At 47.2% G+C, this 72,089-nt stretch overlaps 1 protein-coding gene across 1 annotated transcript; it reads right to left on the bottom strand.

The window, feature by feature from the left end:
• Positions 1-13,194: 13,194 nt before the first annotated feature.
• Positions 13,195-36,056, bottom strand: LOC141176094 (uncharacterized). The gene is made up of 7 exons (XM_073660083.1): positions 36,001-36,056; positions 17,987-18,136; positions 17,678-17,857; positions 17,471-17,594; positions 17,290-17,387; positions 17,015-17,105; positions 13,195-14,461 (listed from the first exon to the last, which is right to left on the bottom strand). Exons 2-7 carry the CDS (start codon positions 18,062-18,064, stop codon positions 13,338-13,340), a joined length of 1,695 nt encoding a protein of 564 aa, XP_073516184.1. The 5' UTR covers positions 18,065-18,136; positions 36,001-36,056; the 3' UTR covers positions 13,195-13,337.
• Between the last annotated feature and the right edge of the window lie 36,033 nt (positions 36,057-72,089).

Raw genomic sequence — 72,089 nt, 5'->3', positions numbered from 1 at the left:
TGCATCTAGCGCTGAAAAAATATTTGGCCTTCTAGCAGTGTGTGGGACTTTCTCTATTAGTCAATCTATACTGACCTCCATCAGGTTGCAAACTGAATATATTTTTTTTCTGCATCTACCTCTGAAAAAATATTTGGCCTTCTAGCAGTGTGTGGAACTTTCTCTATTAGTCCATCTATACTGACCTCCATCAGGTTGCAAATTAAAAATAATTTTTATCTGCATCTACCTCTGAAAAAATATTTGGGCTTCTAGCTGTGTGTGCGACTTGTTCTAATAGTCCATCTATACTGACCTCCATCAGGTTGCAAACTGAATATAATTTTTTTCTGCATCTAGCTCTGAAAAAATATTTGGCCTTTTAGCAGTGTGTGGGACTTTCTCTATTAGTCCATCTATACTGACCTCCATCAGGTTGCAAATTAAAAATAATTTTTATCTGCATCTAGCTCTGAAAAAATATTTGGCCTTCTAGCAGTGTGTGGAACTTTCTCTATTAGTCCATCTATACTGACCTCCATCAGGTTGCAAATTAAAAATAATTTTTATCTGCATCTACCTCTGAAAAAATATTTGGGCTTCTAGCTGTGTGTGGGACTTGTTCTAATAGTCCATCTATACTGACCTCCATCAGGTTGCAAACTGAATATAATTTTTTTCTGCATCTAGCTCTGAAAAAATATTTGGCCTTTTAGCAGTGTGTGGGACTTTCTCTATTAGTCCATCTATACTGACCTCCATCAGGTTGCAAATTAAAAATAATTTTTATCTGCATCTAGCTCTGAAAAAATATTTGGCCTTCTAGCAGTGTGTGGGACTTTCTCTATTAGTCCATCTATACTGACCTCCATCAGGTTGCAAATTAAAAATAATTTTTTGTCTGCATCTAGCTCTGAAAAAATATTTGGCCTTCTAGCAGTGTGTGGGACTTTCTCTATTAGTCCATCTAGGGCCGGCGTCAGCACCCGGCGTACCCGGGCAAGTGCCGGGGCCCTGGAAAATCAGAGGGGCCCAGCCGCCCACTCACTGTCGGGGCCCGTGCCCACACACCCACCCGCCCACTCACTGTCGGGGCCGGGCCCACACACCCACCCGCCCACTCACTGTCGGGGCCGGGCCCACACACCCACCCGCCCACTCACTGTCGGGGCCCTGGCCGCTTCCTCGGCACCTGTTCAGGGACGCAGGCGCTACTTGATTGCCGGCACTCCCCCCAGACATGGCCGCGCGCTGTCCGGCTGTGTCTGCTAGTAATGACACGGCAGGGTCGACGGCACTGCACCTTTAATTGTGCTTGTGTGTCGCCCCTGCCGCGTCATTACTAGCAGACACAGCCGGACAGCGCGCGGCCATGTCTGGGGGGAGTGGCGGCAATTAAACACCGTCGGAGCGGAGGTCCTGCACAGATGGGCGGGAGGGGCCCGGACCCGACCGCAAGTGCCCCGCAAGTGTCCCGCAAGTGGGCCCCTCTGATGTTCCAGGACCATGAAGTCTGTGACATGCCGGGGGCCCTGCACTGCCCCATACCTGAGGAGCTGCTGGACAGGACACTGGACCGGGGACAGGTGAGTGAGGCTTCCCCAATCCCCATATTAAAAATACTTGTAATGGGTCTGTGTGAGTGCATGTATGTGAATGTCAGTGTATATGACTGTGTATATATATTTGTCTGTTTTATCTATGTGTATGTCTGTATGTGTACATATGTCTGAGTACCGTGTGTGCGTACCGTGTGTCTGCGTACCGTGTGTGCGCGCGTGTTTCTGCGTACCGTGTGTGCGCGCGTGTGTCTGCGTACCGTGTGTGCGCACGCATATGTCTGCGTACCGTGTGTGTGCGCGTGTGTCTGCGTACCGTGTGTGCGTGCATATGTCTGCGTACCGTGTGTGCGCACGCATATGTCTGCGTATGTGAAGGATGAGGGGGCAGGCTGGGCCATGTGTACTATATATATATATATATATATATATATAATATATATATATAATATATATATATTTCTCCGCCGTATCTGTGCATCATGAATCGTGTATGTGTTAAAAGGGCCCACTGAGACTCTTTCGCCCAGGGCCCAGAAAAACCTGGAGCCGGCCCTGAGTCCATCTATACTGACCTCCATCAGGTTGCAAATTCAAAATAATTTTTTGTCTGCATCTAGCTCTGAAAAAATATTTGGCCTTCTAGCAGTGTGTGGGACTTTCTCTATTAGTCCATCTCTACTGACCTCCATCAGGTTGCAAATTAAAAATAATTTTTATCTGCATCTACCTCTGAAAAAATATTTGGCCTTCTAGCTGTGTGTGGGACTTGTTCTATTAGTCCATCTATACTGACCTCCATCAGGTTGCAAACTGAATATAATTTTTTTCTGCATCTAGCTCTGAAAAAATATTTGGCCTTCTAGCAGTGTGTGGGACTTTCTCTATTAGTCCATCTATACTGACCTCCATCAGGTTGCAAATTAAAAATAATTTATATCTGCATCTAGCTCTGAAAAAATATTTGGCCTTCTAGCAGTGTGTGGGACTTTCTCTATTAGTCCATCTATACTGACCTCCATCAGGTTGCAAATTGAATATAATTTTTTTCTGCATCTAACCCAGCCAATAGTTTTGGCCTAATACCACAGTTTGGCCACTCAGCTCTGCTCGGTTCCCATCCATTGTTTTTTTGTGCAAACAACTCCAGAGTTGTGAATTAGTTAACCACCAAAATGAGTGGAAAAAGGCCTGCTGCTGGTGGAAAGGGGAATAGGCGTGTTGGGAAGGGGAAAAAAGGTTGTGTCCGTGGGGTAGGTGTTAAAGCAACAGTAACATCTGCAGAAGAAAGACCATCTTCCAGCCAAACTAAAATGTCTACTTCTTTTAGCGGACAATGTGATAAGATCCCTTTCTTACGGCCACGCCAATCGCTACAAATTCCAGATGAGGCACAAAAACAGCAGGTGCTTCAACGGATATCAAGTGCTCCTTTAAGTGGGCTCTCCTCCACATCAACTTCAACATCACAAATACTCCAGTCCTCAAAGGTGTCACCCCAATCGCACTTGCTTCCTCACAGCTCCCAAATCTCCAGCTGCCCGTCTGAGTATGAGGTAGAACAGATGGTTGAGTCTGCAGAGCTGTTTACTCATACTATAGCCTGGGAATCAGAGGTCGACTCCAGCGCTTCTGTGAATCCAGACGAGGAAATGATCTGCACTGATGCCCAGAATCTTTATGAGTCGGATCCAGGACCAGACGCAGAAGGTTCTGACCATAATGTAGACCCTCATTCCCAAACTGTAACTCCTGTTGGTGGAGACAATGAGGAAGACGATGATGAGACTCAAATACCTGATTGGAGCGACAACTTTAGTTTTTTGTCAGGGCAGGAACAGGTTGGCTCTGAGGACGACGGGTGTGATAACGCACAGGGTGATGATGATGAGGTTGGAGATCCCACTTACTGTCAACCCACAGTCAGCCAAGAGATGAGGTCAGCAGAGGAGGTGGAGGAAGATGCTAGTGACGACGAGGTCAGGTTGCGCCTTCCTGGACAGAGACGTAGTACTGGAAGCACGTCAACAACTGCATCCTCAAACACAACTCTGCCTCTCACCACAAGTCGTGGTGGCTCTTCAGGTCGCATGGGTGCTAAGCCTTGCATAGCCTGGGCATTTTTTCAGATCGATAAAGATGACCCAACTCGTGTTATCTGTAACATTTGTCAGCAAAAGCTAAGTAGAGGCCAAAAAATACATAGTTTGAGTACTTCATGCATGAACCGGCACATGGACATGAAGCATAAGTTGCAGTGGGAAGCTCAGTGTGCTACAATGCGGCCTAGCCGGCCGGGCCAACCACCGTCTGCCATATCTTGTGCATCCGCGGCCTCTTCATCCTCTGTGACTGGGGGGACAGCAGTCACACCTGTTTTGGGGCGCAGACCTGCCACCTCTTTACCCGCAACAGCCAGCGTGATTGGCAGGTCATTATTTTCTTTGGAGGTGGTAACACCAGCTGGTGTTGAGCGCTGTCCGACATCGATAGCACCACCTTTGGATCAAGGCAACCTAACATGTCCGCCTGCATCTTCCTCACAGACCGGCAGTTTGCCGGGGACACCCTTATCAACCCCGTCTAAGCACAATAGCCAGCCCTCGGTCCCTCAGATGTGGACAAGTAAAAGACCATTTCCTCCTAGCCATGAGAAAGCTAAGAGGTTGAATTTCACCATCTGCAAGCTCTTGGCTACAGAAATGCTGCCTTTCCGCCTGGTGGACACAGAGGATTTTCGAGACCTTATGTCCGTCGCAGTGCCCCAGTACCAGATGCCCAGTCGGCACTACTTCTCAAAGAAAGGTGTGCCTGCGCTCCACCAGCATGTCGCACACAACATCACCGCTTCTTTGAGAAACTCTGTGTGTGACAGGGTGCATTTCACCACAGACACTTGGACGAGTAGGCATGGACAGGGGCGTTACATGTCGCTGACTGGGCACTGGGTAACTATGGTGACAGCAGGACAAGGGGCTGTTGTCCAAGTCTTGCCGTCCCCACGAGTTGTGCGTCAATCCTCTTTATGTCAAAGTTCCTCCACTGCTTCTGCCTCCTCAACCTCCTCTCGGTCTTCCACCTGCACCCAAAGCCTGTCTGGTCATGCCACAAGCTTTCTAACTGCGCAGAAGGGATCCTGCACACCTCCTTACTATGCTGGCAGTAGGGCTCAACGTCATCAGGCGGTTTTTACTTTGAAATGTCTGGGAAATGTGAGTCACACAGCTGAGGAGTTGTGGTCAGCTCTGGAGAACCAATTTCATGAATGGTTGTCTCCACTGGACCTGAAACCAGGGAAGGCCGTGTGCGACAATGCTGCAAACCTGGGTGCGGCCCTTCGCCGGGGCAATGCCTTGTATGGCTCACATGTTGAACCTGGTTGTCCAGCAATTTTTAGCCCACTATCCCAGACTAGATAGCCTTCTGCAGAGGGCACGGTCGCTGTGTGCTCACTTCCGCCGTTCGCATCCCGCAGCTCAGCGACTTACATCTCTACAGAAGTCGTTGGGCCTGCCACTTCACCGGCTAAAATGCGATGTGCCTACCCGGTGGAATTCAACTCTGCACATGTTGCAGCGACTGTGGCAGCACCGACAAGCCCTGGTGCAATACGTTCTGACGTATAGCCTGGGCCAACGAGATCCAGAGGTGGGGCAAATCACGCTGGAGGAGTGGTCTCAGATCAGGGACCTATGCACCCTTCTGCACAGTTTTGAAATGGCGACGAAGATGTTTAGTGCTGACGATGCCATTATCAGCATGACTATTCCAGTGATTTACATGCTGGAGCACATGTTAAACAGAATTCAGAGTCAGGTGGTGGCACAAGAGGAGGTGGAGGAAGTAGAGGAGGAGGAGTTGTATGCGGAAGGGCTAACATCTGCAAGGTCCAGACGGTCGGCAGCACCAAGGCGGCAGGCATGTGAGGGTGGGGGAGATGGTTTTACCAGGGCGCATGGTAGCAGCCAAACTAGTGAGGAAGGTGCAGGAGCCCAGGAAGAAGTGGAGGACGAACTGATGGAAGACTCATCAGATGAAGGAGACCTTGATCACATTTCTGTTGTGCGAGGTTGGGGGGAGAGGACAGAGGAAGGAAGCATGATTGTTACCTCGCCACCAACACAACAGGGACTTGGTGCTCCTGGATGCGCAACACACATGAGTGCCTTCTTGCTGCACTACCTGCAACATGACCCTCGAATTGTGAGAATTAGAAATAATCCTGACTACTGGGTTGCCACACTGTTAGATTCCCGGTACAAAAGTAAATTTGCAGAAATTATTCCTGCCATAGAAAGGGATGCACGCATGCAGGAGTATCAGCATAGACTGATGCCGAAATTTTACATGTGCTTTTCCACAAAACACCAGTGGTGCACGTAGTGAATCTCACAGTTCCAACTTGCCAACCGTGGGACCGTCAAGTGTTCAGCACTCAAACCGTAACAGAACCACAGTATCTGCTGGTAACATCAATTTTGCGGAATCATTTCACCACTTTTTTAGCCCATCCTTTGCAAGGCCACAGGAGACAAGAAGTCTGACACATAGTCAACGCCTAGAGACGATGGTACAGGAGTATCTCCAAGTAAACATTGAAGCCATGACTGTGTCACTGGACCCTTGCTCTTTTTGGGCTTCCAATCTGGATAAATGGCCGAAGCTAGCCACTTACGCCTTGGAAATCTTGTCATGCCCCGCAGCCAGCGTTCTGTCTGAACGTGTGTTCAGCGCTGCTGGTGGTGTGCTGACAGATAAGCGCACGCGGCTCTCCACTGATAATGTAGACAGACTCACGTTCATAAAGATGAACAAATCATGGATCCGAAACGACTTTTCTACCCCTGTGTCATCCTGGGGAGAGTAAAAGCTTGATGATTGGTTAAAATCACCCTACCAACCGTTTTAAGCTTTCAAATTACTAATCATGTTTATCTGTATCTTGGCTGGAAAATAATTTGGGCTTTGTAGCAGTGTGCAGCACTGATTCTATTAGGCCATCTATAATAAGCTCCACCAGATTTAAAATTACTAATCATGTTTATCTGTATCTTGACTGGAAAATAATTTGGGCTTTGTAGCAGTGTGCAGCACTGATCCTATTAGGCCATCTATACTAAGCTCCACCAGATTTAAAATTAATAATAATTTTTAGCTGCATCTAGCCCGGAAAATAATTTTGGGGCTCCGAGATGCGCAAGACACATAAGTGCCTTCTTGCTGCACTACCTGCAACATGACCCTCATATTGTCAGAATTCGAAGTAATCATGACTACTGGGTTGCCACACTCTTAGATCCCCCAAACTTTTCGATCAACCTTTTCATTTTAATAAAGACCAAAAAAATGGTCATTTTTGAAATTATAAGCATTAGCAGGTTATTAGAAACTGAAATCAAACAGTTTTCAACTCAAAACTTTATTCTAGGTGATGTTACATTTTCACATAGGACCCCTTGTTCGAAAGGAGCTTCTGAACTCTCTCGTCCATTGAATTTGTCAGGTTTTGGATGGTTTCTGCTTCAATTGTTTTGCATGAGGACAGAATACCCTCCCAGAGCTGTTGCTTAGATGTGAACTGCATCCCGCCATCATAGACACTCCTTTTGATGATGCTCCAGAGGTTCTGAATGGGGTAGAGGTCAGGGGAGCATGGGGGTCACACCATAAGTTTGTCCCCTTTTATGCCCATATCAGCCAGAGATGCAGATGTTTTATGTGCAGCATGAGATGGTGCATTATCATGCAAAAAAATGATCTTGCTGTGAAATACACGGTTCTTCTTCTTGAACCATGGCAGGAAGTGCTGTTTGAGAAAATCCACATACATTATGGAGTTCATCTTTAGCGCCTTCAGGGATCCTAAAGGGGCCGACAATCTCTCTCCCCATGATTCCAGCCCAAAACATTACTCCACCTCCTCCTTGTTGGCGCTGTAGCCGTGTTTGCGTGGGGTGTCCATCAACCAGCCATCCTCCACTCCATCCATCTGGACCATCGAGCGCTGCACGGCACTCATCCGTGAACAAAACAGTTTTGAAATCAGTCTTCATGTAATGTTTGGCCCACTGGAGCCGTTTCTGCTTGTGTGAAGTGGATAGAGGAGGTCGACAGGATGGCGTATGCACAGCTGCAAACCTCTGAAGGACCCTGCATCTTGTTGTTCGGGGGACGTTGGAGGCACCAGCAGCTTCAAAAACTTGTCTGCTGCTATGACAAGGCTTTTTTGCCGCTGCTATTTTAACCTGACGTAAATGCCTGTAGGAAAGAGTCCTCAATTTGCCCTTATCAGCACGCACACGTGTGTACTGTGAATCAGCTACATACTTCTTGATTGCCAAGACACTTCATCCTGATCATCGCACAATGTTGATTGTAGTCATGCCTTGACCTAAACACTCCACAATTTGTTGCTTCTCAGCAGCCGACACATCCTTTTTCTTTCCCATTTTGGCAGAAAATGTAGGCTGCTTAATAATGTGAGAGAGCCTTCTTAAGTAGTCTTGCCTTTCATTGGACACACCTGCCAAACTAATTAGCACAGGTGTCTGCAATTGCTTACAGTGATATAAAGAGCCCTGACACACATCACCATCAATGAGTTTAACTGACAAACAAATTCTTCCCTTATCACTCCTAAACACTTTTTGCATAATAATTTGGAACACAGTGTACATGTGCTTTTCCACAAAACACCAGTGGTTCACGTAGTGAATCTTACAGTTCTAACTTGCCAACCGTGGTCTGTATGGAGTTGTTCAATAAAGGGCCCAAAATTAAGATAACATAGATGGGAGAGGTCTCTATGAATAGGAATTCCTAAGTATTTGATACCCTGTGAGGGCCAGGCAAAGGGAAAGTTGGACTGGATGGAATCCTATATGGATTTGGGGAGGGAGACATCGAGGGCCTCAGACTTCGCTGCATTGATTTTAAAATTTGACCATGTAACAAAGTGATCTATTTCAGCCATAACAGCATGGATGGATATATGTGATTGAGTGATATATACTAGGACATCATCAGCAAATAGAGAGCACTTGTACTCGGTGCCTCCCACCTCAATCCACCTAATATTGGGGTTATGGCGAATTGATGAGAGCAGGTGCTCCGTCACTAGGATGTATAAGAGAGGGGACAGAGGACATCCCTGCCTTGTCCCATTGGTGATTGTGAAAGGTGATGAAAATGTTCTGATGCACCCCCTGGGCCTTGGGACACCCGGAGCCGGACCCTTTTTGGTGGGTGGATGCTGGTGGTTGTAGTCTTCGTGGCGGCGACCTGGTTCCGTGGCTCAGGGTGGTCAAACCAGTGGCGGAACTATTTATGTGGTTTTGATGTTTAAATGTCCGACTACGCCACCCGTGGATTGCGGTCAGAGTGAACCGCCGCTGCAGGGCAGACCGCTGAGGCTGGTGTTGTGGGTGCAGCAGAGCGTAGCATAACTCCCCACGGGAGGAGTATAGCCTCAGGGCAGTGTATGCGGAGGATGGGGGTGATGGTGCAGGGCAGCAGCAGTAACGACACGGAGTCAGTGATGCAGTCCAGGGCCTTTACTCACAGTTCTTATTATCCAGACCACGTCTTCAGGTAACGGCTGCCCACGTCGTACTGTGCTCACCAGGTGAGGGGCTCAGACAACTCCCAGATAACTTTGGAGCACTTCACAGGACCCCCTTTGTGTGTCCTTTGTCTGGCCCTTCTTACCAACCCTTCTGTCCGGCAGCCTCGGGCCTCCTCTTGGTAAACTTGGCGCCAGTTTCCCTGACCCTATGTGGTGCCTTCCTAGCGGGTGTAGCGAGGGGCTGCGCCACATAAAATGTCACAGCCTCCGGTTTCTAGCTGAGGGTCGTTTCCTGCCTCCACTAGTTTCGGGGACCGGTCTCCCCCTTTGACCTGACCCCTCCACGCAGGTGGATTCGGGCGTGCGGTGGCGACTCGCCCGTCCGCACCCCTGGGATCCCTTCATTCCTCATTCCTGGAGCCTTCTCCGCTCCTCTTCCTTCCTTCTCCCTCTTCCAGGCCTGGGCCTCTGTTACTAGGCCCGCCTCCGGAGCAGAGCTCATGCAGAGCCCCTGCTCCCTGCCGCTCAGACTTCTCTGCACTGAACTAAGATGGTGCCCACCTTTTATACTCCCTTCTCAATGCACCCAGGAACTGCTTCCTCCCTGCTCCTGCACTACAGGGTTCCCCTTCCTCAGTGTTCCCTCCCCCCACTCCAGCCAGGGACAGGGACTGTCGTGCCCATCTCAGAGGCATATTGGTCGCCCTGCCCCACGGCAATGTGGTGTAATGCATGCAGGTGTCGGGTCCTGATCCACACTCCATCCTTACCTGAGAGTGAGATATCACACCTCTGGGTGAGGTGCAATACCTCTGTAGCAACCGAGCCCTCAGGGTGCTACAGTTCCATTTATCTTCAGCCTAGGTGACGTATTGTGATACAGGGCCGTGATTTTGGCTATAAAAGGGTCCCCTAGACCCCTACCCCAAGCTTTTTAAGAGAATCATATATGGCGTGCCAGGAGACTCTATGGAATGCTTTCTCAGCATCCAACGAGAGTATCTAATTACAAATTTTTAACTGCATCTAGCCCAGGAAATACTTTGTGCCTAGTAGCAGTGTCTGCTAGTCAGCGGATTATCCCGGCTGTTAAGCAAGCTACACCACCTGTAGTTTGGACACTTAATTTTTTCAAAGGAAATGCTTCGGGACCACGGGATACTCAGTGAAGAGCATCAGGAGGCACCCCAAGGCATAGGGGCTGGGACTGGCAGTAGGATGCCTTGCGGTGGACAGCCGAGCTCGATCCTTATAAAAGCTTTTTAACTGCAGCAGCTTTAGTGGACGCTACTGGAGCTGGAATTACGCGGCTGCTGGCATGAGACTTGCCCTCCAATAGATCCTTGTAAATGGATTTAAAGTGTATTCATTCAAATTAGAGAGACAATTTAAATGAAAAAGCTTAGAGCTGCCTACACCACAGGGGGGCTCGCTCGACCCACCAGCGGACAGGCACCAGTATTGGGAGAGGGGGGCTGGCCGTCAGGGTTCACCGCGGCTCTGGCACAAACCCGGCGACACAGAGGTGGCACGGGCAGGAGCGGACTGAACGTGTCGGCTTCTCACTTTTTGGATTTTAGAAGGGCATGACATGCCTATATCTGTGTCTCCCCCTCCTTTTACTCCTCCACCTCTTTTCTTTTCGCATGACTATATGTACTTGTCACTTTTCCATGTGTTAGTTGTGTCTTCTGAGCAGTTTGTCAGCTTTTAGACACCTTTGAAGGTGTTTTCTATGGGTTTCTATGTGTTTTTGTTTGCCTGCCATTGGTTTTAACGGTGTTCGAAGGTGTTCGACGAACAGTTCGGCGAACACACGGGTGTTAGACGAACCGAACTCGAACACTACGGGGGTGGCTCAACACTACTTCACACCTCAAGGTGCTCAAAACCACATTCAAGAAGTTTATTAACCATTTAGGTGCTTCACAGGAATTTTTGGAATGTGGAAGAAAACAATGAACATTTAACTTTTTTTCACACAAATGTTACTTTAGATGCAAAATTTTTTATTTTCGCATGGGTAACAGGAAAAATGGACTACCAATTTGTAGTGCAATTTCTCCTGAGCACGCCAATACCCCATGTGAGGGAAAACCACTGTTTGGGTGCACGGCCAGAATCGGTAGGGAAGGAGCGCCATTTGACTTTTTGCTCCTCAGGGAACTTATCTAGATGTGTTGTTAGCACCTTGAACCCCCAGGTGCTTCACAGAAGTTTATAATATTGAGCCGTAAAAATAAAATTTTCACATTTTTCCCACAAAAATGTTTTTCAGTCACCAATTTGCATTATCATAATAGTAACAGGAGAAATTGCACCATGAAATTTGTTGTGCAATTTCTCCTGAGTGCGCCGATATCCTATATATGAGGGAAAACCACTGTTTGGGCGCACGGCAGGGTTCGGAAGGGAAGGAGCGCCATTTGACTTTTTGAATGTAAAATTTGCTTGAATAATTAACGGACGCCTTGTCGCATTTGGGGAGCTCCTGATGTGCCTAAACAGAGGAACCCCCCCCCCCCACAAGTGACACCATTCTGGAAACTAGACCCCTCAAGGAACTTATCTAGATGTGTGGTGAGCACTCTTTCCACATAAATGATCTTTTAGCCCCATATTTTTTATTTTTACAAGGGTAAGAGGAGAAAATGCACCCCAAAAACTGTTGTGCAATTTCTCCTGAGCATGCCGATACCCAAAATGTGGTGGAAAACTACCGCTTTGGTGCACGGCAGGGCTTGGAAGAGAAAGGAGCGCTATGTTGGCTGGGATAGGTTGCAGACACCGTATCACATTTGAAGAGTCGCTGACATGCCGAAACAGCAGGAACCCCCACAAGTGACCTCATTTTGTAAACTATACCTCTCAAGGAATTTATCTAGGGAAGTAGTGAGTATTTTTACATTTTTAAAGTCATACCATTGGCAGTGAAGAAAAAATAATTATATTTTTTACCACAAAAAAATTGTTTAAGCCTCATATTTTACATTTTCACACAGGGCAATGGGTAAAAATGGTGCCAAAATGTGTCACACAATTTCTTCTATACAGAGCCCCTAAGTGCAAGAAAAACAGAATCCACCCTCAAGTGACCCCATTTTGGAAACTATACCCCTTTGGGAATTTACCTACAGGTGTAGGGACAAATGGGTGTTTTCCAGAAACAAGCAGCATTGGATGTTGCTGAGTGAAAATTTCAAACTGCCGTTGAAGTGACCACTACGTTGTAGTGTCCAGTACATTGTGCCCACTATACATACCAGGATGGGGTTGAGGGGGGCCATACATATCAGAATAGAGATGAGGGGTACCATGCATACCAGGATAGGGATGCGGGGTACCATGCATACCAGGATGTGGGATGGGGTGCCATTCATACCAGAATGAGGGATGGGGTGCCATGCATACCAGGATGAGGGGTACCATACATATCAGGATAGGGATGAGGGGTACCAAACATACCAGGATGAGGGATGGGGTGCCATGCATACCAGGATTGGGGGATGTGGGGTGCAATGCATACCACGATAGCGATAAAGGAAACAATACATACCAGGATGAGGGATGCGGTGCCATACACACAAGGATTGGGGATGAGGGAGCCATGCATACTAAGATTGGGATGAGGGGTGCCATGTATTTCAGATTTGGGATAAAAGTTGCCATGAATACCAGGATTGGAGATGAGGGGGCCATGCATACCAGGATGAGGGATGGGGTGCCATGCATACCAGGATGAGGGATGGGGTGCCATGCATGGCAGGATTGGGGATGGATGAGTGGTGCCATGCATACCAGGATTGGTGATGAGGCAGCCATGCATACCAGGATGAGGGATGGAGTGCCATGCATACCAGGATTGGGATGTTTTGTCAAAAAAAAAAACTAATGAAAAAATCTCAATAAAAATTTATTGGATTAAAAAAAAAGAATAGGAAAAAGGCTTCTCCCCTGTGTGGGTTCTCTGGTGTTTATTAAGATGTGATATATGGTTAAAACATTTCCCACATTCTGAACATAAAAATGGCCTCTCCCCTGTGTGGGTTCTCTGGTGCGTAACCAAAACTGATTTTTGGTTAAAACATTTCCCACATTCTGAACAGGAAAAGGGCTTCTCCCCTGTGTAGGTTCTCTGGTGCTTAATCAAACTTGATTTCCTTGTAAAACATTTCCCACATTCTGAACAGGAAAAGGGCTTCTCCCTGTGTGGGTTCTCTTGTGACTTTCAAGAATCATTCTATGATTAAAACATTTCCACATTCTGAACAAGAAAAAGGCTTCTCCCCTGTGTGAGTTCTCTTGTGTCTATCAAGAATCATTTTACGATTAAAACATTTCCCACATTCTAAACAGACAAATGGCTTCTCCCCTGTGTGAGTTCTCTGGTGGTTATTAAGATGCGCTTTCCGGTTAAAACATTTCCCACATTCTGAACAAGAAAAAGGCTTCTCCCCTGTGTGAGTTCTCTTGTGGCTATCAAGAATCATTTTACGATTAAAACATTTCCCACATTCTGAGCATGAAAAGGGCTTCTCCCCTGTGTGAGTTCTCTTGTGTCTAAAAAGATCTGATTTCTGGATAAAACATTTCCCACATTCTGAACAGAAAAAAGGTTTCTCCCCTGTGTGAATTCTCTGGTGGCTATTAAGATGCGCTTTCTGGTTAAAACATTTCCCACACTCTGAACATGAAAAAGGCTTCTTCCCTGTGTGGGTTCTCTGGTGGCTATTAAGATGTGCTTTCTGGTTAAAACATTTCCCACATTCTGAACATGAAAAAGGCTTGTTCCCTGTGTGGGTTCTGTGGTGCTTAATCAAATCTGATTTCTGGCTAAAACATTTCCCACACTCTAAACAGACAAATGGCTTCTCCCCTGTGTGAGTTCTCTGGTGGTTATTAAGATGCGCTTTCCGGTTAAAACATTTCCCACATTCTGAACATGAAAAAGGCTTCTCCCCTGTGTGAGTTCTCTGGTGATTAACAAAAACGGATTTCTGATTAAAACATTTTCCACATTTGGTGCAAAAAAATCTATTGTCCGCTGAGTGTTGTTTTTGATGTTTAAGAATAATAGACTTCTCGAAAGTAAAACTATTTCCATTTTCTGAAAGTGAAAATGACTTCTTTGCTTTAGGAGCAGTTCGTTTTGTAATGCTTATTTTATTTTGATTTTCCTTAGTAGTTGGTAATGAATCAGAAGACAGGATGTGTTTCATAGAATTAGATGATAGATCTTTGCTTTGAAGGGATGATGGTATATCTGGAGTAATGATATTCACTTCAATTGTATCCTGTGGGATCTCAAGATCATTCGATTTAAAAATCTCCTGTCCCTCTGACCTCCTGGTACAGTCATCTGCCAAGAAAAAAAACAATTACTAATTTTGAATAAAATATCCTTGAAATTTATATTTTTGAACATTTCTACTTAAAATGTCTAAACAAACACATCCCTGGGCTACATGCTAATCCAGGGAAATGAAGAGATATATGCTCAAGTTTAAAAATCTATTTTATTAGACACAAATCTAAAAAATAGAGGAATATTTAAACTTGAGCATATATCTCTTCATTTTCCTGGACTAGCATGTAGCCCAGGGATCTGTTTGTTTAGATTGATTTAGAAGTGGTATGCAATCTTTATTTCTTTTTCTATGGGATTCTTGTGTTAATTGTACTTAAAATGTCTGTAGAAATGGCAAGTTATTGATAGAATGACAGTTCACAGTCTAATAGAAAACCTCATAGGATGAACCAGTAGAGCGTGGTGTCCAACTGTTTGTTCATTCAGCCTCCAAAATATGGAACATGGTTTCCATAAACCAATCCAGCAATATCTGCTTTTCCGAAGTCAAATCTCACCATCGCTTCTGAGCTTTGCAGTGTGACCAAACCACATTTAGCATCCATGTATTTGGCATTACTATAGTGAGAAGAACCCACTTAATTTACAGTGTATGTGTCCTGGAGCACAATCTGGGCACTATGTGTTGGGTAATCAAATGGCCAATATGCAATTTTTACGCTCCAGCATCCACTGCGTGCTAATTTTCGGAAAGTGCCTGTGTAGTCAAAATAATCACTACTCCTATAGATTATTTCACTGAGGGTTGTAATTTCCAAAATGAAGTCACTTTATGGGGATTTCTACTGCCCTAGTTTTCTGACATTTTGTAATATTAGGGCTTCTGCAAATGGTTTGTCCCATCTCCTCTGGGATCTGATCCTGTGAATCTGCTTCTGTCACCAGGAGCCGCCTTACTCATTCTGCAGGCGGCGCTGGTGATGGGAGTAATTAGAGTATGGGGCTCGGTGGCTCTCGGCAATGTAAACTATCGTAAGGGACAATATTTTCTGTCAGATGAGTTTCAAGAAGAAATATTAGACATTCAAAGACAATTTTTTAGAATAGTGCAGAGCTGAGGTGTCTTAAATTTAGATCTCGGGCATTTGGAAGAGGCAATGGAGATCTTTTTGAAAGGCTACCAGGGAGTTACAGAGTCACATAAGTGAGGAAGGACGATCCCAATACAATGAAACTATCATACAGAATGAACTTGTAAAAAAAAGAAAGAATATAAAAACATGTAACATCCCCAACAACAACGTGTTATGATCTGCAACAAGTACTAAGGAAAGAAGGGGAAAGCTTTCCCTACAATAAGACTAAGCTGAATCCCTACGATGTAGGGGGCTGCCTGTTCCTAGCGAACGGACCCGCCTTAGTCCTAGGCTAGTCTGAATGGAGACCTATAGAATAAAGGTAAGGGGTCCCTAAAAGAACTAAGGACTGGAACAAAAATGGGACACCTCCTGAACAGAGAAAGTTGTTGCAGAACACAAAAAGATAAACTGACAAAAAGGTACTAGAGGGCCCAAAAGGACCAAGCGAACTGACAGAGATAGGCACAGAAGCACCTGGCCAGCAAAACAGTCAAAAAACAATGAAGTCCACCACAGCCAAAAGGGCGGAGCTGGAATATAAAGGCAGATGGTCACGTGACTGCAAAACACAAGATGGAAAAACAAACAGGAGGGTTCTAACACAACGTATGTATGAAGGGAGAAATCCAACACTAAACTGGAGTTGCACTCATTTATGATAAACCATTGGAGCTACGATGAATTCTGACCAGAAGAGTAGAGAAAGTATTAGCGCCCCCATTTCAGGAGAGATTGTGCAGTAATCTGAATTCCTTAGGATTGAAAACATAATGGAATTTATGACGTGGAGAGAATCCATGAAACCAGGGCTCGAGCCAACATCTCCTGCAGACGTGAATAAATGTATATCACAGCCATCAGCCACGCACAGCTTAGAGATATATCATGGCACAGGTGTAATGTTTTCTGTATAGTTTATCACAATCCTGTTTGAAGTTAGTTGGTTTAAAAAGAAATTGAAAAGTCAGGATAAAGGGAAACTCTGTTGTTATTGTACAGTGTCTTGTAGGTACCATATGAGCACATTCAGCAGCACAGAAGGGAGAGAAGGTAGATTCATCCAATAAGATATCAGGGATCTAGGAAGCCAACAGCATCATTACCCTCCGCTTTCTCTTACAGACCCATCATAATATTTTTCTTCAAGTGATTTTCTAACTTGTCAGCACATTCTACGTATGCTGTCATTTGGCTTTGTAGTTTACAGATTTGGGCAGGTAACGAACAGTGTCTTCTAATCCCAGGGGGTAGGTAGATCCTCCAGGTTGTAAGTTCTATAGAAAAGGGCTTTCACGATTTCACAAAGTAATTTGAACATTTTCGGATAAAGGAGAATGTTGTGGTCGAGCGGTAAAATGGTGATCACACGATTGTGATACGGCCGGACTACACTACCGATAAAGCAGCCACAGCGGGTGACTGAGAAGAATCAGTAACTTCTTTGCATTTAGTGGTTACTACTCACCTGGGTAGTCATATGTAGGAATCTCTTCTTTACAACGCTCATCACCCGTCATATATGTCGCTGTAGCATTAATATGGGTCTGATCTTCACTCTGGAACAAATATTATAAAAGTCAGATGGAGAAGTCCCATCTATAATCAGCTCTAATCCCGTCATCTCCACCGTTCTCATTACACAAATATAAATACTGGTGGATAAAACAAGACTGAGCACAAAACCTTCACAGCCGTCTACACATCATAGGGGAGATCTCATGACACCTTCTCTCCATCTACCTGATGATCCTGAGGAACATTGGGATCTTCTTGTTTACAGTCCTGTGGAAGAAGAGGACAGGGACATCTCTCTGGTGTTGTCCTCTTACTGGATCGATCTGGAGGAAACACATACAGGGACTGAATTAATTATTTTCATACAGATAATTGTAGGCCGTGTGTATTTAGTCCTGTCATTTACCTGGTGTTGTGAGAGGCTGGGGAATCTCCATCATGACGTCCCTGTACAGATCTTTGTGTCCTTCTAAATACTCCCACTCCTCCATGGAGAAATAGACGGCGACATCCTGACACCTTATAGGAACCTGACACATACATTGATACTGTCATCTCCCCGATCCCTTCTTAGCGTTACTGTATAATGTCCCAGCATTCCCAGTAATGTCACCTCTCCAATCAGAAGCTCAATCATCTTGTAGGTGAGTTCTAGGATCTTCTGGTCATTGATATCCTCATGTATAATGGGGTGAGGTGGAGGCCCCGTGATTAGTCTCAGGGGTTTTCCCCATCCCTCAGACACAGGGTCCTGACAGCGCTCACTAGAGGTCTTCTTCACTACTGTGTAATCCTGGTTATGGAGAGACACATTAATAAATCTCACTACAGACATTTCCAGAGTCCTCACCTCTCCAGTTCTGTCCATCTGTTATTCCCATAGATAAGAATGATGTAATGTGACGTCATCAGAATCTCTCACCTCTCCAGTAAGCCGGAAGAGGATCTCTAGGGTGAGGTGTAATATCCTCTCCGCCATCTTGTCCCTGTCCATATCCATCTTTGATGGATAAATCAGGAAAATATTCTTATATAGAAGATCTCCACTGAGAGGATTCGGTGTTGTAGATACCTGAATGAGTAGAAGATAAAAATCCTGTTGGTATAATACAACTATTGGAGATAATGAGGGGAAACATATAAGGATATTTATTATTTTATAGTATTTAGTTTTTTCTTTACATCTAGTAATAAAACCTTTATATTTTAGGCCACAGACAACAAGCAATTTCTTCCTCGGAGTCTGCAGCTGAATACGTTTCTCATAGACTTATCTTCCATACCACTAATTCTCGTCTCATTTTTCGACACTGGAATTGGCATCAGCAATACTGCAGGAGATATTCATTTCACGTGACATGAGAAATAACTACATGATGAGGCAACATCTTCTACTACAGCTCTAAAAACATATTTAGCCACAAACCGTCATTGAACACATCACCACCGGCTGTCTGTATGAATGTTTCCCGTCTTCCCCAGACTGTAATCTTCTATCAAGTTACAGCTCATGTCTGATTCACACACAGAAGTTTGAGGCTTTTATAAAAGCTGTTTTGATTGCACAAACACTGCGGACAGCAATTATTTGATACCAAAGTCTGCGTGTACAGTGTATTATGAAGTTTATTTCTGGCCTTAGGCTTTCCAATATTACAAGAGAAAAAAAAAAAAGCAGATATTAAAATGTTTCAAAAGAAAATTGTCACCAACAATTCTTGTAAAAAGAAAAAACATGCAAAAAGCAGAAAACACATTTTATTATTTCTTAACACGTTAAACATTTTTTGGGGTTTTTGTTTTTATATGAACTCTTTTGGGCACCAGAACATACATGTACACAGTAAGGATGGCACAGATGCGGCTGCAACAAAATCCCTGGCAGCTTAACCACTTGCTCCTGCGAAAAGCAAACATGGCATCTAAGGTGTGACAGAGTTCAGCCCAATGTCCCTTCTTCCCCAAATGCTCAATAGTATGGGGCTGCCTAGTTCCTACAATACTTAAATGTTTAATAATGGTTTCTGGGCCTGCAATGTACGAAAGTCTATTAGGCCAGGCCAGAGGCAGAGTCCAATAAGTTACTTTTTAACGCCACCCTTAAATATTAGACTAAAGTTGCATGAAAGCATTGATTTTGGGGGTTTTGGTTGACTACAAATGCAGTCAGTCATACAGACCACAGGAAAGCTGGAATATTTGTGAGTATGGGGGAGTCAGGAGAGATAGCTGTCTGCCAAATGACCGTTCAGCCAAAACGTATCTCATCTGTATGGGGCCGTTACTATTACACTGACAAGTGATAATACATGGAACAACAGTAGTACAGTGCATCACCTGAGAAATAAAAGGCTTGTATGTTGTACGATCGCACTAATGAGAGTTGTTTAAAAAAGTTTATAAAAAAAGGTTTAAAAAAAAGTTTTAAAGTGAAAATATCACAGTTTTAGCAAAAATAAATATTCGTCACTATAGGGAAAACATGCATATAATGGGAAAATGAAGAGGGAGGTAAGCTCACTGTTTATTCAATGCACTTTGTCTGAAGATCACCACATGGAACCGCCCTGGTCAGGGACATTTCAAGTAGAGAAAGGAGGAGAGATGAATTCTCCAGTATTGTCTATATTGTTAAAACCTCACATTTATTGTAAATTCATAAAAACTGTTGTGATGGCATACCACCAAATGCCCACATATGAAACCAATGCTTATTCATGGTTGGCAACATGTGAGTCTCTGTGATACTTTTATATCCTTCCCTTTCAAACACTTGGGTGTCCATTGATTACTGAGTACTTCTCAGACAATTTGACTCTGTACTGTATGGAAGAAAATGATAATTGTCACAGTTTCACCCCTCACTGTGTCTGGGATGCAGTTACTGACAGCTCAGCTGTCCAATCTTGTACAGGGGCGTGCTGGAGCTGTCGGTACTTTGATTGACAGCTTGGTGGTCCAATCTGGTTGAAATATCCCTGGCGGCGTGCTTGCATGGTGCACCACCTCCCACCATGCAAGACCGCAATCTTACCTGTCAGTCCATGCTGCACTCTTTGCTCCATTACCTGCTGTGTCCATGTCTCTTGTCTGATTGCTTAGGGCGTCGGTGCGGCTTTCTGCTTGTTTCTTATAGCTACTGTGTGCACAGTCCTAATGCGTCCCCAGCCTATTGCTGTGAGTCACTGGATACTTAAACCCCCTCCACCCAGTAGGAGGTGCCTGAGCAACACTTTCACTCAGTTTGTCTTTTGCAACTGAGGTGCCAGGTCCTGTCCTGACTCTAGTCTGTCTGCCACCCTGGGGGCTGAGTACCCAGGGCCTTTTCCTGTACCTGTGACTTCTAGTCTGTTTCCGCCACCCTGGGGGCCGAGTACGCAGGGCCGCTACCTGTATCTCTGACTTCTAGTCTGTTTCCGCCACCCTGGGGGCTGAGTTCCCAGGCTCGTTCCTGTATCTTGTTCTCGGTTCAGTTCCTGTCTGAACAGTGTCCTAGCCCATTACTTATTTCTATGTTCGTACCTTCCCTTTGCCTGCAGTGTCTGAACCTGCACCTAACTCCAACTTCTGTACTTCTGTTTGTGAGTTTTGTGTCCACTCGCTACTTCATTGTAAGTACCTTGTGTGTATCTGGTTCTGCTTGTCCCCTTTCCCTGCCTCCATATCTACCTCCTGTGTTCAAACCATCTTCCTGTATTTTCCAGTCTGTTCCATGTGAACAGAGCCCTGTCCTGTCTGCCTTCACCTTCTGCTCTGTTCTGCTTGTTCACCGCTCCGGTGGTTCCGCTCTGCTCCGCTTGTTTACCGCACCTGCGGTTTTGCTCCGCTCTGCTTGTTCACCGCACCTGCGGTTTTGCTCCGCTCTGCTTGTTCACCGCACCTGCGGTTTTGCTCCGCTCTGCTTGTTCACCGCACCTGCGGTTTTGCTCCGCTCTGCTTGTTCACCGCACCTGCGGTTTTGCTCCGCTCTGCTTGTTCACCGCACCTGCGGTTTTGCTCCGCTCTGCTTGTTCACCGCACCTGCGGTTTTGCTCCGCTCTGCTTGTTCACCGCACCTGCGGTTTTGCTCCGCTCTGCTTGTTCACCGCACCTGCGGTTTTGCTCCGCTCTGCTTGTTCACCGCACCTGCGGTTTTGCTCCGCTCTGCTTGTTCACCGCACCTGCGGTTTTGCTCCGCTCTGCTTGTTCACCGCACCTGCGGTTTTGCTCCGCTCTGCTTGTTCACCGCACCTGCGGTATTGCTCCACTTGTACACCGCACCTGCGCTTGTGCTCCACTCTGCTTGTTCACCGCACCTGCGGTTTTGCTCCGCTCTGCTTGTTCACCGCACCTGCGGTTTTGCTCCGCTCTGCTTGTTCACCGCACCTGCGGTATTGCTCCACTTGTACACCGCACCTGCGCTTGTGCTCCACTTGTACACCGCACCTGCGCTTGTGCTCCACTCTGCTTGTTCACCGCACCTGCGGTTTTGCTCCGCTCTGCTTGTTCACCGCACCTGCGGTTTTGCTCCGCTCTGCTTGTTCACCGCTCCTGCGGTATTGCTCCGCTCTGCTTGTTCACCGCACCTGCGGTATTGCTCCACTTGTACACCGCACCTGCGCTTGTGCTCCACTCTGCTTGTTCACCGCACCTGCGGTTTTGCTCTGCTCTGCATGTTCACCGCACCTGCGGTTTTGCTCCGCTTGTACAGGGGCGTGCTGAAGCTGTCGGCAGTGGCTGTGACGTTAGTACCCTCTGATGTACAGTTGGTCTCTCCGGAATCTGTATTAGACCTCGCTGATAAATTTTCTGGAGAGAAAGACCAGTTTAGGGTCTTCAGGGAGAGCTGTAGGTTATTTTTTACCCTGCGCCCCTGATCGTCAGGGGAAGAGTTCCAGCAGGTGGGAATAATCCTGTCCCTTCTGCAAGGGTGCCCTCAGACCTGGGCATTTTCCTTGTCCCCACAAGCCCCAGAACGGTTTTCTGTTGACGCCTTCTTTGACAGTTTAGGACTGACATATGACGAACCCAAGAGGATCCAGGTCGCTGAGGCTAAGATCATAAACCTGGTTCAAGGCGTCGCACAGCTGAGGACTACTGTACTGAGTTCTGGCAGTGGTCCACTGCAGTTCTGTGGAACAATGCAGGTCTCAGGTGCCAGTTCCACAAAGGCCTTTCCAAAACCCTTAAGGACGCCCTGGTCCTCCATGAAGCGCCTTGTTCCCTGGCGGAGGCCATGACCCAGGCCATACGAATGGACTGTAGAATCCATGAGAGACATGAGGAACACCAAGCTGCCCATTATATATCCCCGGAGCAGGTCCATTTACCGGAGGTGGAGCCATTGGAGATTAAAGTTGCCAATCTTCGTGTTGTAGACGTAGACAAGATCTCAGACTGCCTGTACTGTGGTCTCTCTGGACATTTTCTCAAGAATTGCCCTACTAGCCCTCAGGCTAGCAAACCATCAGGAGAACGTCTGAGTGTGGGTGATGGCCAAGGAGGTCACCCAGACTCCCAGGTACCTTTTTCTTCTAAAGTACTGATAAATACAGTGTTATGCTTTGAGAACCAGGTGTTATCAACATTGGCTTTCATTGACTGTGGGTCTGCTGCTAACTTTACTGATTCGGGACTGGTTCGGAAGTTAGTGTTAGGGACAGTTAGTTTAGAAAGACCCATGCAAATCTTCGCCCTTGACAAGACACCATTATCTAGGAATTTGATCAAGAAGGTAACAGTGGATTTCACGCTTCAAGTGGGAGCACTCCACTTTGAATCCTTCTCATGTTTTGTGTTGGATAATTTACCTGTTGGGTTGGTACTAGGGCTTCCATGGTTGCAGATTCACAATCCTGTTATTGATTGGTGTCAGAGGGAGATTGTTAAATGTGGCCCTAATTGTTCCAAGAAATCGCTAAAAACTGTACAAATATGCTCCTCTAGTCTGAAGGGTCTGCCGGGGTACCTGAAGGACTTTGGAGATGTGTTCTTGGAGAAAGAGACGGAGATACTACCTCCCCATCATCCTTATGATTGTGCTATTGATCTTATTCCTTGTGCCAAATTGCCTAAAGCTCTCCTTTACAATTTGTCTGGGTCTGAATGGGCAAGAATATGCTAACAAAAGTTTACGGAAGGGTCATATCTGTCCTTCCTCCTCTCCGGTAGCTGCCGCTTTTTTCTATGTATAAAAGAAAGATGGGGGTCTCCGTCCTTGCCTTGATTTCCGAGAACTCAACAAAATCATGGTTAAAAATACGTACCCACTTCCACTCATCCACAACCTATATAATCAGCTTCTGGGGGCCATGGTGTTCTCTAAACTTGATCTTAGAGGGGCTTACAATTTGATACGCATCCGGGAGGGTGATTAGTTTTTAAGGTCTGAGGGTCTGTTTGAAAACCTTGTCATTAGTGTTGAGCGAATTTGTTCAGCATTTCGGAGCCAATTTTTTGGCGCGAACAAGTCGGGACCCTGCACACGAACACAATTTTTAAATGACAAACAAGTTAACTCAACACTACTTGTCATGCCATTTGGGTTATTAAATGCACATGTCCCTGTTGTGTTACAAAGATTAAGGGAGAACTCTTTGTGTGCTAAATTAGAGAAATGTGTTTTTGGAAGGTACAGGCCATAATTGACTGGGTTCAGCTTTGTGATCTCAAGCCTTTGGAGCATTTTGTGGGAATCGCCAACTATTGTAAGAAATTTATGAAGGGGTTTTCTCAGATTGTGTAACCTCTTACTGACCTTACATGTAAGGGGGCAAATCTCAAGGTGTGGTCACAGAGTGCTATCAGGGCTTTTGAAACATGAAAAGAGTGTTTCATGTCTCTTCCCATTCTGATCTAACCGGATCTCAAAGAGCCATTCATTGTAGAGGTGGATGCTTCGGAGGTCGGAGTGGGGGCGGTTTTGTCGCAGGGGTCCAAAACACTGACTAACTTGCGTCTATGGGCTTTTTTGTCTAAAAAATTTTCGCCGGCGGAAAGAAGTTATGATGTTGGGAATCGTGAGTTATTTTCTGTAAAATTAGCCTTTGAGGAATGGAGGCATTTTTTGGAGGAGCGGTTCATCCAGTTACTGTGGTCACTGATCACAAGAATGTAGCTTACATTGAATGAGCTAAAAGATAAACTCCCACAGAGGCATTACATTCAGACCGGGGTCTAAGAATGTGAAAGCTGACGCATTATCTCGTAGTCTCAATTCAGTTTCTCCTTCAGTACCTCCATCCTCCATAATTCCTCAGGGTATTGTAGTTTCTATGGTAACCTCAGAATTGGAAAAGGAGATCCATAACGCCCAGTCATTGGCTCCTCCCACCACTCCAGGATCTAAATCATTTATGCCTGTGTACCTAAGATTGTGTGTGTTACAAGAATTTCATGATTCCGTCTTAAGTGGTCATCCTGGGGTTACTGCTACATGGAAAGCCATTGCCAGACTTTTTTGGTGGCTGTCCATGCATAATGATATCAAAGAGCAGCTATATTGCAGGCACCAAGGTTGTGCAGCGTCCCTCAACCCCAAGGACGCTGCACAACCTTGGTGCCTGCAATATAGCTGCTCTGTGGTATGTTTATCATCTTGTTACACCATGTTTTGCATTTTGCACTGTTAGGATATCTTTAACTCACAGCTTGCACTTTAGCACTTTATGGAAGTATAATATTAATTTTATACCATATACATATAATATTAGGCATATATATGCAGTGGTTGATCCCTCATAGCATGGAGGTGCTTTTTATCTCTTTTCTATTTTGTGTCTGTGTATTTTATTAATAAAAATTTAATGTTTGCTGAATTAAATTTGGTCTCTGACTAATTTATCAGATTCTGGACCAAATTATTTGATATTTTTGGAAGGAATAAGTCATGTGCTAGACCTTTGTACTGACCACACATATATTTATACCTGTAGATGAGATCCCCTCTGAGGCGTCGTTTTTCTAAGCTAAACAAGCTCAACTTTTTCAACCTCTCATCATATGAGAGGTCTACTATCCTACAGTGCTGGCCAAAAGTATTGGCACCCCTGCAATTCTGTCAGATAATACTCAGTTTCTTCCTGAAAATGATTGCAATCAGAAATTCTTTGGTATTATTCTCTTCATTTAATTTGTCTTCAATGAAAAAAACACAAAAAGAATTGTCCTAAAGCCAAATTGGATATAATTCCACACCAAACCTAAGAAAGGGGGGTGGACAAAAGTATTGGCACCCTTTGAAAAATCATGTGATGCTTCTCTAATTCGTGTAATTAACAGCACCTGTAACTTACCTGTGGCACCTAACAGGTGTTGGCAATAACTAAATCACACTTGCAGCCAGTTAACATGGATTAAAGTTGACTCAACCTCTGTCCTGTGTCCTTGTGTGTACCACATTGAGCATGGAGAAAAGAAAGAAGACCAAAGAACTGTCTGAGGACTTGAGAAACCAAATTGTGAGGAAGCATGAGCAATCTCAAGGCTACAAGTCCATCTCCAAAGACCTGAATGTTCCTGTGTCTTCCGTGCGCAGTGTCATCAAGAAGTTTAAAGCCCATGGCACTGTGGCTAACCTCCCTAGATGTGGACGGAAAAGAAAAATTGACGAGAGATTTCAACGCAAGATTGTGCGGATGGTGGATAAAGAACCTCGACTAACATCCAAACAAGTTCAAGCTGCCCTGCAGTCCGAGGGTACAACAGTGTCAACCCGTACTATCCGTCGACGTCTGAATGAAAAGGGACTGTATGGTAGGATACCCAGTAAGACCCCACTTCTTACCCTGAGACATAAAAAAGCCAGGCTGGAGTTTGCCAAAACTTACCTGAGAAAGCCTAAAACGTTTTGGAAGAATGTTCTCTGGTCAGATGAGACAAAAGTAGAGCTTTTTGGGAAAAAGCATCAACATAGAGTGTACAGGAAAAAAAAAGAGGCATTCAAAGAAAAGAACACGGTCCCTACAGTCAAACATGGCGGAGGTTCCCTGATGTTTTGGGGTTGCTTTGCTGCCTCTGGCACTGGACTGCTTGACCGTGTGCATGGCATTATGAAGTCTGAAGACTACCAACAAATTTTGCAGCATAATGTAGGGCCCAGTGTGAGAAAGCTGGGTCTCCCTCAGAGGTCATGGGTCTTCCAGCAGGACAATGACCCAAAACACACTTCCAAAAGCACTATAAAATGGTTTTAGAGAAAGCACTGGAGACTTCTAAGGTGGCCAGCAATGAGTCCAGACCTAAATACCATAGAACACCTGTGGAGAGTCTCAAAATGGCAGTTTGGAGAAGGCACCCTTCAAATATCAGGGACCTGGAGCAGTTTGCCAAAGAAGAGTGGTCTACAATTCCAGCAGAGCATTGTAAGAAACTCATTGATGGTTACCGGAAGCGGTTGTTCGCAGTTATTTTGGCTAAAGGTTGTGCAACCAAGTATTAGGCTGAGGGTGCCAATACTTTTGTCCGGCCCTTTTTTGGAGTTGTGTGTGAAATGATCAATGATTTGATTTTTGCTTCATTTTCTTTTGTGTTTTTTCCTTGCAAGCAAATTAAATGAGAGAATAAGACCAAAGAATTTGTGATTGCAATCATTTTCAGGAAGAAACTGAGTATTATCTGACAGCATTGCAGGGGTGCCAATACATTTGGCCAGCACTGTATATAATAATCTAGTTGTCCACCTTTGAACTGACTCTACTTTCTGAATATCCTTTTTAAAATGTGGAGCCCAAAACTGGATCTCATATTCCAGATGTGGTCTCACCAGTGATTTATAAAGGGGTAACAATACGTTGGGATTGCAGGATTTTATTTCTCTTTTTATGCACCCTAAAATCTTGTTTGCTTTTGCGGCTGCTGCTTGACATTGAGCACTGCTGCTCAGCTTACTTGTAACTAGAATACCCAAATCCTTCTCCTGTTCTGTAGTCCCGAGTATACTCCCACTTAATGTATATGCAGCATTAGGATTACTACATCCTAGGTGCATTACTCTACATTTATCTACATTAAACCTCATCTGCCAAGTGTTTGCCCATTCAGTCATCTTATCCAGATCGTTCTGCAATATCGTAATGTCAAGATCAGATTTTAATATCCTACATAGTTTGGTGTCGTCAGCAAAAACTGACACTTTACTTTCAATCCCATCCCCAAGGTCATTAATAAAGAGGTTAAAGAGAATTGGTCCTAGCACAGATCCCTGTAGCACCCCACTGCTGACTATGTCCTATTTAGAGAATGTACCATTTATGACGACTCTTTGTTTCCTATCATTTAGCCAATTCCTCAACCATCTACATATAGTTCCCCCAAGTCATTGCTTCTGTAGCTTCAGTATATGTGGTACAGTATCAAATGCCTTTGCAAAGTCCAGGTAAATCACATCAGCCGCATTACCAACATCCAGATTTCCACTTATCCCCTCATAGAACCCCAACATGTTGGTTAGACACAACCTATTTTTCATGAATCCGTGCTGATTATCATTTATTATATTATTCTCTGCAATATATCTCTGCAGGTCATCTCTTATGATGCCCTCAAAAACTATGCACACTACTGATGTCAGACTTACTGGACGGTAGTTACCTTGATCCACCTTCTTACCTTTCTTAAATATCGGTACCACATTAGCTATCCTCCAATCCTGTGGCACTACCCCTGTTACAAGAGTGTCTAAGAATATGAGATGCAGCGGTTTGTCAATTACTGAGCTCAATTCCCTCAGTATCCGTGGATGAATACCATCTGGTCCAGGGGATTTGACAATGTTTAATTTGCTCAGACGCAGGCGTACTTCTTTTGTGTTAAATTAGTTATATTAGGAGGTGAACTTTGATTTTTGCCCTCTTGAAAGAACCCTGAAACAGACTGTTTGAAGGTGAGCACGTATGAAAAGTGTCTGCTTAATATCTCAGCCTTTTCTTTGTCCTCTATAATTATCTTGTTATTATTGTCTTTTAAGGGGCTAATACCATCTGATTTACTCTTATTGATGTATGTATAACATTTTTGGGAATTTAATGTCCCTGTCAATTTGTTTCTCTGTAGATAATTTTGCTAGGTTGATTTCTTTTTTACATTTCTTATTTAGGTCTTTATACTACTGAAATGCTATTTCAGTATTCTCGGCCTTCAAGATTTTGAATGCCCTTTGTTTTTGTCTTATTTATCCATAATGGTTTCTTTTTATTCCTGGTTCCTTTTTATTCCAGGGTATAAATTTTCTACAGGAATCTAGTAGTATTTCCTTAAACATGACCCATTTACATTTGGTATTCCCAGTTACCATGATATGGTCCCAGTCTACACAATTAAGCTCTTCCCTTAATTTGTTGAAATCAGCTTTCCTAAAGTTCCAGGTTTTAGCATTTTCGTTTTGAAATGTTTTATTAAATATTACATTGAAACTTATCATATTATGGTCGCTGTTTCCCAAATGCTCCCGGACCTCTAGATCTGAAATTGTATCTGGTCTATTTGACAGCACCAGATCCAGCAGATTACCTCCCCTGGTTGGTTCATCTACCAACTGAGAGAGGTAATTGTTCTGAACTGTGGATAAGAATTTGCAGCTTTTAGCACAAAAGATTCTATGTCCCAATGAAAATCTGGATAGTTAAAATCCCCCATAATAAGGACCCTATTATTATTTGCTGCATTTTTAATTTGTTCTAACATTTCATCCTCTAGAAGTTCAGCTATATTAGGAGGCTTGTAGCAAACTCCTCTTAGCAGCTTTCCATTATTGCCATCCCCATGTACATTTACCCAAATTGACTCTACATTGTCGCAATGTTGTCATTGAGCACAGATTTTAAGTTGGATCTTACGAAAATACACATCCCTCCACCTTTTTTCTCTTTCCTGTCCTTTCTAAATGTAGTGTATCCCTCTATATTTGTCACCCAGTCATGGCTTTCATCCAGCCAGGTTTCTGTAATACCCACCACATCGTATTCTCTGACCGACATAAGAGTCTCCAGTTCAGCCATTTTGTTTGCAAGACTTCTTGCATTTGCTAGCAGACATTTAATACAATTAGCAAATTTCCTACTCAACTCCTTACTTTCCTTGCTTATCCCAGCCCCCCCTACTCTCCCACTCTGTCTAGTCTATCTAACCCCTTATAAGCATGACTACCCTCCCCCCAGATCTTAGTTTAAAAGCTCTCCCATCCGTCTGACCATTTTTTCCCCCAGCAAAGCTGCACCTTCCCCTATTGAGATGCAACCCATCCCTACCGTAGAGCCTGTAGCCAACCGCGAAATCGGCACAGTTCTCCATGAGCCCAAACCCTTCCTTCCTGCACTAATTTCTAAGCCACTGATTTATCTCCCTAAGCTCCCGACGACTTTCTAGTGACGCAGGTGGAGAAAGACGCAGGTGGCACCGGCAGTATTTGTGAAAACACCACCTTTGAGGTCCTGGTCTTCAGCTTCCCTGTACTCATTTTTAAGGACCTTCCACCTCCCTCTAACTTTGTCATTAGTACCAATGTGTACCATGAACGGTGGGTTTTCCCCAGCTCCACCCAGCAATCTGTCTATCCGATCCGCAATATGTTGAACCCGAGCACCCGCGTTATGTTTTTGTGAAAAGTGTCTTGAAACCACAGACACGTTTAATGTTGTGGGATTGATGGTGTCGGATAATTGTCTGCTAATATAGTTTTTTGCGGACCTGACGTGCATCCCACATATTGTAGTTAACTCTCTATACACTCTATTAAATAGATGACCCCTATAGTGTTACAATTGATGAAATTGTGTATTGCAAATTGCTGTCCCATTAGGTTTTCTTCAAAGGTGTCGGTTTTATAAACATAGTTGCATGCTTTACAGGATGAATGTCCACATTTAAAAAAAAAACTTATAGGATAACCAAGTCACATTGCGTTTGATAATTGTTTCTTGAAAATAACTAGTTGAAAGTATTCGGCCTAGTGTAGAAGCCTTATTGGATACAAAACTCAAAATATGCAAAAGAATTTACAAAGTCTGGAGGAAGGATCTCAGACATCAAAAAAACTAAGTTTGAAAGAGATATCAAAGACTACGAGTCAAATTCAATTTACACATAGAAATGAAACAAACCAAGAGCTACTGTTATGAAATACAGGTCACACAATAAATTCAAAGGAAATAGAGGAGAGCGGAGGTCAGCTTCACAAATCCTAAAGTGTCCATGGGTTCCTCTAATTAAAATTCTCTGAGGACTTATCTGATGTATCAGTGGGATCAACTAAAGACAGATGGAACAAAAATAAATTCTCAAGTACTCCCCAAAATTCAGCACAAAACAACGGAGAGGGGCGGGCAGAAAGCACAAAAGGTGCCCGGACATGTGCGTTCCATGCCGGAGTGCATCACAGTCTCGGAAGCATGCGTTCCACACCAGAGCGCATAATGGTTTTGGATTGCATTCCACCAACATAGGATTTTTCTATCTCTGAGATCAGCGTCATGGGAGACTAAAAACAAGTATTGCACATTCTCCCATCATGCAATAAGCATGTAGGTCTACTTTATCACTACAAAAAATATGGGATGAGAGCCCACAGTATATTCCTAAATGGTCAAATTTCCCCTCTATTGCACAATTAGAGATACACAAGGATCACCACACTTGTTAATTATGAAATAGTATAAGTGGAATATAATTGATAAGTAATAATTCAGATATAGAAGCTCAGATATCTAGATGAAGTACAACAATATGTAAACCCCATTCACAGGGAACCAAGTAGCAATGGGTAGAGTATACAATCCAAAAATATAATCCAGAATGGGTCTGTATTCACACAAAACAGGCATAGGAAATTTGCTCATTGAGTCCCTTAGACTGGATTCACTGGCCCCTAACAATCCACTCACTTTCTTTTTTGAGGATACATCTATTGTGATCTCCTCCTCTCACATTGGGTTTAACAACCACAATGATACAAAAGGAGATGTCTCCGGTTTCACCGCAATGTACACTGTTCATGTCTCTCGCTAATGGGGTTTCCCAACCATGGCATATATCACCCAAATGCCCCCCAACCTCCTCCTAGACTCCCTCTTGATCTTGCCTACATAATCTAGGGGGCAGGTGCATGTGACCATATATACTAGTCCTGAGGTTTTACAGTTCGAATAATCCCACTGGAAAAAAGATTTCAACCATGGAGGAGCTCAAGAAACATTTACATGGTCTCATCCAATTACATGTACAATGTCCTTCAAATCTAAAGAAACCGCAGATTCCTCTATCTAGCCAAGTCCCCTTGGGTGCAGGTTTTTTATAGAAATTATGCACTAAATGGTCCCTAATGGACCGACCCTTTCTGAAAGTTATTGTAGGAATAGATCCCACAGCACCCTCAGGTCCGGGATAGTCACAAGTATATCCCAGTGTTTTCTGAGGATATGAAAGATACAGTCACTCTGTCATAAGTTTTTCTTACTCGTGTAGTCCAATATTTTTCTTAGTCTCATGGATTGGTATGGAGGAGCGTTTGGCTCTCCCATTTTTCTGCAAACGATGTGAAATCCAAAATGTTCCGTGAGTACCCTTTTTCCCTGAATCTGATGTTCAGGTCTATTGCCTGTATATTAAAATCTGTGACATTAGAGCAGTACCCTCTCAACCATAAAAATTGGCCCTTGGGTATTCCTCTTTTTATGGAGATGGGTTGGTGGTTATCCCACTTCAATAGTTTATTAGTGCTTGAAGGTTTATGGTAGATGTGTGTTCTTAGGGTCCCATCCCAATCTTTCTTGATTAGTACATCCAAGAACGGCAACTGGTAATAATTAAACTCTGATATAAATCTCAGGCCCACTCTATGGATATTGAGTTCCCTGACAAATTCAAAACATTGTTCACTCGTCCCTGACCAGATGATAAAAATGTAGTCAATATATTTGTATCATACCCCAATATATGGATGTCATCACTTATGATCATCCTTGAATATTGTGGATTCCTCCCACCAGCCCAGGAATAGGTTAGCAGTACCCCTGAGCTGGTGGAAGTACTTCCTGTCAAAAAGCAATACGTAATGAGTAAGAGTGAATTTTAGAAGATTCTCCATGAAGTCATTATGTCTGCTACACTCCATTGATCTCGATTTCAATAAATGTCTTACTCCTCTGATACCATCCTCATGCGGTATATTAGTGTACAAAGCCTCGATATCTAGAAAGCCCTGCTCCCCTACATGCATGTATATGTGGCGCCCCTGCGAGTTCAGTCGCCACAGAGGTACTGCATCTCACCCAGAGGTGTGGTATCTCACTCTCAGGTAAGGATAGAGTGCTGCCCAGGACCCAAACACTTGCATCCAACACTACACTACTCCAGACCAGCAGGAGGGGCAAGATTCGTCGCGCTTCCTGCTGAGCCCTGTCCCTGGCTGGAGTGGGGGGGACCAAAATAGGGGGAACCATGTAGTGGGTGTGGGTGGAGGAAGAATTTCAGATGAGCACTTGTTAGGACAGTATATAGAGTGAAGCCATCTTGAAAGGACAGGTCAGTCAGTCAGAGCAGTCTGAGAGGAAGAGTTGGGAGCAGGAGCTCTGCAGGTGCTCGGCTCAGGAGGAGGGCCTAGAGAGAGGCCCAGGACAGACTGAGGAGGAGAGGAGCAGGAGGAAGGCTCCAGGAACGAGGAAGGGATCCCAGGGGTACGGGCAGTGCTGGAGGCCACCCGTACGCCCGAATCTGCCAGGCGGTGGAGGGATCGAGCCGCAGAGGGGACCGGCCCCTAACTAGTGACAATTACAAAGTTCAACTAGAAACCGGAGGCTTCTGTACTTTCAGGGTGCAGTTGCCACATCCGCACTCAAGTCGCCAAAAAGGTAACCACATAGGATCCAGGGAACTCCAGGTTGCCCAGAAAGATCCGAGGATACCGGCTTGGGACATTGTTTGGCGAGGCTCAGGGCAAGGAGGGTGAGCGCCAGTGTGGCACCCCTGAGGGTTCAGTCACCACAGGTGTACTGCACCTCATGGAAAGAGGTGTGGTACTTCCTCTCCGAGGTAAGGATGGAGCACCACACCGGACCCCACCACACATCCACACTACACACTCCCATTCTGAAGGGGGTTTAGAGCATAATGTGCTGCCCCGGTCCTGAATGGAGGAGTATGGGGGGAACCAAAAGTAGGGGGAATCTTAGTGAGTGAGGATGGAGGAAGCACTTTACGGTTACACCAATGGATCCATATAAATATGGAGTCCATCTTTAATACAGGGTCTTTGGTCGCAGTTCCCTGGAGGAGCCAGACAGTACAAGCTGCAGATGCCTCAGGAGGCTGCGATGCCCGGTCTCAGGCCTTGAGATAGGGGACTTGGGCAGAATTGAGTCACAGCAAACTCTGTCCAAGTAAGAGGGCCTAGGAGGGGAGCAGAGGAAAAGAGCTCCACAGGCGAAAGGATCTCAACGGGTGCTGACGGAGCGGAGTCGCCACCGGCTACCCTTGTTCTGACTGGGTCAGAGAGACTCCCGCCGCAAAAGGGGGTACCGGTCCCCGATTATCTGACTTTGTACTCCATGTCTCTGTCAGAAAAGTCCGGAGGCTGAAGTGGATCCCAGGGGGAATACGGACGGAGCGGAGTCACCACCTGTATTCCTTTAATCTGCGTCTATCCAGAGGGACCCCAGCCTTGAGCCATGTTTACACTCCAGTCACCAATAAAGGACTTAGGCGGTCCAGGTGCTAGAAGTCACCTTCAACGGACATTGCAGTACCTGTACGGGACTTTAATGGGGCACGAGGCGGTTCTAGTACGGTAGGAGAGAGGAACATTCCGGTGCAGGGGTTTTGTCTGGTGCAGCCGAGCTACCCGGAGTGTGCTGAACCCCATCCTGGTGGCCGCAGTATGCCGTGAGGAACAAAGAGAAGCTTTGTGGCTGAAAACAAGTCTACCGTGAGTAAAAACCTGGATGACTTCATACACCGCCTCTTCTCTCTCATTTCTGCGCGGCACCGCGACCACCATTCCTCTGCACTGCACTTCTTCTACCCTGCCCTGAGGCCTAGCTCCACCTGCGGGGAGCTATAACATCCTGGCAGCCAAAACACCGGCCTTAGAGGACTGCTGCAGCGCTGGTGGTACTCACCAGAAACCACAGGTGGCGTAGTCGACAAATAACCACTCTTCCACTAAAGCCCATATTTTTAATGTGTGCGCCCTGGGCACGGACAGGGCCAAGGCCGCGACTGCATCCACCCCTACAAACACTGGCCCGCCGTCCGAGTACACCTTTTCCCAGGGAGGGCTGACGCTACCGAGTAGTGGGTCACACACCAGCGCAGGAAGACGGCTGAGAAGGACATATAGAACGGGGTCCTGTCAGGCACTCTTGAAATACCTGAGGGATTGCTGAACCCCTGTCCGGTGAAAGCAGCACGACGTGGGTGGTTGTAATCCGGAAAGTGTAACCTGAGGAACTTAACAACTGTGAGTAAACCCTGAAGACTGCACCCCGCTGTCTCTGAGAAATAATTGCTGCGCCATCACCCCCTGCACTACACCGCACCACAATTGCAACATCTATAACATCTCAGCACAGCCCTGGAGCTAAGGTCTACCTGTGGAGAGCTAAACCAACTCAGCTGCATTAACAACAGCTCCAGAGGACCTGCTCCGCAGCGGCGGCTCCCTTTAGCCGCATACCACAGGTGGCGTCATGAACATTTATATAAAAACTATAAATCCCCTGTAAATTATCACCTTTTTATTGACCGCCCTGGGTCATGGACCGGGTCACCACCACTGTGACATCTCCCCTAGCAACGACCGGCCGGGCACCGAGTACCCCACGACCCAGGGGGCGCGTCATATACATGCTCGAGGGTATACATATAGGGGAGCAGGCAAAGGTAAAACCAATTCTAGAGGGATTATTCCAACTGTAAAACCTCAGGACTTATTCTAACTGTATGACCTCAGGCGGTACTGTGGGTACATTACACTGTGTGGGGGCATCGTACATCCTGCATAAGGGGCATTACACTGTGTGGGGGCACCATACATCCTGCATAAGGGGCATAATGGTGGCATTACACTGTGTGGAGGCATCATACACAATGCATAAGGGGCATATTGGGGGAATTACACTGTGTGGAGCATCATACATCCTGCATAAGGGGCATAATGGGGGCATTATACTGTGTGGGGGCATCATACATCCTGCATACAGGGAATAATGGGGGCATTACACTGTGAGGGGCATCATACATACTGTATAAGGGGCATAATGGGGGCGTTACACTGTGTGGGGGCATCATACATCCAGCATAAGGGGCATCATACACACTGCATAAGGGGCATAATGGGGGGCATTATACTGTGTGGGGGCATCATACATCCTGCATAAGGGGCATAATGGGGGCATTACACTGTGTGGGGGCATCATACATCCTGCATAAGGGGCAAAATGGGGGCATTACACTGTGGGGGGCATCATACATACTGTATAAGGGGCATAATGGGGGCATTATACTGTGTGGGGCATCATACATCCTGCATATGGGGCATAATGGGGGCATTACACTGTGTGGGGGCATCATACATCCTGCATAAGGGGCATAATGGGGGCATTACACTGTGTGGGGGCATCATACATACTGCATAAGGGGCATAATGGGGGCATTACACTGTGTGGGGGCATCATACATACTGCATAAGGGGCATAATGGGGGCATTACACTGTGTGGGCGCATCATACATCCTGCATAAGGGGCATAATGGGGGCATTACACTGTGGGGCCAGTAAAGGGGTCCTGTACTATGAGGACAATATGTTTCCTCCCTTCCTGTCTCCATAGTTGGGTCGTATGTATCTATTACAGGAAACAGAACAAAAACCTTATGATTCTTATAAAGGGGCAACACAAGACCCCAAAAGAGTCTCCGTGCTGAAGGGGTTAATGCCCCCTGCGCCCAGTAATGGGGTCTCCACATACCTCCACCTGCAGAGCCGCCACCACATATATGGCTGCTCTGTGCGCACAGGAGCTGTGATGAGGTCACAGGAGGGGAGGAGTCAGGGGTCACATGATCAGGGGCCTCAGTGGATGCAGGACTCTGCTGTGCTGGTTGTCATGGTGCTGGATGAGCTGAAGTTTATGTGTGGGGTCAGGAGGGGTTTACAGTGTGGATGTAGCAGAGCCGCGTGTGTACGAGGTGTACGGAGCAGAGCCGCGTGTGTACGAGGTGTACGGAGCAGAGCCGTGTGTGTACGAGGTGTACGGAGCGGAGCCGCGTGTGTACGAGGTGCACGGAGCAGAGCCGCGTATGTACGAGGTGTACGGAGCAGAGCCGCGTGTGTACGAGGTGTACGGAGCGGAGCCGCGTGTGTACGAGGCGTACGGAGGGGAGCCGCGCGTGTACGAGGCGTACGGAGGGGAGCCGCGCGTGTACGAGGTGTACGGAGCAGAGCCGTGTGTGTACGAGGTGTACGGAGCAGAGCCGCGTGTGTACGGGGTGTACGGAGCGGAGCCGCGCGTGTACGAGGTGTACGGAGCGGAGCCGCGCGTGTATGAGGTGTACGGAGCGGAGCCGTGTGTGTACGGAGCGGAGCCGCGTGTGTGCGAGGTGTACGGAGCGGAGCCATGTGTGTACGAGGCGTACGGAGCGGAGCCATGTGTGTACGAGGCGTACGGAGCGGAGCCGTGTGTACGAGGTGTACGGGGCGGAGCCGCGTGTGTACGAGGTGTACGGGGCGGAGCCGCGTGTGTACGAGGCGTACGGAGCGGTGCCGCGTGTGTACGAGGCGTACGGAGCGGAGTCGTGTGTGTACGAGGTGTACGGAGCGGAGCCACGTGTGTACGAGGCGTACGGAGCGGAGCCGCGTGTGTACGAGGCGTACGGAGCGGAGCCGCGTGTGTACGAGGCGTGCGGAGCAGATCCGTGCGTGTACGAGGCGTGGGGAGCGGAGCCGCTTGTGTGTACGAGGTGTACGGGGCGGAGCTGGGCGTGTACGAGGTGTGAGGAGCGGAGCCGTGTGTGTACGAGGCGTGCGGAGCGGAGCCGCGTGTGTACGAGGCGTGCGGAGCGGAGCCGCGTGTGTACGAGGCGTACGGAGCGGAGCCGCGTGTACGAGGCGTGCGGAGCAGATCCGCGCGTGTACGAGGCGTGGGGAGCGGAGCCGCTTGTGTGTACGAGGTGTACGGGGCGGAGCTGGGCGTGTACGAGGTGTGAGGAGCGGAGCCGTGTGTGTACGAGGCGTGCGGAGCGGAGCCGGGCGTGTACGAGGCGTGCGGAGCGGAGCCACGTGTGTACGAGGCATACGGAGCGGAGCCGCGTGTGTACGAGGCGTGCGGAGCAGATCCGCGCGTGTACGAGGCGTGGGGAGCGGAGCCGCTTGTGTGTACGAGGTGTACGGGGCGGAGCTGGGCGTGTACGAGGTGTGAGGAGCGGAGCCGTGTGTGTACGAGGCGTGCGGAGCGGAGCCGCGCGTGTACGAGGCGTACGGAGCGGAGCCGCGCGTGTACGAGGCGTACGGAGCGGAGCCGCGCGTGTACGAGGCGTACGGAGCGGAGCCGCGCGTGTACGAGGCGTACGGAGCGGAGCCGCGCGTGTACGAGGCGTACGGAGCGGAGCCGCGCGTGTACGAGGCGTACGGAGCGGAGCCGCGCGTGTACGAGGTGTACGGAGCGGAGCCGTGCGTGTGCGAGGTGTACGGAGCGGAGCCGCGCGTGTGCGAGGTGTACGGAGCGGAGCCGCGCGTGTACGAGGTGTACGGAGCGGAGCCGCATGTGTACGGAGCGGAGCCGCGCGTGTACGAGGTGTACGGAGCAGAGCCGCGTGTGTACGAGGTGTACGGAGCAGAGCCGTGTGTGTACGAGGCGTACGGAGCGGAGCCGTGTGTACGAGGTGTACGGGGCGTAGCCGCGTGTGTACGAGGCGTACGGAGAGGAGCCGCGCGTGTACGAGGCGTACGGAGCCGGGCGTGTACGAGGCGTGCGGAGCGGAGCCACGTGTGTACGAGGCGTACGGAGTGGAGCCGCGTGTGTACGAGGCGTGCGGAGCAGATCCGCGCGTGTACGAGGCGTGGGGAGCGGAGCCGCGTGTGTACGAGGTGTACGGAGCGGAGCTGCGCGTGTACGAGGTGTACGGTGCGGAGCTGGTCGTGTACGAGGCGTGCGGAGTGGAGCCACGCTTGTACGAGGCGTACGGAGCGGAGCCGCGCGTGTACGAGGTGTACGGAGCGGAGCCGCGCGTGTACGAGGTGTACGGAGCGGAGCCGCGCGTGTACGAGGTGTACGGAGCGGAGCCGCGCGTGTACGAGGTGTATGGAGCGGAGCCGCGCGTGTACGAGGTGTACGGAGCGGAGCCGTGCGTGTACGAGGTGTACGGAGCGGAGCCGCGCGTGTGCGAGGTGTACGGACCGGAGCCGCGCGTGTGCGAGGTGTATAGAGCGGAGCCGCGTGTGTACGAGGTGTACGGAGCGGAGCCGCGTGTGTACGAGGTGTACGGAGCGGAGCCGCGCGTGTACGAGGTGTACGGAGCGGAGCCGTGTGTGTACGAGGCGTACGGAGCGGAGCCGTGTGTATGAGGTGTACGGAGCGGAGCCGCGTGTGTACGAGGCGTACCGAGTGGAGTCGTGTGTGTACGAGGCGTACGGAGCGGAGCCGCGCGTGTACGAGGCGTACGGAGCCGGGTGTGTACGAGGCGTGGGGAGCGGAGCCGCGTGTGTACGAGGTGTACGGAGCGGAGCCGCGCATGTACGAGGTGTACGGTGCGGAGCTGGGCGTGTACGAGGCGTGCGAAGCGGAGCCGCGCGTGTACGAGGCGTGCGGAGCGGAGCCGCGCGTGTACGAGGTGTACGGAGCGGAGCCGCGTGTACGAGGCGTGTGGAGCGGAGCCGGGAGTGTACGAGGCGTGTGGAGCGGAGCCGCGCGTGTACGAGGCGTGCGGAGCGGAGCCGCGCGTGTACGAGGCGTGCGGAGCGGAGCCGCGCGTGTACGAGGTGTACGGAGCGGAGCCGCGTGTACGAGGCGTGTGGAGCGGAGCCGGGAGTGTACGAGGCGTGTGGAGCGGAGCCGCGCGTGTACGAGGCGTGCGGAGCGGAGCCGGGAGTGTACGAGGCGTGCGGAGCGGATGCTGCCCCTCTCCAGGAGCGATCACAGCAGCACGGCATGAGACATTCTTGTACTACACTGACTGTCCTGACAGAACACAGCTCGTCAGGACATAGCCCCGACCTCCAGCGACAGCCGGACAGTCCCATTGGATCTGGGACGGTTGGGGGGTTACTGTATATAAGTTGTGTGTGATAATTGTAGAATTATTAATGTCTTAGCATAAAAGGATGGACCTGAGTGTTTGTGCCGGGGTCCACATGCATGGAGGGGTTGAGGCGCTGCTGGCTGTATTATGCAGACGGTATCTGCCTGTAACAGTAGGAACCAGAAACTACTAGAAACTCTGCACCAAAATGAAGCAAATCCTTATTCTGGGGACTTCGCCTTGTACGTAACACCCCCGGATCCGGTACAAGCCGGGCAGATGTTCTCATTCATGTCATTTTCTGCTTAAGGTTCTGCGGTTTTCTGGCCAACTATAAAAAAGAAAAAGCGCAAAACAATATTTGTTTCTGCTGCATTGACATAAGTACAATCTTTCATTATATATAACTATATTACACGTCGGGTCAATGCTGTAAAGGACAGTAAAGTGCCATGGTTGTGGTTGTGGTTTTTGGGTCACTCTACTTCCCTCCCAAAAATGCAATCAGAAACTTGTAACTACTGATCTCTCCACAAGAAGAAGCCGACAACTCCATCAATGGGATCATTTTATAAAATTAGGTCTTCGCAAGATGAAAATGGTCTCACAAACCACATTTTTTTTTAAATGTTCTTAAAAAAAAAAAAACAAACAAAAATAATAACCTTACTTTGATTTTTTCCCCCATTTTTCAATACTTTATGTGCTAAATTGAATGTTGTCATTCCAAACACCAACTAGCCCCACAAAACACAAGCCCTCCGTCTATGTGAATGGAAAAACAAAGTTATATTTTTTTGGGATAAAGGGGAGGAAAATAACAAAAAATTGCTCTTGTCAGAATAATGTAATTGCTATATATATATATATATATATATATATATATATATTTTTAAAAAATTGAATAATTTTACCCCAAAATTGTGATCTGTTATAATATTATCATTCTTCATGCGAGATTAATCATTAGTCTGTAGATAAATCCAAACATCTGGAAGATGTAGAACAATATATCTGTGATTCTCTTCTGCCAGGATAAGCGCGTCCTTTCTGTCCTTTCTGTGATGGAGAAAACGCTTGAAAGATTCAGAAAGTCCGATGAGTTTTTGGAGCTTATTGTAAAGGGCCTTAATGACGACCTGGGAAAGAAACAACCAGAAACAAAGGATCCAACCAGGTAAGTTCTAATGATCCCGTCTGATAAAATGATCAGCTTTATTTCCAATGGATTGTTCTGTAGTAGAGATGGGACCTGCAGCATTTTGATCCTGAACTTCACTATGTATAGATGTAGCAAAGCTTCATGTGACAATTCACACACCGCATTGATAAACTGTCTCAGAAGGTTAGCTCTCATAACAGAATTAACATCACTTATAGTGGAACTAAACTTACAATTTTTTTTTTCAGAATTGTGAAAATTCTGGCACTTTGCAAAGCACTTCATTAGTTTCTTTGGCGTCATATCCATAAAATGATCATATTAAAGTGGCCTCCAGACCCTGCTTTTCCCCAGTGCAGGAGCGTTGCTGGGGTCCTAAGAGATCAGGGACCCCAGCCCCAAAGTACATGTTTCCCCATATAACCTCCCTGCCACTTAAAAGAGGATTTATACATATATAATTACACTATGCCACTGTTACTAATCTAAAATACACTATACAAAGACCAATATTCCAAAATTACTACTATGCAAGGCCAAAATGATCCTGCTACACAATGTCCTCTACCATCACCACCACACAGTGAGTCCATATATGAGAGAAAACCCCGCAGGGTAAAAGACCATCAAAGGAGTCCAGGGAGTATAAAATCTATCATATCTATTCAGCAATAGAAAAATAGGATGATGGGGGAAGGGACACAACACATATGTGATTGTTAGACATGTAAGCCAAAAAAAAAGCAAGGCACGCAAGGAAGGGGCCATTCCAGGTATAATGGCTGTCTATAGTATCATCATGGGTATACTAAAATATCCCAAAATAGACACCGCATATATTCCACTGGGGGCAACAGTCATCATATGCAGGTGCATCTCACTAAATTAGAATATCATCAAAAAGATAATTTATTTCAGATCTTCAATACAAAAAGTGAAACTCATATATTATATAGAGTCATTACACACAGAGAGATCTATTTCAAGTGTTTATTTCTGGTAATGTTGACGATTATGGCTTACAGCCAATGAAAACACTAAAGTCAATATCTCAGTAAATTAGAATAATTAACAAAAAGCACCTGCAACGGCTTCCTAAGTGTTTAAAAATGTCCCATAGTCTGTTTCAGTAGGCTCCACAATCATGGGGAAGACTGCTGACTTGACAAATGCCAAGAAGGCAGTCATTGACACCATCCACAAGGTCCCAGAGTTCCAATTTTCCTTTGGAAATCAAGGTCTCAGAGTCTGGAGGAAGAGTGGAGAGGCCACAATCCAAGCTGCTGGAGGTCTAGTGTGAAGTCTCCACAATCAGTGATGGTTTGGGGAGCCATGTCATCTGCTGGTGGAGGTCCACTGTGTTTTATCAACACCAAAGTCAGCGCAGCCGTCTACCAGGAAATTTTACAGCACTTCATGCTTCCCTCTGCCGACAAGCTTTTTGGAGATGGAAATTTCATTCTCCGGCAGGACTTGGCACCTGTCCACACTGCCAAAAGTACCAATACCTGGTTTACAAACAACAGTATCACTGTGCTTGATTGGCAGCAAACTCACATGACCTTAAACCCATAGAGAATCTATTATAGAGAATCTATGGGGTATTGTCAAGAGGAAGATAAGAGACACCAGACCCAACAATGCAGATGAGCTGAAGGCTGCTATCAAAGCAACCTGGGCTGCTATAACACCTCAGCAGTGCCACAGGCTGATCGCCTCCATGCCACGCCGCATTGATGCAGTAATTGATGCAAAAGGAGCCCTGACCAAGTATTGAGTGCATTTACTGAACATACATTTCAGTAGGACAACATTTCGGATTTTAAAAACATTTTTCAAGCTGATGTTATAAAGTATTTTAATTTACTGAGATAATGACTTTTGTGATTTCATTGGCTGTAAGCCATAATCAGTGGCGTACCGCCAATGGTGGCAGGCCACACCACTGCTATGGGGCCCGTGAGCCTCGGGGGAGCGAGGAGGATAGGTGAGTATTGGGGGGGTGGGAGGTTTTGGCGACGGAGGAGCGGGCACACGCAACAGCGGCTGCTGTAGCTACCACGTGTGCCCGCTGCTAAAGGGACATGAATATTCCCTCTTCTCCACTTCCATGGGCGTGGAGAAGAGGGAATATTCATTCTCTTTAGTAGCAGGCATGGAGGAGCGCTGAGCCGTGGCTCCTGCTTACAGTGCCCGCTGCTAAAGAGAATGCATATTCACGCTTGTAGTCCCGGCGTGGAGAGGAGTGAATATGCCGGCAGCAGCAGCAGCTCACCTCGACAACTGAGAGCGCGCGCTGCTCAGATACCAACATGAGCTGCTGGCAGACAGAAGACAGCAGCTCTGGAGCAGAGGTGAGGAAGGAAGGTGAGTATAAGTGTTTATTTTTTGTGTGTGCAGTGATGGGGCCACACATACCAGGATTGGGGGGTGAGGAGGCCATACATACCAGGATTGGGGGATGAGGGGGCCATGCATACCAGGATTGGGGGATGAGGAGGCTATACATACCAGGATTGGGGGATGAGGGAGCCATACATATCAGGATGGTGAAATTTTCCAGTAGCTGCTGCATTTCCCACCCTAGGCTTATACTCAACACGTTTTCCCAGTTTTTTTGTGGTAAAATTAGGGCCTCGGTTTATACTCGGGTCGTCTTATTTAAAACATACGGTATTTTAGAATCAGTGAGTACGTGGTGCCCATAATACTGCAGGACTGTGTAGTGCATTATACTATATGGGGGCTGCATTTTACCCTTTGGGGTGTGAAATATACTGTATGGAGGACTATGGGGAGTGCATTATATTCTATCGAGGACCATGGGAAGTTCATTATACTATATGGAGGATTATGGGAGGTGCATTATACTATATGGAGGATTTTGGAGGGTGCATTATACTATATGGAGGATTATGGGTGGCATATTATACTATATGGAAGTCTATGTGGGGCCATTATGATATTTTGAGGGCTATGTGGGGGGCCGTTATACTGTATGAAAGCAATTATACGGTGTGAAGGTTTGTGTGGGGTCCATCATACTGTTTGGAGGGCTGTGTGGGGTCCATCATACTGTTTGGAGGGCTAGTGTGGGCCATTATACTGTATGTAGGCCCATTATACTGTATGGAGGGCTGTGTGGGAGTCATAGTTGGGGGAATCATACTGTGTTAGGGTCACCATACTTTGCCTTGGGAGTTGAAGTGGGGTACAATAAGGTCATTATACTGTTCATGTAGAGGCTAATGTGGAGGAATGCACCATGGGGGTATCATACTGTGTTTGGGGGGCACTTTTATTGGCATCATACTTCATGGGGGCAATGAAAGAGGGATCTAGGACTTCAGTAGGAGGAAAGTTAGAAAAATGAAGTAAAGGCTGGAAAGTTGTGAGATCGGCTCTTCTGTGACACAGACAAATATTTCTTTATTTTTTTGGTGGGGGGGTCCAATTAGAGCTTCTGCTATGGGGTCTCATGATTTCTATGTGCGCCCCTGGCCATAATCATCAACATTAACAGAAATAAACACGTGAAATAGATCACTTTGATTGTAATGACTTTATATAATATATGAGTTTCATTTTCAGCATTGAAGAACTAAAATAAATAAACTTTTTGATGATATTCTAGTTTAGTGAGATGCACCTGTATATATAAGGGGTGTGGGTGCCATCATACTATAAGGGGCTATGGAAGTCATCATGCTATATATAAGGGGCAGTGGGGCCATCATATTATATAAAATGGGGAGTGGGTGCCAGAATACAGTTTATAAGGGGCTGTGGGGCCATCATACAGTATAAAGGGAGCTGTAGGGGCCATAATATAGTGTACAAGTGGGTGTAGGGGCCATCATACAGTATATATTGGGCTGCGGGGGCCATCATACAGTACTATATTTATGGGGCTGTGAGGGCCATTATACAGGATATAGGGAGTTGTAGGGACCATCATGCCAGTTATAAGGAGTTGTAGAGACCATCATACAGTGCATAGGGAGCTGTGGGGACCATCAGATAATGCATAGGGAGCTGTGGAGACCATCATACAGAGCATAGGGAGCTGTGGAGATCATCAGACAATGCATAGGGAGCTGTGGGGACCATCATACGGTGCATAGAGAGATGTGGGGACCATTATACAGAGCATAGGGAGCTGTGGAGACCATCATACAGAGCATAGGAAGATGTGGGGACCATCATACAGTGCATAGGGAGCTGTGGGGACCATTATACAGGGCATAGGGAGCTGTGGAGACCATCATACAGAGCATAGGAAGATGTGGGGACCATCATACAGTGCATAGGGAGCTGTGGGGACCATTATGCAGTGCATAGAGAGATGTGGGGACCATTATACAGAGCATAGGGAGCTGTGGGGACCATTATACAGGGCAAAGGGAGCTGTGGGGACCATTATGCAGTGCGTAGGGAGCTGTGGGGACCATTATGCAGTGCGTAGGGAGCTGTGGGGACCATTATGCAGTGCATAGGGAGCTGTGGGGACCATTATGCAGTGCGTAGGGAGCTGTGGGGACCATTATGCAGTGCATAGGGAGTTGTGGGGACCATCATACAATGCATAGGGAGCTGTGGAGACCATTATGCAGTGCATAGGGAGCTGTGGAGACCATCATACAATGCATAGGGAGCTGTGAAGACCATCATACAGTGCATAGGGCACTGTGGGGACCATCAAGCAGAGCGTAGGGAGCTGTGGGGACCATCATACAGAGCATAGGGAGCTGTGGGGACCATCATACAGAGCATAGGGAGCTGTGGGGACCATCATACAGTATCTAGGGAGCTGTGGGGACCCTCATACACTATCTAAGGAGCTGTGGGGACCATCATACAGTGTGTAGGGAGCTGTGGGGACCATCATACAGTGTATAAGGAGCCGTGGGGACCATTATATAGTGTATAAGGAGCCGTGGGGACCATCATACAGTGTATAAGGAGCTTCGGGGACCATCATACAGTGCGTAGAGAGCTGTGGGGACCATCACACAATGCATAGGAAGCTGTGGAGACCATCATACAGTGCCTAAGGAGCTGTGGGGACCATCATACAGTGCATAGGGAGATGTGGGGACCATCATACAGTGCATAGGGAGCTGTGGGGACCATTATGCAGTGCATAGGGAGCTGCTGGGACCATCATACAGTACATAAGGAGGCGTGCGGACCATCATACAGTGCATAGGGCACTGTGGGGACAATCATGCAGAGCGTAGGGAGCTGTGGGGACCATCATACAGAGCATAGGGAGCTGTGGGGACCATCATACAGTACATAAGGAGCCGTGGGGACCATCATACAGTGTATAGGGAGCTGTGGAGACCATTATGCAGTGCATAGGGAGCTGTGGAGACCATCATACAATGCATAGGGAGCTGTGGAGACCATCATACAATGCATAGGGAGCTGTGAAGACCATCATACAGTGCATAGGGCACTGTGGGGACCATCAAGCAGAGCGTAGGGAGCTGTGGGGACCATCATACAGAGCATAGGGAGCTGTGGGGACCATCATACAGAGCAAAGGGAGCTGTGGGGACCATCATACAGTATCTAGGGAGCTGTGGGGACCCTCATACACTATCTAAGGAGCTGTGGGGACCATCATACAGTGTGTAGGGAGCTGTGGGGACCATCATACAGTGTATAGGGAAGTATGAGGACCATCATACAGTTTCTAAGGAGCTGTGGGGAACCATCATACAGTGCATAGTGAGCTGTGGGGACCATCATACTGTACATAAGGAGCCGTGGGGACCATCATACAGTGCATAGGGAGCTGTGGAGATCATCATACAATGCATAGGGAGCTGTGAAGACCATCATACAATGCATAGGGCACTGTGGGGACCATCATGCAGAGCGTAGGAAGCTGTGGGGACCATCATACAGAGCATAGGGAGCTGTGGGGACCATCATACAGAGCATAGGGAGCTGTGGGGACCATCATACAGAGCATAGGGAGCTGTGGGGACCCTCATACAGTGCATAGGGAGCTGTGGGGACGCTCATACAGTATTTAAGGAGCTGTGGGGACCATCATACAGTGTGTAGGGAGCTGTGGGGACCATCATACAGTGTATAGGGAAGTATGAGGACCATCATACAGTATCTAAGGAGCTGTGGGGACCATCATACAGTGCATAGTGAGCTGTGGGTACCATCATACAGAGCGTAGATAGCTGTGGGGACCATCATACAGTGCATAGGGAGCTGTGAGTTCCATCATACAGGGCATAGGGAGCTGTGGGGACCATCATACAGAGCATAGAGAGCTGTAGGGACAATTATGCAATGCATAGTGAGCTGTGGGGACCATCATACAGTGCATGGGGGAGCTGTGGGGATCATCATACAGTGTCTAGGGAGCTGTGGGGACCCTCATACAGTGTCTAGGGAGCTGTGGGGACCATCATACAGTATCTAAGGAGCTGTGGGGACCATCATACAGTGTGTAGGGAGCTGTGGGGACCATCATATAGTGTCTAGGGAGCTGTGGAAACCATCTTACAGTATCTAAGGAGCTGTGGGGACCATCATACAGTGTGTAGGGAGCTGTGGGGACCATAATACAGTGTGTAGGGAGCGGTGGGGACCATCATACAGAGCATAGAAAGCTGTAGGGACCATTATGCAATGCATAGGGAGCTGTGGGGACCATCATACAGTGCATGGGGGAGCTGTGGGGACAATCATACAGTGTGTAGGAAGCTGTGGGGACCATTATACAGTGTCTAGGGAGCTGTGGGGACCATCATACAGTGCATAGGGAGCTGTGGGGACCATCATGCAGTGTGTAGGAAGCTGTGGGGACAATCATACAGTGTGTAGGAAGCTGTGGGGACAATCATACAGTGTGTAGGAAGCTGTGGGGACCATCGTACAGTATCTAAGGAGCTGTGGGGACCATCATACAGTGTGTAGGGAGCTGTGGGGACCATCATACAGGGTATAGGGAGCTGTAGGGACCATCATACAGAGCGTAGGGAGCTGTGGGGACCATGATACCAGTGCATATGGAGCTGTGGGTACCATCATACAGTGCATAGGGAGCTGTGGGGACCATCATACAGTGCATAGGGAGCTGTGGGGACCATCATACAGAGCGTAGGGAGCTGTGGGGACCATGATACAGTGCATACGGAGCTGTGGGGACCATCATGCAGGGTATAGGGAGCTATGGGGATCATCATACACTGCGTAGGGAGCTGTGCGGATCATCATACAGTGCGTAGGGAGCTGTGCGGATCATCATACAGTGCGTAGGGAGCTGTGGGGACCATCATACAGTGTCTAGGGAGCTGTGGGGACCATCATACAGTGTCTAGGGAGCTGTGGGGACCATCATGCAGTGTATAGGGATCTGTGGGGACCATCATACAGTGCATAGGGAGCTGTGGGGACCATCATGTAGTGTATAGGGATCTGTGGGGACCATCATACAGTGCATAGGGAGCTGTGGGGACCATCATGTAGTGTATAGGGATCTGTGGGGACCATCATACAGTGCATACGGAGCTGTGGGGACCATCATACAGGGTATAGGGAACTATGGGGATCATCATACAGTGTGTAGTGAGCTGTGGGGATCATCATGCAGTGTATAGGGAGCTGTGGGGACCATCATACAGGGTATAGGGAACTATGGGGATCATCATACAGTGTGTAGTGAGCTGTGGGGACCATCATACAGTGCATACGGAGCTGTGGGGATAATCATACAGTGTGTAGTGAGCTGTGGGGACCATCATGCAGTGTATAGGGAGCTGTGGGGACCATCATACAGTGCATAGGGAGCTGTGGGGACCATCATACAGTGTGTAGTGAGCTGTGGGACTATCATACAATATACAGGGTGCTATGGGGGCACTCAGGACATTATTTCTTTTAAATGGGTGCATCATCAGAAATTTCTTCTTTCATCACCCCGAAATCATCGTCCATAGACTTGAAGAAGAACTTTGTAGTTGGGTGTAGTTTGATTGTGGCTTTAAGGGGGCATTATTACTTAAAGGGGATTCTCAACGGTATTTGTTGCTTGGAGGGAACACTTCAGATATTGAAACTTTCATAAGAGCATATCTGACATTATTACTTGCTAGGTAGCACAGTGGGGTCTTTACTACTTTCTATGGGACGCTATTATTTTTATCGGTCCCCTCTATCTGGCACACAGTCTTTGTAGCATTAGTTGGTGGAGGGTAATCATAGTAATGACATAATTTTTGAAGTATTGAGGTTCCTATTCCACGTCGGAGGAGCAGGCAGCATGGGGAGGTTGTGCAGGGTGGGAATAGATGGGGACGGTGCTGGAAATGTGAGAAGTCAGATGGTCTTTGTACAGTGTGTTTTTTATGTAGAGGCAATGGTCATATCATAATACTATGTACTCACTGTGTAGTGTTGATGGTAGAGGGCATTGTGTAGCGGGATTATTATTGCCTTGTATAGAAGTAATTTTGGGAATATTGGTCTTTCAGTTGTGTATTTTAGGTTAGCAACAATGGTGTACTGTAATTATATATGTATAGGTCGTCTTTTAAGTGGCGGGGAGGTTGTATGGGGAAACACCTACTTTGGGGCTTTGGCCCCTGATCTTTTAGGACCCTAGCAATGTCCCGGCATACAAGGGATATCGGGGGGCACAAAGTGTTCTGGCCGTTTCCTTTACAGTATGAAGCATTTTCCACACAGTATCCTTCCTCTGTAATATACTCCAGGACTGGTGAGGCGCACTGTCGCTCCCTATTTCACCATAACTCGGCCTCAGCACTGCAGTGCTGATCAGCAGGTCTGCTTACTTGTTCTTCGGTTTCGTGCACTATGTCTTCCACTACTGGCGCCCTTGAACCCTTGCACTCGTGACTCCCACTAGTACATCATATTCAGTGCTGCTTTGGGGTCCGTAACTCGGCGTCCAATCCAAGGACCCTTCTCTGTAAGGCCACTCTATCTCATCGGTCCAAAAAAGTCAGGCGCACTTCATGGCCGCCTCATATAGAATGAATGGAGCAGCATTTTAGCATGCGGACCACCGTTCCAATCTAAAGGGGATGAAGGTTCCTGTAGATTGGAGCTTGTTTTCATTGGACAACCCCTTTAATTTTTCACACCCTGTTTCTGCATTTAAGTCTATTTTTTGGTAAATATTCGATGACCTGGTGTAATTTGTGATGTGTTGTTGTTCACCTGAGGTTGTATTGACCTCATTTTATAACTTCTAAGGACCAGACTTTTTTTTAATATATCCTGAATAGAACACAATAGAATTGTATGGAAAACATTATTGTGTTCTTCACAATTCAAGGCAACGTGTCCTTATGAGATCTTTTTCTTGAAGGTATATGGCCCTCAGGTTCTTTATCACCATGCAATCTGAAGAGCCATCTTAGACTAAGAGTGGCCACCACTGGGCATACACCATGGTGCAGCAAGGGCTAGCAATCTGTCCCTCCAATTATGTGGGTACTTATTGCTTAGGGAATGTCAGTCCAATTCTTCTTTTTAAGAGGGTTCACTGTCTGGGCATCTCTGTGCCCGAAGAATATTAACCTGGTGTTACTGTATTACTGCTGTTCCAAGTGGCAAGCACATGGTTCTCTTACAGACAGGACCCTTGTTTAAACCCAAGTAGACTTGAATTGGAAAGGCCACTGGTCTGGACCAGGACTCTGGTTGTGGACGGTGATGGCGGCATGCACGGTTTCTATGTACGTGTCTGTGTGTAGTCAGAAAAGAATTTCAGTGGTGGCCTAATAACTGCAAGGACTGACGGAGGTGTTGGACAAAGGTAAACGAGTGGCTGCAGAACGGTTGGTAAATGTGGCCACTTCATGGGAATATTGGCCACTGATGACTGAGGCCTCCCTCCTGGTTTGGTCCTGGAGCCCCCCGGCCACTTGTTGAGCATCTTTCCTGTTTTTTACTGTTACACAAGACCCTGTGTCTCCTGTATTCTGCGGCTGCGTCCCGTTCTTCAGTCTTCTTTCTGTAGCATGGTGTGTACGACGTCCTGGATACAATGTTACTGCTCCATCACAGACTGAACCCAAGAACAATTGTCATGGAATTTGGTACCAGAGTTCTCTCTGTGTATGGAGCCCCCATATTTTGTGATTACTCTTATCATTCTCACTGTGTAAGGTGAAATCCAGGAAAAAAAACACACAAAACAATATATATATATATATAATTAATTTTTTTATTGAAATAGCAATAAGCAACATTGTAATGAAAATATTACTGGTCCTTTAAGAAATTAAACTATGGTCACAGTCACTCTCAGATTGGCCCCGGTGGAGACCACAAAACGAGCTGCGGTCATTGGGGACCACCTGAGAGTCATTGGGACCCAAAGATCCAGAAGAAGGCAAAGAAACCCCCCCAAAAGAATTCTGATTCAGGGGGGAAAAAAATTCCTTCCTGACCCCATTTCTGGCGATCGGATATTTCCCTGGATCTCGTGTATCCTGCTGCATATTGCTGTATATAACATAAGGTTACATCATGTGAACAATGGCCAAATAGCTGTTGGCTGAGAACTCGTCCTGTATGATAAAATCTGCGATGGAGGTTCCTAATACGGCTTCCAACGAAGATGTGACATCATCCAAATGTGTATAAGAAGTAGCGAGTGATAAAGGAGACAATGGCTGGTAGGTAATAAGTCATTACCTGTCTGCCAATATCTTCTTCTGGAAGACTTCAAGATATCATGTATTACATATTACATATTATTCTGAAAGAGCACCATGTAATACCACATGTGTCCTGGAGAGGCCGCTACGTCCAGCAAAACACAGCTGATTGCTGAGGGGGTTCACTGCCGGACCCCCGACTATCAACTGATCGCCTGCAAGTCCTCATTTGGGGACAGGAGTTGTTCACACTTGGCATATTTTGTGATTCATGAGGGGAGGACAGTAGCCGGATAGAGACTTTGTCTATAAAGTCAGATTAAAGGGGTTTTCAGGAATGTTTTTATGTAATATATAGGAGGTTCCCAGTGGTAGAGAAAACACACAGAGCTTTACTTTCTCCTGCTGCTCCAGCTCTGGATCTTCAGCGCTGCCTGTGGTCTATTGTGACAGGCTGCAGGGGTGATGGCTCAACTTCAGCACACATCAATGCTGCAGCCAATCACTGAGCTTAGAAGCTCTGTCAGGGTGTCCCACTGAGCCAAAGATCAGCGGCAGCGGTGAAGTGCTGGAGCTGGAGCAGGAGGTAGTAAAGCTTCATCTCTTCTACTTAAGTGACGATTTATATCATTTATATTTAAGTGATGAAAAAAATTCAGAAATTTGTAAAAAAAAATAATAAAAATAATTTGCTTGTGTCGCCACTTTCCGAGATCTGAAAGCCACGGCGTTTTCATGTTTCGGGAATGGGGCTGCGTGAGGGCTGTTTTTTGCACCACAAACTGATAGTTATATTGATATCATTTTGGGGTATATACAATGTTTTGATTGCCTGTTATTATATATTTTTTTCTTGTTGCAACGACTGAAAATCTGTAATTCTGGCATTTTATGTAATGTTCTAGTTACGCCGTTTACTAAATGGATTAATTTATTTTATATTTTGATGGATCTGACTTTTACAAACGCAGCGATACCAAATATGTGTATTATTTAAATGTTTTATATTTCTTAATTTTTAATGGGGGGAAAACTGGGATGATTTGAACTTTTATACTTTTTTCATTTTTTTTTTTACTTTTCACTGTATTTGTTCGTCTCTTTAGGGGGCTTGAACCTGCGATCATCTGATTGCTTGTGCTATATACAGCATTGCTATATATAGCAGAAATCACGGTCTCCTATGAACACTAGCAACAGGCTGGCTGTCACAGGAATCCAGTGATGACAGACACAGGGATCTTCAGTGATCAAGTCACGGGTGCGCCAATGAAGAGATGGAATGGTGCACCCCCTGCTGGCGCACATTAAATGCCGCTGTCACACACTGATAGCAAGATTTAATAGGCTAACTGTCGTGGGCAGAGCTCCGCTCAACCTGCGACTGTTAGAGGCATATGATTGCTGAATAACACTGCCATCATCTGCCGAGAAAGATGCAGACTCGGCGTGTGAGCCTGCAAGAAATGCGGGGAGCAGAATTATGACGGATATAGTCCTTCATAAGTTAAGATGCATTTCTTAGTTAAAGAGTGACCGTCATTAACTGTATTTTCTAGACTATATGACGCACTTTTTAACAACAAAAAATCTTGCTGAGTATTGTGTGCGTCCTATAGACCAGAAGCAGCGTCCTATCAAGTATGCTTATCATGTGTCTGGCACCTGCCGGAGCAGATTTCAGCTGATCGTGGGGGTGCCAGGTGTCAGACCCTCCGATCTCATACTGATGAGCTATCTTACAGATAGGTCATCAATTCTTAAGTCCCAAATAACCCTTTAAGGGGACTGGGAATGAAATCACCACCAAGGCACCAACAGAATAATAAATATGTCCTTGTATAAACTGTTGGTTCATTATAAGCTCATTGTCTACACAATGCAGAAATGAATGATTTATACAGGGGCATCTTTATAAACTCATTACACAGTGGTATTTCACAATGGTGGTGGTTTAGGGGCCTGAAATGAAGTGATGGGTTACCTTTAATACAGCCATGAACATTCACACACATACACACTCACCTCAACACACACACATACATACACACACAGACACAAATACACACTCACCTCAACACACACATACATACACACACACACACAAATACACACTCACCTCTATACACATACAATAAACACACAGGCACACACCCCTTCAGTGCTGCAGTGCTCGGTACAAAAACACACAGACCGTTAGTCCAGGGACACACAAACCATCACACAGCCACCCCTTTATTGAAAGGGTCACAGAGACACACCCCTTCATTTCTGGGGTCACAGACACACATCCCTTTGGTGCTGAGGTCACACAAACAGACACAGACACACACCTTCAGTGCTGGAGCCACACACACAGCCCTTCAGTGCTGCATTTCTGGGGACATGTGCATGTGTGCCAAACACACGTGCACACATCCCTTCAGTGCTGCAGTGTTGAGGACACAAACACACACCCCATTAGTGCAGGGACAGACAAACCATCACACAGCCACCCCTTTATTGATGGGGCCATAGAGACACAGCCCTTCATTGCTGGGGTCACAGACACACATCCCTTTGGTGCTGAGGTCACACAAACAGACACAGACACACACCTTCAGTGCTGGAGCCACACACACAGCCCTTCAGTGCTGCATTTCAGGGGACATGAACACATGTGCCAAACACACGTGCACACCCCTTCAGTGCTGCAGTGTTGAGGACACAAACACACACCCCATTAGTGCAGGGACGCACAAACCATCACACATCCACCCCTTTATTGATGGGGTCACAGTGATACCCCATCATTTCTGGAATCACAGACACACATCCCTTTGGTGCTGAGGTCACACAAACCGACACAGACACACACTTTCAGTGCTGAGGCCACACACACAGCCCTTCAGTGCTGCATTTCTGGAGACATGTACATGTGTGCCAAACACACGTGCACACACCCCTTCAGTGCTGCAGTGTTGAGGACAGAAACACACACCCCATTAGTGCAGGGACACACAAACCATCACACAGCCTCCCCGTTATTGATGGGGCCATAGAGACACACATCTTTATTGCTGGGGTCACAGACACACATCCCTTTGGTGCTGAGGTCACACAAACAGACACAGACACACACCTTCAGTGCTGGGGCCACACACACAGCCCTTCAATGCTGCATTTCAGTGGACATGTACGTGTGTGCCAAACACACGAGCACAAACCCCTTCAGTGCTGCAGTGTTGAGGAAACAAGCACAAACCCCATTAGTGCAGAGACACGCAAAGCATCACTCAGCCACCCCTTTATTGATGGGGTCACAGAGACACCCCTTCATTTCTGGGGTCACAGACACACATCCCTTTGGTGCTGAGGTCACACAAACAGAAACAGACACATACTTTCAGTGCTGGGGCCACACTCACCGCCCTTCAGTGCTGCATTTCTGGAGACATGTACATGTGTGCCAAACACACATGCACACACTCCTTCAGTGCTGCAGTGTTGAGGAAACAAGCACACACCCCATTAGTGCAGGGACACGCAAACCATCACACAGCCTCCCCGTTATTGATGGGGCCATAGAGATACACATCTTTATTGCTGGGGTCACAGACACACATCCCTTTGGTGCAGAGGTCACACAAACAGACACAGACACACACCTTCAGTGAAGGGGCCACACACACAGCCCTTCAGTGCTGCATTTCAGGGGACATTTAGACGTGTGCCAAACACACGTGCACACACCCCTTCAGTGCTGTAGTGTTGAGGACACAAACACACACCCCATTAATGCAGGGACACACAAACCATCACACAGCCACCCCTTTATTGATGGGGCCATAGAGACACAGCCCTTCGTTGCTGGGGTCACAGACACACATCCCTTTGGTGCTGAGGTCACACAAACAGACACAGACAAACACCTTCAGTGCTGGAGCCACACACACAACCCTTCAGTGCTTCATTTCAGGGGACACGTACACGTGTGCCAAACACACGTGCACACACCCCTTCAGTGTTGCAGTGATGAGGAAACAAGCACACACCCCATTAGTGCAGGGACACGCAAACCATCACACATCCTCCCCGTTATTGATGGGGCCATAGAGACACACATCTTTATTGCTGGGGTCACAGACACACATCCCTTTGGTGCTGAGGTCACACAAACAGACACAGACACACACTTTCATTGCTGGGGCCACACACACAGCCCTTCAGTGCTGCATTTCTCGAGACATGTACATGTGTGCCAAACATACGTGCACACACCCCTTCAGTGCTGCAGTGTTGAAGACACAAACACACACCCCATTAGTGCAGGGACACACAAACCATCACACAGTCACCCCTTTATTGATGGGGCCATAGAGACTCAGCCCTTTATTGCTGGGGTCACAGACACACATCCCTTTGGTGCTGAGGTCACACAAACAGACACAGACACACACCTTCAGTGCTGGAGCCACACACACAGCCCTTCAGTGCTGCATTTCATGGGACATGTACACGTGTGCCAAACACACGTGCACACACCCCTTCAGTGTTGCAGTGTTGAGGAAACAAGCAACACCCCATTAGTGCAGGGACACACAAACCATCACACAGCCTCCCCGTTATTGATGGGGCCATAGAGACACACATCTTTATTGCTGGGGTCACAGACACACATCCCTTTGGTGCTGAGGTCACACAAACAGACACACACCTTCAGTGCTGGGGCCACCCACACAGCCCTTCAGTGCTGCATTTCAGGGGACATGTACACGTGTGCCAAACACACGTGCACACACCCCTTCAGTGCTGCAGTGTTGAGGACACAAACACACACCCCATTAGTGCAGGGACACACAAACCATCACACATCCACCCCTTTATTGATGGGGTCATAGAGACACCCCTTCATTTCTGGGGTCACAGACACACATCCCTTTGGTGCTGAGGTCACACAAACAGACACAGACAAACACCTTCAGTGCTGGAGCCACACACACAACCCTTCAGTGCTTCATTTCAGGGGACATGTACACGTGTGCCAAACACACGTGCACACACCCCTTCAGTGTTGCAGTGATGAGGAAACAAGCACACACCCCATTAGTGCAGGGACACGCAAACCATCACACAGCCTCCCCGTTATTGATGGGGCCATAGAGACACACATCTTTATTGCTGGGGTCACAGACACACATCCCTTTGGTGCTGAGGTCACACAAACAGACACAGACACACACCTTCAGTGCTGGGGCCACACACACAGCCCTTCAGTGCTGCATTTCATGGGACATGTACACTTGTGCCAAACACTCGTGCACACACCCCTTCAGTGCTGCAGTGTTGAGGACACAAACACCCACCCCATTAGTGCAGGGACGCACAAACCATCACACATCCACCCCTTTATTGATGGGGTCACAGTGATACCCCATTATTTCTGGAATCACAGACACACATCCCTTTGGTGCTGAGGTCACACAAACCGACACAGACACACACTTTCAGTGCTGAGGCCACACACACAGCCCTTCAGTGCTGCATTTCTGGAGACATGTACATGTGTGCCAAACACACGTGCACACACCCCTTCAGTGCTGCAGTGTTGAGGACAGAAACACACACCCCATTAGTGCAGGGACACACAAACCATCACACAGCCACCCCTTTATTGATGGGGCCATAGAGACACAGCCCTTCATTGCTGGGGTCACAGACACACATCCCTTTGGTGCTGAGGTCACACAAACAGACACAGACACACACCTTCAGTGCTGGAGCCACACACACAGCCCTTCAGTGCTGCATTTCATGGGACATGACCACATGTGCCAAACACACGTGCACACACCCCTTCAGTGTTGCAGTGATGAGGAAACAAGCACACACCCCATTAGTGCAGGGACACGCAAACCATCACACAGCCTCCCCGTTATTGATGGGGCCATAGAGACACACATCTTTATTGCTGGGGTCACAGACACACATCCCTTTGGTGCTGAGGTCACACAAACAGACACAGACACACACCTTCAGTGCTGGGGCCACACACACAGCCCTTCAGTGCTGCATTTCAGTGGACATGTACGTGTGTGCCAAACACACGAGCACAAACCCCTTCAGTGCTGCAGTGTTGAGGAAACAAGCACAAACCCCATTAGTGCAGAGACACGCAAAGCATCACTCAGCCACCCCTTTATTGATGGGGTCACAGAGACACCCCTTCATTTCTGGGGTCACAGACACACATCCCTTTGGTGCTGAGGTCACACAAACAGAAACAGACACACACTTTCAGTGCTGGGGCCACACTCACCGCCCTTCAGTGCTGCATTTCTGGAGACATGTACATGTGTGCCAAACACACATGCACACACCCCTTCAGTGCTGCAGTGTTGAGGAAACAAGCACACACCCCATTAGTGCAAGGACACGCAAACCATCACACAGCCTCCCCGTTATTGATGGGGCCATAGAGATACACATCTTTATTGCTGGGGTCACAGACACACATCCCTTTGGTGCTGAGGTCACACAAACAGACACAGACACACACCTTCAGTGAAGGGGCCACACACACAGCCCTTCAGTGCTGCATTTCAGGGGACATGTAGACGTGTGCCAAACACACGTGCACACACCCCTTCAGTGCTGCAGTGTTGAGGACACAAACACACACCCCATTAGTGCAGGGACACACAAACCATCACACATCCACCCCTTTATTGATGGGGTCACAGAGACACCCCTTCATTTCTGGGGTCACAGACACACATACCTTTGGTGCTGAGGTCACACAAACAGAAACAGACACACACTTTCAGTGCTGGGGCCACACTCACAGCCCTTCAGTGCTGCATTTCTGGAGACATGTACATGTGTGCCAAACACACATGCACACACCCCATCAGTGCTGCAGTGTTGAGGACACAAACACACACCCCATTAATGCAGGGACACACAAACCATCACACAGCCACCCCTTTATTGATGGGGCCATAGAGACACAGCCCTTCGTTGCTGGGGTCACAGACACACATCCCTTTGGTGCTGAGGTCACACAAACAGACACAGACAAACACCTTCAGTGCTGGAGCCACACACACAACCCTTCAGTGCTTCATTTCAGGGGACATGTACACGTGTGCCAAACACACGTGCACACACCCCTTCAGTGCTGCAGTGTTGAGGACACAAACACCCACCCCATTAGTGCAGGGACACACAAACCATCACACATCCACCCCTTTATTGATGGGGCCATAGAGGCACACCCCTTCATTGCTGGGGTCACAGACACACATCCCTTTGGTGCTGAGGTCACACAGACAGACACAGACACACACCTTCAGTGCTGGGGCCACACACACAGCCCTTCAGTGCTGCATTTCAGGGGACATGTACACATGTGCCAAACACACGTGCACACACCCCTTCAGTGCTGCAGTGTTGAGGACACAAGCACACACCCCATTTGTGCAGGGACACACAAACCATCACACATCCACCCCTTTATTGATTGGGTCACATAGACACCCCTTCATTTCTGGGGTCACAGACACACATCCCTTTGGTGCTGAGGTCACACAAACAGACACAGACACACACTTTCATTGCTGGGGCCACACACACAGCCCTTCAGTGCTGCATTTCTCGAGACATGTACATGTGTGCCAAACACACGTGCACACACCCCTTCAGTGTTGCAGTGTTGAGGAAACAAGCAACACCCCATTAGTGCAGGGACACGCAAACCATCACACAGCCTCCCCGTTATTGATGGGGCCATAGAGACACACATCTTTATTGCTGGGGTCACAGACACACATCCCTTTGGTGCTGAGGTCACACAAACAGACACACACCTTCAGTGCTGGGGCCACCCACACAGCCCTTCAGTGCTGCATTTCAGGGATCATGTACACATGTGCCAAACACACGTGCACACACCCCTTCAGTGCTGCAGTGTTGAGGACACAAACACACACCCCATTAGTGCAGGGACACACAAACCATCACACATCCACCCCTTTATTGATGGGGTCACAGAGACACCCCATTCATTTCTGGGGTCACAGACACACATCCCTTTGGTGCTGAGGTCACACAAACAGAAACAGACACACACTTTCAGTGCTGGGGCCACACTCACAGCCCTTCAGTGCTGCATTTCTGGAGACATGTACATGTGTGGCAAACACACATGCACACACCCCTTCAGTGCTGCAGTGTTGAGGACACAAACACACACCCCATTAGTGCAGGGACACACAAACCATCACACAGCCACCCCTTTATTGATGGGGCCATAGAGACACAGCCCTTCGTTGCTGGGGTCACAGACACACATCCCTTTGGTGCTGAGGTCACACAAACAGACACAGACAAACACCTTCAGTGCTGGAGCCACACACACAACCCTTCAGTGCTTCATTTCAGGGGATATGTACACGTGTGCCAAACACACATGCACACACCCCTTCAGTGTTGCAGTGTTGAGGAAACAAGCAACACCCCATTAGTGCAGGGACACGCAAACCATCACACAGCCTCCCCGTTATTGATGGGGCCATAGAGACACACATCTTTATTGCTGGGGTCACAGACACACATCCCTTTGGTTCTGAGGTCACACAAACAGACACACACCTTCAGTGCTGGGGCCACCCACACAGCCCTTCAGTGCTGCATTTCAGGGGACATGTACACATGTGCCAAACACACGTGCACACACCCCTTCAGTGCTGCAGTGTTGAGGACACAAACACACACCCCATTAGTGCAGGGACACACAAACCATCACACATCCACCCCTTTATTGATGGGGTCACAGAGACACCCCTTCATTTCTGGGGTCACAGACACACATCCCTTTGGTGCTGAGGTCACACAAACAGAAACAGACACACACTTTCAGTGCTGGGGCCACACTCACAGCCCTTTAGTGCTGCATTTCTGGAGACATGTACATGTGTGCCAAACACACATGCACACACCCCTTCAGTGCTGAAGTGTTGAGGACACAAACACACACCCCATTAGTGCAGGGACACACAAACCATCACACAGCCACCCCTTTATTGATGGGGCCATAGAGACACAGCCCTTCGTTGCTGGGGTCACAGACACACATCCCTTTGGTGCTGATGTCACACAAACAGACACAGACAAACACCTTCAGTGCTGGAGCCACACACACAACCCTTCAGTGTTTCATTTCAGGGGACATGTACACGTGTGCCAAACACACGTGCACACACCCCTTCAGTGTTGCAGTGATGAGGAAACAAGCACACCCCATTAGTGCAGGGACACGCAAACCATCACACAGCCTCCCCGTTATTGATGGGGCCATAGAGACACACATCTTTATTGCTGGGGTCACAGACACACATCCCTTTGGTGCTGAGGTCACACAAACAGACACAGACACACACCTTCAGTTCTGGGGCCACACACACAGCCCTTCAGTGCTGCATTTCATGGGACATGTACACTTGTGCCAAACACACGTGCACACACCCCTTCAGTGCTGCAGTGTTGAGGACACAAACACCCACCCCATTAGTGCAGGGACACACAAACCATCACACAACCACCCCTTTATTGATGGGGCCATAGAGACTCACCCCTTCATTGCTGGGGTCACAGACACACATCCCTTTGGTGCTGAGGTCACACAGACAGACACAGACACACACCTTTAGTGCTGGGGCCACACACTCAGCCCTTCAGTGCTGCATTTCAGGGGATATGTACACGTGTGCCAAACACACGTGCACACACCCCTTCAGTGCTGCAGTGTTGAGGACACAAGCACACACCCCATTTGTGCAGGGACACGCAAACCATCACACATCCACCCCTTTATTGATTGGGTCACAGACACCCCTTCATTTCTGGGGTCACAGACACACATCCCTTTGGTGCTGAGGTCACACAAACAGACACAGACACACACTTTCATTGCTGGGGCCACACACACAGCCCTTCAGTGCTGCATTTCTGGAGACATGTACATGTGTGCCAAACATACGTGCACACACCCCTTCAGTGCTGCAGTGTTGAGGACACAAACACACACCCCATTAGTGCAGGGACACACAAACCATCACACAGCCACCCCTTTATTGATGGGGCCATAGAGACACAGCCCTTTATTGCTGGGGTCACAGACACACATCCCTTTGGTGCTGGGGTCACACAAACAGAAACAGACACACACCTTCAGTGCTGGGGCCACACACACAGCCCTTCAGTGCTGCATTTCAGGGGACATGTACACGTGTGCCAAACACACGTGCACACACCCCTTCAGTGCTGCAGTGTTGAGGACACAACTTACACCCCATTAGTGCAGGGACACGCAAACCATCACACAGCCACCCCTTTATTAATGGGGCCATAGAGACACAACCCCTTTGTTTCTGGGGTCACAGACACACATCCCTTTGGTGCTGAGGTCACACAAACAGACACAGACACACACTTTCAGTGCTGGGGCCACACACACAGCCCTTCAGTGCTGCATTTCTGGAGACATGTACATGTGTGCCAAACACACGTGCACACACCCCTTCAGTGCTGCAGTGTTGAGGACACAAACACACACCCCATTAGTGCAGGGACACACAAACCATCACACAGCCACCCCTTTATTGGTGGGGTCACAGGCACACATCCCTTTATTGGTGGGGTCACAGACACACATCCCTTTATTGGTGGGGTCACAGACACACATCCCTTTATTGGTGGGGTCATAGACACACATCCCTTTATTGGTGGGGCCACAGACACACATCCCTTTATTGGTGGGGTCATAGACACACATCCCTTTATTGGTGGGGCCACAGACACACATACTTTATTGGTGGGGTCACAGACACACATGCTTTTAGTGCTGGGGTCACAGACACACTTCCCTTTAGATCTGGGGTCACACAAACCTTCAATGCTGTGCCTACACACACAGTCACATGCACGCACACCTACCTTCTTGCTGAATCCCAAAAAGTCTTCTCACTTGATAATTGCGGGACGTATGATAGTTACTCCGCAGATCTCAGAACAGCCTTGAGGAAGGTCAGGAAGAAAGAAAACAATGCAGCTAATAATCATGTGTAAATATCATGGGGATGAGGACACAGTCCATACAGCACACACTGCAGATCTCTTCCTGATCTTACTCTGCTGTTTGTGCTGTGACACAATGCTGTGCAGCCAGTCCTCCTCCCTTTCCGAAGTGACCCGATCCCCAGCGTTCAGTGATGAGCTACTTACCTGGACTGGTCCTCTTCAAGCTGTGACACAAGATGGCTCAGGAATAGAACTTTGTACATTCTGTAGCAGTTATGATGTCATGTGAGGTCTATGATGTCATGTTCTCGGTGCTGTCATGTGCTTTGTGATGTCATCATAACGGACACTGCTGTTTTATGTATCGAGTTTACACTTCAGGAAATAAATTACTAAACAAAAAAGTCACAGACTGCAAATATCCCACAGCCCCATGTTATATTTCATGACAGCTATTTAAATGAACCTTTATTTTAATCCATATAACCTACTGCTATATGAAAAAATCCTCGAGACATGAACTGGAATTTAAATTGTCGTGCATGCAGCATGTAAGAGCATGTTCACACATGGCCACTAACCAGAAAAAAAACTAAGACAGAAATACAATACACAAAAACCCTGCAGTAAATAAATAAATCGCAATAGTGTATGAAAATAATAAAGCGTACTTAGCTAACATAATTTTGATCGAAATAACGTATATTCCAAATATTATACTCCATTTAACCCCTTTAAAGCATGGGGCGTAATAGTACGCACTAGGCTATCACCCCCGGTTCAGTGAGGGCTCCGGCGCTGAGCCCGCACTGAACCGGGCACATGTCAGCTGATTTATACAGCTGCCATGTGCCCCCAACAGCCGCGGGTGGAATCGCGATCCATCAGCGGCTGTTAACATGTTAAATGCCACTGTCAATGTCTGACAGCGGCATTTAACAGCGCTGCGCCGGAAGCGCGTCACTTACCCCGCCCATCGGTGACCCCGTCACGTAATCGCGGGTCACTGATGGGTGGGCATGACAACCCTGGGTCTGCAGCAGACCCCAGTGATTGTCATGTACTGACGCTATGAGCGCCACCTAGTGGTCGGCGCTCATAGCACAGGAGCATTTCTGCTACATAGAACTGATCTGCTCATCCCCTCTATGTAGCAGAGGTGATTGGACAGTTGCTGCTTCTAGTCTCCTAATGAGACTATAGAAGCAAGCAAAAAGTGTAAAAAAAAATGTTTTTAAAAATATAAAAAAAAATTAAAAATATATAAAAGTTTAAATCACCCCCCTTTCGCCCCATTCAAAATAAAATTCTAAGAATACCACCCACATACACATATTTGGTATTGCCGTGCTCAGAATCGCCCGATCTATCAATATAAAAAAAGAATTAATCCGATCGGTAAACGGCGTAACGAGAAAATAATTCTAAACGCCAGAATTACGTTTTTTTGTTGCCGCAACATTGCAATAAAATGCAATAACGGGTGATCAAAACATCGGATCTACCCCAAAATGGTATCAATAAAAACTTCAGCTCGGCGTGCAAAAAATAAACCAGGCCCCAAATCCCGAAAAATGGAGACGCTACGGGTCTTGTAAAATGCCGCCATTTTATATTTTTAATTATGGCACTTTGCAAAGCACTTCATTAGTTTCTTTGGCGTCATATCCGTAAAATGATGATATTAAAGTGGCCTCCAGACCCTGCTTTTCCCCAGTGCAGGAGCGTTGCTGGGGTCCTAAGAGATCAGGGACCCAAGCCCCAAAGTACATGTTTCCCCATATAACCTCTCTGCCACTTAAAAGAGGATTTATACATATATAATTACAGTATACCACTGTTACTAATCTAAAATACACTATACAAAGACCAATATTACCAAAATTACTACTATACAAGGCCAAAATGATCCTGCTACACAATGTCCTCTACCATCACCACCACACAGTGAGTCCATATATGAAAGAAAACCCCGCAGGGTAAAAGACCATCAAAGGCGTCCAAGGAGTATAAAATCTATCATATTTATTCAGCAATAGAAAAATAAGATGATGGGGGAAGGGACACGACACATATGTGATTGTTAGGCTATGTGCCCACGATGCAGAAATGAAGCAGAAAATTTCTGCAGCATTTCTGCATCTCCCTGGCAGAAAAAACGCATGCAGATTGTACCTGCAGATTGTGCATGCGTTTTCCCTGCAGAATACATGCGGACTGACAAGCACTTTCCAGGCGATATATAGCATCACTTGGAAAGTGCATGACAACTAGGTCACACTGTATGAATCCATGCAGCGAGCATGGATTTATATAGTGTGACCGTGAAGATAAAAAAATAAAGCTATACTTACCTCCGATGCCGCCGCGTGTGCTGCCGCGCTCCTTCCTGGTTCCTTCCTGGCTTGCCGGCATCTCGCGAGACAGCCTGCGGTCACATGACTGCGACGTCATCTCAGGTCCTGAAAGGAGAAGCGCTGCGGGGGCCGCCGGACAGGTGAATATAAACTTTATTTATTATTTTATTCTTTTTTTCACAGGTACAATGGTACCCAGGTCTGGATGAGAGTCTTCTCTCCTCCAGAACTGGGTACCATCCGCACATTGAAACGCATATAATCCGCGTGTACAAATGTACAGACACGGATTATATGCGTCTCAATGCAAGTCAATGGCGGCAATTCCGCTGCGCTTCTGCAAAATTAATGAACATGCTGCGGATTTTTGAGCGCCGCAGAAACGCTGCGGAATAATCCGCAGCATGTGCATTGACATTGCGGAATGCCATTGAGGACCATGTGGTGCGGATTACCATGCGTTTTTGATGCGTTTCCGCTGCGGAAATTCCGCAGCGGAAACGCATGAAAAACGCATCGTGGGCACGCTGCCTTAGACGTGTAAGCAAAAAAAAGCAAGGCACCCAAAGAAGGGGCCATTCCAGGTATAATGGCTGTCTATAGTATCATCATGGGTATACTAAAATATCCCAAAATAGACACCGCATATATTCCACTGGGGGCAACAATCATCATATGCAGGCACATCTCACTAAATTAGAATATCATCAAAAAGTTATTTTATTTGAGTTCTTCAATACAAAAAGTGAAACTCCTATATTATATACAGTCATTACAGACAGAGTGATCTATTTCAAGTGTTTATTTCTGTTAATGTTGATGATTATGGCTTGCAGCCAATGAAAACACAAAAGTCATTATCTCAGTAAATTAGAATAATTACCAAAAACACCTGCAACGGCTTCCTAAGTGTTTAAAAATGTCCCATAGTCTGTTTCAGTAGGCTCCACAATCATGGGGAAGACTGCTGACTTGACAAATGCCAAGAAGGCAGTCATTGACACCATCCACAAGGTCCCAGAGTTCCAATTTTCCTTTGGAAATCAAGGCCCCAGAGTCTGGAGGAAGAGTGAAGAGGCCACAATCCAAGCTGCTGGAGGTCTAGTGTGAAGTTTCCACAATCAGTGATGGTTTGGGGGTCCATGTCATCTGCTGGTGTAGGTCCACTGTGTTTTATCAACACCAAAGTCAGCTCAGCCGTCTACCAGGAAATTTTACAGCACTTCATGCTTCCCTCTGCCGACAAGCTTTTTGGAGATGGAAATTTCATTCTCCAGGAGGACTTGGCACCTGTCCACACTGCCAAAAGTACCAATACCTGGTTTAAAGACAACAGCATCACTGTGCTTGATTGACCAGCAAATTCACCTGAACTTAACCCCATAGAGAAACTATGGGGTATTGTCAAGAGGAAGATGAGAGACACCAAACCCAACAAAGCACCCACCAAACCCAACAAAGGCTGCTATCAAAGCCACCTGGGCTTCCATAACACCTCAGCAGTGCCACAGGCTGATCGCCTCCATGCCACGCCGCATTGATGCAGTAATTGATGCAAAAGGAGCCCCGACCAAGTATTGAGTGCATTTACTGAACATACATTTCAGTCGGCCAATATTTCGGATTTTAAAAACATTTTTCAAGCTGATGTTATGAAGTATTTTAATTTACTGAGATAATGACTTTTGTGATTTCATTGGCTGTAAGCCATAATCAGTGGCGTACCGCCAATGGTGGCAGGCCACACCACTGCTATGGGGCCCGTGAGCCTCGGGGGAGCGAGGAGGATAGGTGAGTATTGGGGGGGTGGGAGGTTGCGGCGGCGGAGGAGCGGGCACACGCAGTAGCGGCTGCTGTAGCTACCACGTGTGCCTGCTGCTAAAGGGACATGAATATTCCCTCTTCTCCACTTCCATGGGCGTGGAGAAGAGGGAATATTCATTCTCTTTAATAGCGGGCACGGAGGAGCGCTGAGCCGTGGCTCCTGCTTACAGTGCCCGCTACTAAAGAGAATGTATATTCACGCTTGTCAACGCTCATAGTCTTGGCGTGGAGAGGAGTGAATATGCCAGCAGCAGCAGCAGCTCACCTCGGCTACTGAGAGCGCGCGCTGCTCAGATACCAACATGAGCTGCTGGCAGACAGAACACAGCAGCTCTGGAGCAGAGGTGAGGAAGGAAGGTGAGTATAAGTGTTTATTTTTTGTGTGTGCAGTGATGGGGCCACACATACCAGGATTGGGGGGTGAGGAGGCCATACATACCAAGATTGGGGGATGAGGGGGCCATGCATACCAGGATTGGGGGATGAGGGGGCTATGCATACCAGGATTGGGGGGATGAGGAGGCCACACATACCATTCCTGACCCCATTTCTGGCGATTGGATATTTCCCTGGATCTCGTGTATCCTGCTGCATATTGCTGTATATAACATAGGCTTACGTCATGTGAACAATGGCCAAATAGCTGTTGGTTGAGAACTCGTCCTATATGATAAAATCTGCGATGGAGGTTCCTAATACGGCTTCCAACGAAGATGTAAAATCATCTAAATGTGTCTAAGAACTAGCGAGTGATAAAGGAGACAATGGCTGGTAGGTAATAAGTCATTACCTGTCTGCCAATATCTTCTTCTGGAAGACTTCAAGATATCATGTATTACATATTACATATTATTCTGAAAGCGAACCATGTAATACCACATGTGTCCTGGAGAGGCCACTACGTCCAGCAAAACACAGCTGATTGCTGAGGGGGTTCACTGCCAGACCCCCGACTATCAACTGATCGCCTGCAAGTCCTCATTTGGGGACAGGAGTTGTTCACACTTGGCATATTTTGTGATTCATGAGGGGAGGACAGTAGCCGGATATGGACTTTTTCTATAAAGTCAGATTAAAGGGGTTTTCAGGAATGTTTTTATGTAATATATAGGAGGTTCCCAGTGGTAGAGAAAACACACAGAGCTTTACTTTCTCCTGCTGCTCCAGCTCTGGATCTTCAGCGCTTCCTGTGCTCTATTGTGACAGGCTGCAGGGGTGATCGCTCAACTTTAGCACACATCATTGCTGCAGCCAATCACTGAGCTTAGAAGCTCTGTCAGCATGGCCCACTGAGCCAAGTGATTGGCTGCAGAGCTGCAGTCATGATGTCACCCTTGAAGCCAGTGACTAAAGATCAGCGGCAGCGGTGAAGTGCTGGAGCTGGAGCAGGAGGTAGTAAAGCTTCATCTCTTCTACTTAACTGACGATTTATAGGATTTATATTTAAGTGATGAAAAAAAATTCTGAAATTTGTAAAAAAAATAATTTGCTTGTGTCGCCACTTTCCGAGATCTGAAAGCCGCGGCGTTTTCATGTTTCGGGAATGGGGCTGCGTGAGGGCGAGTGTTTTGCACCACAAACTGATGGTTATATTGATATCATTTTGGGGTATATACAATGTTTTGATTGTCTGTTATTATTTATTTTTTTCTTGTTGCAACGACTGAAAATCTGTAATTCTGGCATTTTATGTAATGTTCTAGTTACGCCGTTTACTAAATGGATTAATTTATTTTATATTTTGATGGATCTGACTTTTACAAACGCAGCGATACCAAATATGTGTATTTTTTAAAATGTTTTATATTTCTTAATTTTTAATGGGGAGAAAACTGGGATGATTTGAACTTTTATACTTTTTTGATTTTTTTTTTTTACTTTTCACTGTATTTGTTCGTCTCTTTAGGGGGCTTGAACCTGCAATCATCTGATTGCTTGTGCTATATACAGCATTGCTATATATAGCAGAAATCACGGTCTCCTATGAACACTAGCAACAGGCTGGCTGTCACAGGAATACAGTGATGACAGACAGTATGCAGTGATGGGGCCACACATACCAGGATTGGGGGATGAGGAGGCCCCACATACCAGGATTGGGGGATGAGGGGGCCATGCATACCAGGATTGGGGGTTGAGGGGTCCACACACACCAGGGGATTGGGGGATGAGAAGGCCACACATACCAGGATTGGGGGATGAGGAGGCCACACATTCCAGGATTGGGGAATGAGGAGGCCACACATACCGGGATTGGGGGATGAGGAGGCCACACATACCAAGATTGGGGGATGAGGAGGCCACACATACCAGGATTGGGGGATGAGGAGGCCACACATACCAGGATTGGGGGATGAGGAGGCCACACATTCCAGGATTGGGGAATGAGGAGGCCACACATACCGGGATTGGGGGATGAGGAGGCCACACATACCAAGATTGGGGGATGAGGAGGCCACACATACCAGGATTGGGGGATGAGGAGGCCACACATACCAGGATTGGGGGATGAGGGGGCCATGCATACCAGGATTGGGGGATGAGGGGTGCCATATGTGCCAGGATTGGGGGATGAGGGGTGCCATACGTACCAGGATTGGTGATGAGGGGTGCCATACATACCACGATGGTGAAATTTTCCAGTAGCTGCTGCCTTTCCTACCCTAGGCTTATACTCAACTCAATACGTTTTCCCAGTTTTTTTGTGTTAAAATTAGGGGCCTCGACTTATACTCGGGTCGTCTTATTTAAAACATACGGTATTTTAAAATCAGTGAGTACGTGGTGCCCATAATACTGCAGGACTGTGTGGTGCATTATACTATATGGGGGCTGCATTTTACCCTTTGGGGTGTGAAATATACTGCATGGAGGACTATGGGGAGTGCATTATATTCTATCGAGGACCATGGGAAGTTCATTATACTATATGGAGGATTATGGGGGGTGCATTATACTATATGGAGGATTTTGGAGGGTGCATTATACTATATGGAGGATTATGGGTGGCATATTATACTATATGGAAGTCTATGTGGGGCCATTATGATATTTTGAGGGCTTTGTGGGGGGCCGTTATACTGTATGAAAGCAATTATACGGTGTGAAGGTTTGTGTGGGGTCCATCATACTGTTTGGAGGGCTGTGTGGGGCCATTGTACTGTTTGGAGGGCTAGTGTGGGCCATTATACTGTATGTAGGCCCATTATACTGTATGGAGGGCTGTGTGGGGCCATTATACTGTTTGGAGGGCTAGTGTGGGCCATTATACTGTATGTAGGCCCATTATACTGTATGGAGGGCTGTGTGGGGCCATTATACTGTTTGAAGGGCTGTGTGGGGCCATTATACTGTTTGGAGGGCTAGTGTGGGCCATTATACTGTATGTAGGCCTATTATACTGTATGTAGGCCCATTATACTGTTTGAAGGGCTGTGTGGGGCCATTATACTGTTTGGAGGGCTAGTGTGGGCCATTATACTGTATGTAGGCCCATTATACTGTATGGAGGGCTGTGTGGGGCCATTATACTGTTTGAAGGGCTGTGTGGGGCCATTATACTGTTTGGAGGGCTAGTGTGGGCCATTATACTGTTTGTAGGCCCATTATACTGTATGGAGGGCTGTGTGGGGCCATTATACTGTTTGGAGGGCTGTGTGGGGCCATTATACTGTTTGGAGGGCTAGTGTGGGCCATTATACTGTATGTAGGCCCATTATACTGTATGGAGGGCTGTGTGGGAGTCACAGTTCAGGGAATCATACAGTGTTAGGGTCACCATACTTTGCCTTGGGAGTTGAAGTGGGGTACAATAAGGTCATTATACTGTTCATGTAGAGGTTAATGTGGAGGAATGCACCATGGGGGTATCATACTGTGTTAGGGTGAAGTGGGGTACAATAAGGTCATTATACTGTTCATGTAGAGGCTAATGTGGAGGAATGCACCATGGGGGTATCATACTGTGTTTGGGGGACACTTTTATTGGCATCATACTTCATGGGGGCAATGAAAGAGGGATCTAGGACTTCAGTAGGAGGAACATTAGAAAAGCGAAGTAAAGGCTGGAAAGTTGTGAGATCGGCTCTTCTCTGACACAGACAAATATTCATTTATTTTTTTGGTGGGGGGGTCCAATTAGAGCTTCTGCTATGGGGTCTCATGATTTCTATGTGCGCCCCTGGCCATAATCATCAACATTAACAGAAATAAACACGTGAAATAGATCACTTTGATTGTAATGACTTTATATAATATATGAGTTTCATTTTCAGCATTGAAGAACTAAAATAAATAAACTTTTTGATGATATTCTAATTTAGTGAGATGCACCTGTATATATAAGGGGTGTGGGTGCCATCATACTATAAGGGGCTATGGGAGTCATCATGCTATATATAAGGGGCAGTGGGGCCATCATATTATATAAAATGGGGAGTGGGTGCCAGAATACAGTTTATAAGGGACTGTGGGGCCATCATACAGTATAAAGGGAGCTGTAGGGGCCATAATATAGTGCACAAGTGGGTGTGGGGGCCATCATACAGTATATATTGGGCTGCGGGGGCCATCATACAGTACTGTATATATGAGGCTGTGAGGGCCATTATACAGGATATAGGGAGTTGTAGGGACCATCATGCCAGTTATAAGGAGTTGTAGAGACCATCATACAGTGTATAAGGAGCTGTGCGGACCATCACACAGTGCATAGGGAGCTGTGGGGACCATCAGACAATGCATAGGGAGCTGTGGAGACCATCATACAGTGCATAGGGAGCTGTGGGGACCATCATACAGTGTATAGGGAGCTGTGGGGACCATCATACTGTGTAGAGGGAGCTGTGTAGACCATCATACAGGGCATAGGGAGCTGTGGAGACCATCATACAGTGCATAGGGAGCTGTGGGGACCATTATGCAGTGCATAGGGAGCTGTGGGGACCATTATGCAGTGCATAGGTAGTTGTGGGGACCATCATACAGTGCATAGGGATATGTGGGGACCATCAGACAATGCATAGGGAGCTGTGGGGACCATTATGCAGTGCGTAGGGAGCTGTGGGGACCATTATGCAGTGCGTAGGGAGCTGTGGGGACCATTATGCAGTGCATAGGGAGTTGTGGGGACCATCATACAGTGCATAGGGAGTTGTGGGGACTATCATACAGTACATAAGGAGCTGTGGGGACCATCATACCGTGTATAAGGAGCTGAGGGGACCATCATACAGTGTATAAGGAGCCGTGGGGACTATCATACAGAGCGTAGAGAGCTGTGGGGACCATCATACAGTGCATAAGGAGATGTGGGGACCATCATACAGGGCATAGGGAGCTGTGGGGACCATTATGCAGTGTATAGGGAGCTGTGGGGACCATCATACCGAGCGTAGGGAGCTGCGGGGGCCATCATACAGTACATAAGGAGCCGTGGGGACCGTCAGACAGTGTATAAGGAGCCGTGGGGACCATCATTCAGTGCATAAGGAGCTGCGGGGACCTTCATACAGTGCGTAGAGAGCTATGAGGACCATCATACAATGAATAGGGAGCTGTGGAGACCATCATACAATGCATTGGGAGCTGTGAAGACCATCATACAGTGCATAGGGCACTGTGGGGACCATCATACAGAGCGTAGGGAGCTGTGGGGACCATCATACAGACCATAGGGAGCCGTGGGGACCATCATACAGAGCATAGGGAGCTGTGGGGACCATCATACAGTGTCTAGGGAGCTGTGGGGACCCTCATAC

The sequence above is a fragment of the Phyllobates terribilis genome, unplaced genomic scaffold (assembly GCF_046119375.1).
Source record: "Phyllobates terribilis strain yellow unplaced genomic scaffold, ASM4611937v1 Scaffold_17__1_contigs__length_24005725, whole genome shotgun sequence".
NCBI classification, from domain to species: Eukaryota; Metazoa; Chordata; class Amphibia; order Anura; family Dendrobatidae; genus Phyllobates; species Phyllobates terribilis.
This window is presented reverse-complemented; position numbering and strand designations above follow the sequence as displayed.

What these genes read in the sequence shown, in the direction of transcription:
- LOC141176094 (XM_073660083.1), bottom strand. Translation starts at nt 18,064, where the DNA reads ATGGATATGGACAGGGACAAGATGGCGGAGAGGATATTACACCTCACC. An exon ending in TTGAGCTTCTGATTGGAGAG is followed by an intron (nt 17,595 to 17,677) that starts GTGACATTACTG and finishes TGTATGTGTCAG; the next exon opens with GTTCCTATAAGGTGTCAGGA. An exon ending in ATGTTCCTCAGGATCATCAG is followed by an intron (nt 17,106 to 17,289) that starts GTAGATGGAGAG and finishes TATTTGTTCCAG; the next exon opens with AGTGAAGATCAGACCCATAT.